This window comes from Phaseolus vulgaris, chromosome 6, assembly GCF_051622355.1.
Source record: "Phaseolus vulgaris cultivar YP4 chromosome 6, ASM5162235v1, whole genome shotgun sequence".
NCBI classification, from domain to species: domain Eukaryota; kingdom Viridiplantae; phylum Streptophyta; class Magnoliopsida; order Fabales; family Fabaceae; genus Phaseolus; species Phaseolus vulgaris.
The window spans coordinates 25,315,968-25,386,497 of NC_143503.1; the positions used below are offsets into that span (position 1 = coordinate 25,315,968).

Here is a 70,530-nt window from a genome sequence, read left to right on the forward strand (position 1 = left end):
ATTTGTGGTCCTTTTTTTTTTAATTTTGGACAATCAATTTGATTTTGTATAAGCTAAACTATATACACTATAGTTTTCTATTTAGTTGTTATATTGTAGGCTTATTTTGAGTGAGATTTAAAGGTTTATACATTTTTTTTATCCAACTCATTGACACCATTTTTAGTTAGTAGTTTTGAAAATTAAAAGATAATATGAACTAAGTTTATTATTTTAATATTTTCTGACAGTATCAATTTATATTGTGAAAAGTTGGAATCTTATTAACTTAGATGATTAGGTAAGAAAAGAGAAGAGGAAAAGGTAATAGGCATATCTAAAAAGTCTATATCCTATTCATTTATACACCACCTTCCATTAATTACATTTCTCCACCTGCTTATCTTATCTTAATTCAAAAGATTATATTATCTATTAATGGGAGCTCAATATTAAAATTAACTATTACTTTAACATAAATTAAGATCAAATTTTTTTATTGAAAGTTGTATGTATATTTAATTTTGTTATATAAATTAAAATATTATTTGCTTCTCTAAAATAGAGGAGAGGTAGAAAGAAATATAATTAAAAATGAGAGAAAGTAGATTGTGTCGAAGTAGAATTTTTAAAAGGTAATTCATTTTTATAAAAAAAAAGTTGAAATATTCTAGTTGAATGAATTTTATTTAGAAGAAATAAAAATTTGCATAATTTGATCCCCTAAAATTAAAATTATAAAATTTCAAATTTTATTTGTAGATCAAGAATTTTAAATTTTTCGTACTTTTTTTTTCCACATATATATGTTGTATGAGTTACAAATTGATATTTTAAGAATTAATTTTAGTTTATATTATTAAAATTGTTTTTCATTAATAGAGACTATTTTTTTTCAGTTGATGTTATTAAGAGTTTTTTTATGTTAATATTGGTGAGATAATTTTTCATTCAATGTCAATTAAGTGTTTTTAAGATCACTTTTGTCAAACTTTTGTAATTATTGGGTTTCAATCAATGTTATTAATGTTATTTTTTAACCAAGTCAATTAATATTTTTTAAAGTTAACTAAGAAATTTTTGTAGCAACCTTATTAAGATTATTTTTTTAGTTGTGTTATCTAAGAAAAAAATCAATTATTTATTGAAAAGTTGTCGAAAATTAATTTTAAAAAATAATTCTAACTAATCAACCAAAATAATTGTAACAAATATTAACTCAAAATAATTTTGACTAAAGACATGCGTTAACTAACATAAGTTTTGTAATAAAAGAATTAAAAAAATCTTGATGAGTTCTGATTAAAAATCAACATTAAAAAATTACTTAATAATATTTTTGAATTATTAAATATTTTTTAACATTAAAAAAACTTTTTATATTTGCTAATCATTAAAATATGTTTATTTAATAAGAAAAATAAATTTAAATTACATTATTCAAATAAAACTTTTAACAATAAATAATTTAAATCAAATTTAATTCAAATTCAAAGTATTTTAATTTCTTTAAAATTATGAAGTTTTTTTATTTTTAAAAGAAATTGCTAAAACCCACACATTTATGTTTTACACAAAACAACAACAAAAAAGTAATAAGGTATCTCATTGAGTTACAACATTGATTATGCATATGTATATGTTTAGTTTTGTGACAGATCAAGTTAAATATAAAATATGCACATCCAAATTAAACTATTTTTGAATCATTTTCTCATTTATAGTCAAAACATAAATTCAAGATTTTAAATATTAAACAAACATCTAGAATGGGTTAAAAAGAAAAAAAAAATCTTCTACAATTTTCATCTCTTTTTTTTGTCAACAAGAAAATAATTTATAAATAAAAGTATTTTAGGGATACATCAACCCTTATACATGGGATAAAAGGACGCAAACTTGAGCAAACCTGCTCATCCCTACCTTACCTCAATCACTTACACATACCCAACAGATTTGATCCACGCTTCTCTAACCAACATTACATTTAATAGATCTCATACACACCAATGATTCCATACATCAATCAGAAAAAAAGAAAAACTTGTTAAGCGTACCTTCGAGGTTATCCATGACCAAGTTTTCAATTGCGCCATCGTGAATGTTTTTGTATGATCTATGCATCCATTTTTGAAAATCTTGTTATTTCTCTATTTCCACAATTCTCCTATAACTACTATTCACACGCACATCCATATCTGATTAACTGCTTCACTTTTCTCAATCATCCTGAATTGAGAGAAAAGCATTTTCGACATCCATGCCCACCCACTCATAACATTTAGACCAAACAAGTCAGGCTACCTAACATGTACAAAATAAGTGAACTCTAGTTTCCTCCCCCTCCCCAAACATAATACAAACAATGTTTTCCACTATTATCTCCCTTTTTGTCCAATTAACTTTCGATGCTATTTTATCCTCAAACACCCTCCAAGCTTGAGTTGATGGACGATTATGCCTTAATCCTCCAAAACCCCTCATACATAGCGACACATTCGACCTGTCCTTCTCCTTTCAAAATTATGTATGCTAATTGAACTGAAAACTATGTAGAATCCCTATCTCTCCACACCCACGAATCCTCATTTTCTTCATTTAGGTTCTTCCTTCCCAACAACATTAACAGTTGTTGCTCCTGTAGCTTTCCCATTCAAACAAAGTCCTTCCCCATCCATTCAAGATTATTATTCCTTTCTCCTCCTTACCTAAGTTTCCTTTCCACAATTTTCATCTTATAATCTATTTTGTGTGGTTTAAATTTTTTTTTACCCTATTTTATTATAATAATAATAATAAATAATAATAATAATAAAATATTAAGCTAAAACACAATCAATAATAGTTTAATATCACTATGTTGGGAAGTGTGCATTTGATTTTTGGTAGTTCTTAGGAACGTCATTGCACTTGTTCAGCAGGTCTTTGCGAGTCTTGTATGTGCTCTGGTGATCTAGAACCAAAGGTTTCATGTATACGGGTTGGGACACCCCTGAAGTGTCTCTTTTTAATTTATTAATTCTTTGCTGATAAAAAAATAATAATAATAAAATAACAAGAAATAACATTTTATTTATTTGTTAAATTGAATAATCTTAATAGAATAATTTATTTTTATTTAATTAAATATTTTTTATTTATATTCTTTGTTTTTCCATATATATGTTATCTTTTCTTTTCTCTTGTGGAAACCAAATACGATTGAACTCTTTTTTTCTTTTACTTGAAATTATATGTATAAAGTAAAGGAAATAACAAATTCATGTGCAATCTGTTTACTGTAGTTATCCACTCAGATTTTTTTTCTTAAACTAAACATATATAGCTAGCTTTATAGTGTATATTTGTCTTAAACAAAATTGTATCGAGAGGGAAAATATATGTAATATCTAATTTCATTCAAATCTCATACACAAATGGAGATTCAAACCTTTTAACCAACTCATAATTATATGTCACGAGATTCAACCTTCACCAGAAAAGCTATCAGAATTTATTTTCTATGTAGCATTCTTCTTTAATGGTGTTTGCATTTGTTTGATGTAAAGATAACTTAAAAATACTAGTATTGTTAAAAGTAATTTAATTTTTTTTTTCTGATAAAAAAATTGTTAAAAGTAAATTTTTAACAATTTACTAGCTTCAAGTTTGAGAGTTAATGATTAGTATTTGAAAGAAAGATCAATTTTTTAACTATATATGTCTACTTGATCATTCGATTTATATCCAATAAGTATGACATACCCCAAGCTTAAGTAGGAGTAACCTACAAAGAGTTTAAAGTTTCTCGATGAACGTGTTTGTCATTAGATTTGAAAGGTAATTTATTTGTGACCGTTGATTGAAAAATTATCTAACGATTGAACACTTAGTTTGGAATTCCTCATATTTCGTTGTCTATGAATAGATCGATGTGTGGATTCCACGATCACCCTATCCTTCTCTCTTAGGGTGTGTTTGCTTCCAAGTGGGAGGAGAGAGGGGAAGGAGGGAGGGGGTGTTTTTTGTGTTTGTTTCCATGGTTTTGAGAGTGGGGGAGAGGATGGGGGAGAGGGTGGAGGGATTTTTTCATTCTTCACAAAATGAAGAGATTTGTGAGGATTTAATAGGATTGTTGCATTTTACCAAAATACCCTTGTACATGTATTTTATTTTAATATATAAAATTAAATATTACATAAATTTATTTATTATTTATAATTTTAAAAATATTTAATTATACTATTAATAACAACATATAATTATAAATAATAAAATAAAATTATAATATCAACAATATATATATAGTTATATAAAATAACAAATGAATATTATTTTCATAAATTTTAATGTATTTAATTTATTTCAATTTAACACCAAAATATTTTATATTATATTTTTTAATTTTTTATTAAAAATATAAATAATTATGAATATTATATATTAAAAATATTTAATTAATTCAAACCTACACAAAAAAAAAATCATAATTCATTATTTAAATATTTTTTAATAAGAAGGATAATTTTGTAAACTTACAATAAACCATCCTCACAAATCCACTCTATCATCCCTCAATCCAAACAACCTCACATATCCTCACACATCCTCTCCAATCCCCACAAATCCACTCCCTCCCATCCTCACAAATCCCCTCCTCAATCCAAACAGAGCCTTAGGGTGTGTTTGCTTCCAAGTGGGAGGAGGGAGGGGCAGGAGGGAGGGGGTGTTTTTTTGTGTTTGTTTCCATGGTTTTGAGAGTGGGGGAGAGGATGGGGGAGAGGGTGGAAGATTTTTTTCATTCTTCACAAAATGAAGAGATTTGTGAGGATTTAGTAGAATTGTTGCATTTTACCAAAATACCCTTGTGCATGCATTTTATTTTAATATATAAAATTAAATATTACATAAATTTATTTATTATTTATAATTTCAAAAATATTTAATTATACTATTAATAACAACATATAATTATAAATAATAAAATAAAATTATAATATCAACAATATATATAGTTATATAAAGTAACAAATGAATATTATTTTCATAAATGTATTTAATAAATTTATTTTAATTTAACACCAAAATATTTTATATTTTATTTTTATTTTTTTATTAAAAATATAAATAATTAAGGATATTATATATTAAAAATATTTAATTAATTCAAACCTACACAAAAAAATCATAATTCATTATTTAAATATTTTTTAATAAGAAGGATAATTTTGTAAACTTACAATAAACCATCCTCACAAATCCACTCTATCATCCCTCAATCCAAACAACCTCACATATCCTTACACATCCTCTCCAATCCTCACAAATCCACTCCCTCCCCTCCTTACAAATCTCCTCCTCAATCCAAACAGAGCCTTATGGTTCGAGTGTATATTGGTTGAAGACACACTAGGTATGTATTGAAGTTTAGAATATTATTATCTCCTTTCATAGTTACGAATATTTGACACATGTATATTTACTTCAAATGTCTATGGAATGTATTTAACATCACCTTCCACAACCAATATAGGTAGGGGTGACAAAGTGGATCTTAACTTATTAGTCAGGTTTTATATTTTTAACTCATTAGCTCACTTTGTCCCATTTTATCTAATTTGCCAAAATGGTGAACCAAAAACAAGATGAGACAAGTTTAAATAAAAAATAATTTAAAAGATTATTTTGTTATATTATAGTATTTGAAGTATTAAAATATCTAATAGTAATTTGTATTTTAAAATCCTTCCGTCCATACTTTAGCCAAAAGTTAACTAATTTATGGTAAAGGTTTATTTATAATTGAATGAAAATGTCAATTCAGTTACACTATTTGTTGGAGATCCCACCTTAACTAGAGATTAGAGCCTTTCATTGTATATAAGTGGGTGCAAACCTCAACCCTATGAGCCGGTTTTATGGGGTTGAGTTAGGCTTAAAGTCCACTTCGTAATATGGTATCAGAGCCATTTCGAGCCTATCCTAGCGAGTATTTGTTGGGCTTATCAGGCCACCCGCTATCGGACCACCCATAATATATAGTCCCACGCACGAGTTGGCAGTCTCAGCGTGAGGGGGTGTGTTGGAGATCCCACATCGACTAAAGTCCACTTCGTAATACTATTTCTGCATCATAATTAAATATTTTTTTTATAAAATATTATTATAAAAATAAATGGATTATGAAAGGAAATAATTGAAATATAAATACAGAACATGACACAAAAATCCAATTTGAGGTAATATGCTGAAAAGATCTGAAAAAAGCGAGTGGAGAAGAAATGGAAGGGAGTTGATTTGAAGAAAACAAGAGATGAAAAGTGAGAAATGTAAAGGGTATAGTGTATAGACAAAATTAGCCTACTAAACAACTAGTAAATGCTTGGATAATGGTTAATTCAAAGAGTGAAGATTACTATTTAGCATTTATTGGGGACTAATCCAACTAGATCAACATTGATCTTCTTCTCTTAGATAGGTTCTAAGAGGATTTTTAATCTAACATATCTCTTAGAAATTCAATTTTTTTTACCAATCATCCTAAAATTGTTGTATATAAATTGAAAATTCTCTTTTTATTTTTCCTATTTATACTATTTCTTTTACCCATAAAAAAAATCTCCATAAGTACATAGCACAGGTGCTTTTGCAACCTTTGAATAGTCAACATTGGCATGCTCTTTGGGGCAACTACACATAACAATGTAGACCCTACAACGTAGAAAAATCAAAAAGCATGGACACGAGACACCCCTGATTCAAATCAAGTTCATTTCATCGTCTCGTCTAAAAGAAAATAAATGAATAAATAGGTATAATCTTCATCAAATCAATCCACATTTTCACGTAAAGCTTTTAAAATGCTTAGTTGGAAGTATGAACTACCACCTTCATCATCTCTATATATTGGAGGCATCACATGCACAGTTTCTCATTCTAAACTCACTGCTATCATAACTTCATCACAGCAAAACATGCCACTTTCTCCTTTACGTTCTTCCTCTTTTTCTTCATTAGCTAACATCGTTGCATTAGCTGTGTTCTTGCTGCTTCTTACTGCACCAACTTCTTCTGCTCAACTCTCAAACAACTTCTATTCTAAGACATGTCCCAATGTTTTCAACACCGTTAAAGCTGTTGTTAAATCTGCCGTGGCCAAAGAACCTCGCATTGGAGCATCTATTCTTCGCCTCTTCTTCCATGATTGCTTTGTTGATGTAATTTTCTTCTACCCTTATATTTTCTGTTCATCAAGTAGTCTCTTTTTATCTCTATTATTGGACTACATGCAGCTCATATTTATCATTTTTCAAAACTTCATTTTGGCTTTACTATAAAAGAAAAAACTAACTTTCATGATGATTTAACCTATCATTCATGATATGTCTCACTTGTTTTGCTTTTACGTGACATTGAATCACCCAGTACAGTGTACAGTGGTTGATTTGACAGAACGAAATAAAAAGGAAGTGAGATGCTAAAATTATATATTAAAAAATGTGTTTCAAATCAAAACTTATTATTTAAACTGTTCCAAGAAAGTTATCTTTTATTGGTTGGTGGTGAAACAAACAGGGTTGTGATGGGTCATTACTACTTGATGACACTCCATCGTTGTTGGGGGAGAAAACTGCAGCTGCTAACAACAATTCTGTGAGAGGTTTTGAAGTGATTGATGGTATCAAGTCTAGGGTGGAGAAACTGTGCCCCGGTGTTGTCTCATGTGCTGATATATTGACCATTGCTTCTCGTGATTCTGTTGTTCTTGTGAGTTCATAACAATCTTCTAAACAACAAATACTGCATTATTTTACACTTTCATTATAACAATCTTCCACATCATACTAACTCAATAATATCTATTTGTTATGTGATTATGGTGCAGCTTGGAGGGCCATTTTGGAAAGTGAAGGTTGGAAGAAGGGATTCCAGAACAGCAAACTTCAGTGCTGCCAACAGTGGTGTTATTCCACCTCCTACATCTAACCTCACCAACCTCATTAAAACGTTTGAAGCTCAAGGACTCTCTGCTAAGGACATGGTTGCCTTATCTGGTATTTCTCCTTGCTATACTCTATGTTAGATTTCTCCACTCCTTCTGGAAAAGACACGTTTTTCCTATTTCAGGATGTGACATTTAAACAACTATATACATTGAAGGTCAAGTATTTTTTCCTAAAACTAACGCAATTAAAGCATTGAGAAAGGGACACAGAACCTACTGAGAATCATTATGATCTTTCATATCCTTTGTTTGGACTCGAAAGATGGATTTAAGGACGTGTAAAAAACTAGATTTGAGAGAAAAAAAAGAGTAAAAATTGTATTTATGATATCTTGTATGTGGTTTGAATTGCAGGAGCTCACACAATTGGAAAAGCAAGATGTGCTAGTTTTAGAGATCACATATACAATGGCAGCAACATTGAGAGGAGATTTGCATTGGCGAGGCAGAGAAAGTGTCCAAGAACTAGTGGCACAGGAGACAACAATCTAGCAGTTCTGGACTTGAGAACTTCAAAACATTTTGACAACAACTACTTCAAGAACCTCCTCAAGAAAAAGGGACTCCTCAATTCTGATCAGGTGCTTTTCAATGGTGGATCCACTGATTCACTGGTGAGAACTTATAGTCAGAATAACAAGGTCTTTGATTCTGACTTTGTTACAGCAATGATCAAGATGGGAGATAACAAACCCTTAACTGGGTCAAGAGGGGAGATTAGGAAGAACTGCAGGAGAGTGAATTAGAAGAGACACATAGATTTCTTTGATCAATGGACTTCATTAAGTGATGATTTCTGCTGAATTCGAAAATTGGGAATGGTTTGTTTTGTTCAATTTAAAGTGTATTGTATTGTGGAATAAATTATAAGGCTTTTTGCCTTCTTTAGTGATTTCTGGGACAAAGTATAATTCACTTAAAAAGTTTGCTTACGTCATAATACCTATTTCATTTTACATTTATCTAATACGTTTTATATAAATTTTCATTCCTTTTTCTCATAATTTGGACACTTAACCCTTCATATTTAAGTTGACATCTATAGATAAATGGACACGTATTAATAATGTTAATTAGAAAATATTTTTTTTTAATTTTATAAACTTATTACTTTAAAATTTAATGTAATATTAATATTTAAAAAAAAATTCAACATATTTTTTACCATATAAATCTTAAGCATTAATTAGTATGAACAAATCATTTTCTTATTTTGGGAATTTTTCTTTTAATTATATAACTTCATTTTCTTTTTGGGATACTTAGAAAAAAAAAAGTAAATTAGCTTAAAAAATTACTTCTTAATTTACAATTTTTTATTTATATAACTTAATTTTCTTATTTGGGATTTCTTGAAGAATATACATCATGAGACTCATTAATAGAAAAACAAAAAAGTAAACGTAATATTTAGTTATTTTGCTCTTTCTTCATTTCATTAAGCTTCGTTCTCCCTCTATAAATGTAAATGTGTTCTTAAATTATTTTTTTTAGCTTTTGGAGAAACTCTATCTGTGGGAGTGCTATTCATATTTTAATATTTAGAATATAATATATATATATATATTTTTTTTTATTATTATTATTATTTATGTATGTATCCGTGTTATTGATTTGTTTTGTTATTCATTTCTTAGTTATGCGTGTGTTATTTCTTTCTTTTTTTTAATTCTCAATGTCTTTTATTCAATTTTTAATATTTAAAAAGGTTAGTTGCTTGTGTTTGTGTATTATTATTAAGAATTTTTTTAAAAGATTAAATTAATAATATCTGAATTTAAATAATTTTTCATTAAAATCTTTAGAGACTAAAGTAAAATTTAAATCTAAAATATCTAAAACTTAATTTTAGAAACTTATTCAATGAACAGATTATTATTTGAAACCTAACCATTATAAATATCTAATATAGTATATAAATTAGTATATATAATGATTAATTTTTTTTTATCTCTAAATAAGTTTTTATTTAATAAATATAATGTAATTAGAAATACTTGTAAGGTCTCTAGCATTCATTTTGATTAGGTCATTTTTTTAAACTAGAGATGTATTATATTTCAACCGAACTACTCTTTTGAGAACATGATCTTTGTTATCATAGTCTTTTTTTAATCTTTTTTTAATTATGGACTTAAATTCAGTCTATAACTTATTTGCATTGGCATAAGTGGTATAAACTTGAGAAACTTAATGTAAACCAAATTTGGTGGAGGAAATAAAAGATTGTGGATCATCCTCTAGTTTTTATAAATTCATGTATATGTATCTGTACAGTATCTTTTGGATAAAAATACACAAGTTATGTATATATGAATTAGAGCATCCTTTACTAAAAATACACAAATTCATGCAATTCCTATTTAAATGTTCTGCTCCACAAAAAGGTTGTGCAAAATTGAGGTTCTTACTTTTATACTTAGACTGTTAGGTGTTATATAGAGTTTAGAGTACTACTATAATGGAGAGAAAAATATTAAAATATATAACTTTTTATTAATATATTTTAACTGTCAAAATACATAATTAAACTAGATAATAACTTTTTATAATATCCTTGTCTCAATAAAATTATATATATATATATATATATATACACACATATATATACACGAAGTTTATGATCGTTCGTTAAACTTATTTGAATTAGAATATTAATGAATAGGGAGAAAATATAGTATTGAAAAGGGCAGGACAATGGAACAACTCCACTTTCTAAAGCAATAAAACACTTTATTTTTTACAATTATGTAACCAAGTTAGAGTGAGACATATCAACGAAGAAAAAAAAAATGAGAATGAGACATATCAAGAACAATAGTGATTTTCCAAACCTCAAGAAAACGTGTGCGCCATATTTGTATTGGTGAACTTCTACTTTATCACAAGTCATGGAAATTTAAAAGAACAATAATACAACCAAGCTCGGACATTTATACACTTGTATGTATATGTTTGAAATATGTTATCTTTTTTTTTTCAATATCATTAAAGTTTATAATAATATCAAGAGAATGAGATATATATTACTTCATATCTTTATGTTAATATTTTTCTTTTTAATTTTTAGATTAGTTGATAAAATTTATTGAAAATGGATATATATTACTTTAGTATCTTTATGTTAATATATATTTTTTGAGTTTTTAGATTAGTCGGTAAAATCCGTCAATACTTTCATTCATCGGTAATAAATAAAAGTTATTAATGAACACAAATTTATCGATAATTTTTGGTCGATAAATCAATAATTGCTTGTAATGGTAAGTTTCTAGTTTGTCTTATTATTCTTATAAATCTCTTTATTACAATGAGGAAGAAAAAAAGATTAAGAAAATCATATCTCATTTGCAAGAATAAATAAAGCATAGTGCGTTGATTTGATACTATACGAAATAAAATATAATAAGGTCATATGATATGTTTATAATTAAGTTAAATTCATACAAAATTATCTTGTATTGACAATTAGAAATTCATACACTTAGACTGTGAAAAACTTGGTCAACAAAATATATATTAAGAAAAACAACTTTAATTTTGTATTTGATTATGCATGTATCTTCCCATGTCCCTTCTTTTAGAACTGCATTTTTCTTAGTGTTCCTACATCTAAGCTCGTGAAGTCTCTGCTAAAGATATGGTTGCCTTATCTGGTATTTCTCCTTCCTCTTCTTTATCCTATTATTTCCTTCCATTTTTATGACCAATTAATAATTTTGTCTGTGTTTCTTTAGACACATTCTAGTAATAATTTTGTAAAATAACAGTGCTTTTTTCTACAAAGTTCATACCAGAATATGACATTTAAACAACCAGGTGCATTGGATCAAGTCCTTTTTTCTAAGCTTAAAGTAATAGTGAGACATTTATAACAATCTTGAAAGGCACATTTAACCACCAGAAAATCACCCATTTATGATAAATAAGTGAATCTAAGAATTACCATCATTCACACTTCATATATAACTAGAAAAATATATATATAAAAAAAAAACAAATCACAACTATAATTACAGAAACATCACAATTTTTAGGATTTAATAACCTCAAATTCTTGAAAAACGGAGGATAAAATTAAATCTTATAAAAAGAAGAAAAAAAAACACCATTTAGTCCTATGTATTATTATAGTGGTCAAACAGTACAATCAACCACTTAAAAGTTTATATTTAGATGACTTGACGTATTTTCTAAAATTGACTATAATGTTTTAAGCTTAACTAGATCTTAGGTCAATAAACTATTTTAGTTCATTTTAAAAAACTAAATAAATTTAAATAAAGAATACAAATAAAATATGTAATTTTAAAATTTGAATCATATTAATAAAATTAATTTTATATTATGATATAATAATTTGATATATAAATAAATAATATTATAATTATGTATATGTTATAAAAAATAATATTACTTTTGTTTTATAAAATATAATAATTGTTATTATTATAAATGAGATCGGCCATAAGTTTATGGATGGATGTCATCTTAAATTACAAATTAAATGGATTAAGTCTCAATTTAATTCTCTGTTTTGAATTAATTAATTGAACTAAGTCTGTTTTGATTATAAAAGTGAGAAATTATATAAATTTAATTAGAATTATAGTAGAATTATCATATAACTCGTTATGCACAATAAAAATGTTATGCCCAATAAAAATAAAGTGTCTCACCTTTCCTAAAAGGTATCAGTCGTTTATTGTGCTTTAGAACGAATAAAAAGTTACGCTCCAGAATTTGATAATTTGATGAAGCTGAAACAAAAATTAAAGACTGATGATCTAGTTCGGTCTGTGTAAAATTCAATTTCTAAAATCAATAAATTTGTAAAACCACAACTTGCGTTGATATGGAAAAAAGAGAAGCTTTGATATGGAAAAAGAGAAGCCGTGCCTTACAAAAAAGAGGACAGGAGAAATTATTGAGAGAACTATTTTATTTATATTGTAACATGAGCAGCAACACTACAAAATCATCATAGGAAAACTGAAAAATATGAAGAAAAGTGCTATAACAACACTACATGTGAGATCAGGCATCAAACGGAGACATATAATCATGCTTTCTTCGAGATGATTGCTTCGCCTGCTTTAAAAAATCCACGCATGAACACAACAGTTTACACCTATATCCCCATCTCGATGAAAGGGGCAGTTAAAGCGTCACTAAATAAACCAAACGTTTTATTTGTCCACAGCCGTCATGTCCTACCACAGCAATAAAAACAAGACCCTTTTTGTTATACAAAAGCTAAACTTACATGTGAAAAAATTTTACATCACATAAAGGTTTTTCACAAGGAGGACAAAATCAATCCTCCATGAATTTTTTTTTCCCTTTCCAAGCAAGTGAAAATCAATACAAAACACCTTTACACACATTATTTGCACCATGTAATGTATAAATTGGACATTCTATAGGAGTTAATTCAAAACCTTTGGATACCACACAAGGTTGGAATTCAAGATCAGCCCCTCCCAGCATTCCCATGTCTTTGATTTCTAAATTGATTGAGGAGAGCCTGGGCCTAAACATAGAAGAAAATTCACTCACCACTTTTTTTGAAAGAATGAAAAGAATAAAGGGCAACTAAAAAATGAAACTATAAAGACAGAAAAAAACACCTTTTCTTTGGCTCTTGGGGTGCCTGACTGTGATAAAGCTACTAATGGAGGGACAGCTCCTTGTTGAAGCACCTTGCCTAAAAATCTATCACTATGTAAGCAAAGATGAAGAAGAGCTGCGGCTGCATTCTCCTTTCCTCTAGCAGAACCCAACTCAACAACCTCAACCAGAACAGGAATCCCTCCTTCTTCACCAATTGCATTTCTTCCTTCTAGAATTGTGGCTAGATTTGCTAAGACAGCCACTGCCTTGTCAACCATTCCAGCTGCTGGGTCCATTAACTCCACAAGGTGCCTCACAGCACCAGCTTGCACAATCCGATTCTTGTTTTCATGAAATATTGACAAATTAAACAAAGCAGTGGCAGCATCTTTCTTTCCCCTAGGGGTCCCATTCCCCAATAAATCTACCAGCGGTCTAATTGCCCCAGACCTCCCTATGGAAATCTTGTTTTCCTCAATCACTGATAAGCTGAAAAGAGTGGCAGCAGAATTCTCCTTGGCTTCTGGGCTCCCATGCTCAAGCACGTGAATCAGAGGTTCTATTGCACCAGCACTTGCAATTTCAGTTTTGTTGTTATCATTGATTGATAAGTTTAGAAGTGCGGTAACAGCATTTTCTTGGATCGCTGTATCAGCTGATCTAAGTAAATCAACTAATAAGTTAATGGCTCCACAGTTAGCAATCGCAATTCGATTGTCCATATTGTGCTTTGCAAGAAGACGGAGTTCTGCTGTTGCCTCTTTCTGAGCATCCAGATCAGAGCTCCTCAAGCCCTCAACCAAATTCCGGACCTGGGCTTCAATACCTGAAAGATCACCTTTTGTTTCAATAGCAGGAGATGCTATCCTAGGAACAAGCCTCTCTGATGGCCGCCTCCATATAGCTTGGCTTCGAGGCCTTGTCTCAAACAATCGGACTGGGGACTCAGCTTCTCTATGTGTTGACAGCATGACAGTAGTACCAGCAGTTTCTGGCCCTGTATTTAGTTCACCAGAAGCATCTCTACTGTGGCCTGGACTTGTTGACAGATGAGGAGCATTGTTGTCATCATCTTGGGTTTCTTGAGGAAAGTTTGCAGTAGAAAGCGCACTGGAGTCAGAAACAGCTCTAATATGGGTTTGAGATTGTTCAGAGCCAAAGGCACTGGATGATTCCCTTCTAGATGGTGACAATGATGGTTGGCTAGCTGAATCCACAGTGCTTTCATCTGAGCTAGCAGACCTGTCATCCAAACCAGCAGGAGATATTCTTGCAAGATCCATATATTGCCCATTAATTATACCACTTAAGGAACCTTCTGAAGTTGAACGGGGATGCAAAGGTGATGATGTTTCCTCTAGCTGAATCCCACCAGAAGTTATGTTATTACCTGGTGAACTAAAAGAGCGAGAACGTGCTGACTCAGGTGAGGATGGCTGGTTGCTCCTGGGGTGAGCAAAAACAGGTGACTCCCTGGTTGTACCAGATTCCATATACCCATGAAGGACGGATGGTGGATTTAGATTTGTGGATTTTGTGGGATCAACTAGTCGCACATTGTTAGATTCACACCAATTTGCAATTAAAGCTTTTACAGTATAATTAGGTATTAGGTTGGTATGAGCCAGAGTTTGACGAGTCTTTGGACAAACTGTAAGCCCAAGATCAATCCAGTTCTTGATGAAAGCTCGCTCATATGTTTGCCCTGATGCTACAATCACAGGATCAGTCATCAACTCCAAAGAAAGAGGACAACAAAAATCAGCAGGTATTGGAACTGGGCTGCTACTCTGAGCTTGCTTAAGCATAATGAGACGCTCATGCATATGTGTTATGACAGCAATCATTTGATCAATGTATTCAGCCTCCTCGGTCTTTTCAGATTGTTCAGCATTCTCCTTCAACCTTTCAAGGGCCACAGCCTCAATAAGAACATCCTGATTAGACATTAGGCCCAGTCTATCAGCAATTATTGTCAGGACATCTGGACTGGGTCCTGCATATTCCAGTTGTACAATAGCTTCCTTAATAACTGATGAGCTTTCTTCATGTCCCAACAGCTTAAGTTTATGTGAACATTGCTGCAATTTTTACGTTAATTATACATCCAATTTACTTTTTTCATATAAAAATAAATCCAACTGAATGAGGATCTTAAATTAACTACTTGATCAGTAGAATATTCTACCTGTAAATCTTCGGAACTCAATTCATCAGGGAGAGAATGCTGAGAAACCTTCAGCTGCTGGAAAATATTGAGCCCTGAAGTGCGAATTCTTGATATCAGGGGTTCAACTTGCATAACCTAGCCAACAAGAAAGAGGAAGCAGTGAGAACTTGACATGCAATCAACATGAAAAAATTCAAACCATAAATTTTTATGAGAAACAGGCACAACACAACAAAAGAGTTACTTTACATTCTAATTCTACAATAGGTGGCAGGTGGCAACCCAACTCATCCGAAGATACTTGCATGCTTCTCAATTCCAACATAATCAAATTTCACTAAGGTGGAGACAAAAGAAACAGAAACCCTTTTAAAAAGGACTGATGTCTGGCTACGCTTCCTTGAAAAAGGTAATATGGATAGGAACTGAGTTCCAAGTGGATTAGAAAAGGATCCATAAATGGATATATCGGAGAATGGAAGTTGAGCATAGAAAATAACAAGTGGTAGTTATGTATTTGGAGTATATCTGACAGTAGGCTGCGTGATTAGACTAATGTTTGGTTATTTACACTTTTGTGGACAGAAACTGTCTCTGAGACAGCAAATGTATTGCTGTACTATGTAATTTCAGTGCTCTATATCATATTTTACTAGTTTATTAATTGATATTCTATCATTTTGGTCCAACACGAAGGATCATTAGAAAGGGAGATCTGTTTGGCCAGTGAGTTGATAATTTGACAGTAGTTTCTGATTCTGTAGATTTATTGGAGCAGGGAGAAAATAGAATGGATCCTGGTTCATTGATTCCAACTTTTTCGTAAAATAGAGACCTCACATTTTTGTGTCAACTGAGAGGAGTGATGAGAGGGTGATAGACTCACTGGGTAATTGGGAAAAGATTTAGGGATTCCAAACAAAATAAAAGAAACAAATTATAGGATTATTCTTTCTCCAGATCAGTATGACCCTGGAGAAAATGATGTACAACTCAGGGAATTTCAAAAGTGCCCAGACACTCTCCCAGTAAACACTGCTACAACAACAACCTTCCCTGTCTGACCAACCTCCTATTTATTTTACTAGTAACAGAACAGTTATTTCTAACTACTCTTAGTTAGTTACAACTGTATATCTCAGTTAGTTACAAATTATCGGATTATTCTTTCTCCAGATCAGTATGACCCAAGAGAAAATGATGTACAACTCAGGGCATTTTGAGAGCGCCCAGACACTCTCCCAGTAAACACTGCTACAAATACAACCTTCCTTGTCTGACCAACCTCCTCTTTATTCTACTAGTCACAGAACAGTTATTTATAACTACTCTTAGTTACAACTGTATATCTCAGTTAGTTATAACTACTATAATGCTCCTAGTTTGTTACAACTGTATTTGTATCCCAATCCTCATTTTGATTCTTCTTCCTTCACACATACACTTTCCTAATGAGGGGTCTTGTATCAGAGGTATTAAAGGAATTCTGTGAAAAAGAAAATAAGGGGCTGCTACATCTAACTTATCAGGAACTTACGAAGAAAAAAATCAAAGGTTTATGTTTTTATTATGAAGTGGACTTTAAGCCTAACTCAACCCCATAAAACCGGCTCAATAAGGTGAGGTTTGCACCCACTTATATACTATGAAAGGCTCTCATCTCTAGTCGATGTGGGATCTCCAACAGTTTTAAATTTGAAGAAGGATCCAATCCTTTGCACCAATACAAGGAAAAACAGTCAAGGTTGGAGACTTGGTGATATAATGAAGCCCAAAATGATGGAGGTAATTGTTATTGAGGTAGATGATGAGAAGAAGGAAGAAGTGTTTTTCCCTCGAGGATGATTTTTAGCAGGTTGTGATGACAGGAACTGAAATACATCCTAGTTGGAAAAGGATCCATTAAAGGATTGTGGGTAGTTAATCATTAGGAGTATATGTGATAATGTGATAGATAATAACTGACCTGTATTCACCAATTCCATATTAGAAAGTGCACAATGAAAATTATGCACAGAAAATAACTGATGGCAGCTTATCTATTAATTAGGCCGGTATGCGGTTATTTGCAGTTTGTGGACAGAGAATACATTAGTACTTACATATCAAAACTCATAATCTTTGCAGTATTTCATTATTGTTGGAGATCCACATCCATTACAGTTATGGATAAATTATAATATATAAGTAGGTACAAACCTCATTTTAAAAGTCAGTTTTGTGAGGTTGAATTAAATCTAAAACTCACTTTTTAAAATAGTATCAAAAACTATTCTAAGCAAGTTCACTGGGTCTATATCGAACCGCTATCAAAACATCCACAAATATCTAGTATAACACTCGAGCTGTTTGATTCTCAACATAAGGAAGTACGTTGGAAATCCAACATTGACTAGAGATATGGTGTTTCCTTAAGAAATCATATAACTATATCAAAATAACCAACCATGTATATGGTTAATCCATGCATTTGGCAAGTCAAATCTGAATCCAACCATCTCCCAAGACTTAACTTATCGTGTCAGTCAATTTGAAAACAAACCTTCCAATGTAATGAAAACTGTAACATATAATATCTTCATTCAATAATAAGATGCACCATAGTTCACCATATTATTTAACAGGTGAATCCTAAGAAACATTAGATAATAAGAACTATCTATGGCAAGTAGATCCCTATGAAATGGATAGATTTTTCTATTGATAATTACATGGTTCCCATTTTGAATTGAATGGTTCAATATGGTAAATCTCATGGGTTTGAATCATTCTATATGTGCAAGACTAAGTTGATTGCATATGATCAATGTGAAATGAATAATTCAATTATTCATTTATTTTACCCTGTTCTTTCTTCAACCTTTTTGGTCAAAGAATTTGAAAGGTCAAAAAAGTTTATATTGTTTAGAAAGAACTGAGGGAGCATGTGAATGCACCCAATTTGATTATCCCATTGCTCTGTTTTCATTCTCCTAAAAGAGAGGCTCCGCATATTCACTGGCTCACTTTATGCATGCCTTATTTGGCTATTTCATTGCTTTGTTTCCATTCTGACTTGTGACATCACATGTTGTCTTGTGAAAGTAATGTTTAACTTGTATTATCAATTCCTATCTCAAAAGTATTACATTGAGCCTTCTAATTAAGTCTTTCATATTGATTCAAACATTCAAAACAATGTATCATTCACAATTCAAACATTAGCACGGTGATTCACAATTTGAATCATGATTTTAAAACCATTAAGTTAGGGACTTTAATCTGTCAGATTAAATTCTGAGAAGAAAGTATATCTTGCCAAATAGCATCTTAACTTCACACTGAATCAAACAAGATAGACAATTATAATCTGGAGGAAAATTATACGTGAACTAAGTTCAGCAAGTTGCACTTTGAAAAACTATATCTTTTCTGAAGATGTTAAATAAAATGACAGGAACACATGTTCAAAGAAAACAGAATAAGTTATTTTTCCAAACATGTATAGAAATAATGACGCAGAATCATAACCAAACCAAAAGAAACATGAGGAAATGATACAAGACAAATATATTAAAAAAAACAAGGTAAATGTTATCACATTCACCACCACGACTGCATGTTCTCCATTATCACATTCACCATCCTATAGTGGAAGCTTAGTTCACTTTACTTTGAAGTAAGTAACAACATAGTCAAATAAGACTTTTGTATCTACAAACTAAGAGTTAAGATATTATGAGACTTACAAAGTATACTTTGCTAGACAATAGGTGCCAGTTCTCAACATGCTCCTTTAATTCATTAACGGCAAGACCAATTTCTTCCAATATCTTACTAAGCACTTCATCAGAAGCTAACTCAGAATTAACAATCTCATCAATGATTGGCTTCAACAACTTAAGTATTTCCTCTGCCTTCTGGTAATACTTTGAGACAGGTTCAGAGCTCATGTTTCCAGAAATTGATAAATGCAAAAACGAGGATATGCCATTTACTATCATTTTTAACAATGATATCTCCATAACACCTGCACATAATATTATTACAACAACAATAATAATAAGCTGAATGTAGATACAAAAGAAAAGGAGGGAAACAGCTCTCGAACTTTAAATGTTCATTTAATTTCTATATAGCAAATTGAGTATACAGCATTAGCTAGAAAATTTTAACTATCACCAAATGACCTTCAGGTAAAATACACAACAAAAATATACACATAAGTACCAAGTAGAAGATTAGACCCTTCTCACACTCTCCACTACATGCAAGTAAAAAGAAAGATATATACAAACAAGTTCATCTTATAATTGAGCAATTAATAAAATCCAACATAGCCAACCATAAATTATGTTGTGATTTAATTTCATGCTTTAGTTTTATGTGTTGTCAAAAACTTATGTGATATGAGTTGTATAAGATTCTATGTATCTTCAATTTAGGCTTAATAAAACGTTTGTTGTTATTTAAAGGTTATTTTTCTTATCTGTTTTATCTTGGATTTAGTTGGAGAGCTTACAATCATACAATCCTACAGCCCCACCCCCCCTCCTTCTCCCCTGTTCTAACACTGAAATTTGATTTTAACAATGCTGGTCTAATCAACAAAAATGTCTTAAATGACAAAATAGGTGGACAGCTAAAAAAGCATTCCCCCATTCATAACTGTTTGTGGTGGACAGTGGGTTTAATAGGGTGCAGGACCAATAGCTTTCTCACCCAAAAGAAACCCTATCCACTTTCCATTCTCATCAGCCATCACCCCTTATCACCAAGAAAAATAAACTAGCCTCTTCTTCCCCGTCAGTAATAACCCCCTACCACCAACCATTTTTTCCCTGGCAGATATTGCAGAACAGAAGCTATCCGGCAACAGCTCAGGTTGCAGAGACAATCCGGAGACACCGCAAATGGAGGAGTGGTCCCCAAACCCACAAATTGCCGCAAATTTCAGTAATTTTGATCACAATAGTTAGGAACAACTTAACAGCCCTCCGAGGAGCAGCACGGTGTCATGACACTAGTATGATAGCTGCATTATCACATGCAATTTACTACTACACTAATAATATACCATTTACTATTTAGTTATAGCACTGAATTAGACCTACTTGCACAACTAAATGACAATTTAAGAGTTTTAATGGTTTAGAAAAAGAGATGGTAAGACCAAGAGCATTGCAATAAATGGAGAAATCAAATAAGGCTAATAAGCAAGATGGCAAACTTTAAGTCAGTATCGATATATAAATACATCATTGGAATAAGGAAATTTTGAAGAAAAAGAGAGCCTAGTATCAAATGACAGGCAACTAACAGGCCTATAATGAGTCACACTACAGTGTCAACCCCATCATGTAATGGTACATGCACACAAGTTAAACAAGCCAGACTGTGGTTTCAATTGACATGGTGAAATGACAATTTGAGAAGAGTGGAGTCCCTCGATTACAAGTAGGGATTCTGCCTCCATCTCAAACCAAACAAAAAGGTAACTCGTACTCATGCATCCTCTTTCCTACCTGATCTTGTAACGTTATTACTCAGAAACTACCGTGCAAATGCACCCATCATCATTAGAACATGACAATTCTATTTCGTAATATATATTGGCATTCGAAGTAACATCACTCTACCTAGAACTTGAAACACAACCTGAGTCAAGCTAAAGCAGTCTAGGCTAGTAGGATTAACACAAGACACCCAAAATTTAACGGTGTTTTGTCACACATCAAAGTAAGATTTACAAGCGTCCAACCGAAGCAAGTATAACTCTCTTGAATCAGTTTGACGTGAAAAATTATATATACATGCTTGGCTAGAGTGTATCCACACGTACTAATATAAGTGTTTGGATTACTGTTTCAGAGATTTAAAACATAAATTCCTACGTTCCCATGCACTAAACGTAGAAGGAAGTATTCTGTCTCATCGAGATGAAAGTAAGTTTCGTTCAACGCAAAATCGGTGTCCTCAATCACGATGAGTTTATGAAGTCAAACGCAGCTACAGTTAAGTTTGTTCCACATGACTAGCAATCAGGTTTCTAAAAACAACCGAAACTCCTTAATCTAGAAAAAACACTTGGAGCTGATCCGCTGAACTCAATTCAGCAGAAAACAAATCACAACTTCTTTTTCTCTAACGCTTAACCAGCAGCAACTATATTTCAAACGTTCCTAGTTTTTTCCTCTTCTTCTCTCCGTTAACAGCGATGGAAAAGCGACTACAGTTGCAAACGCACACAAGCAAATTGTCACGCTCGGTCAAAGCTAAAATTCTGATAAAACTTTAATCAAACACGGAATTTACCGATGGAGTGAAAGGAGATGCCACTGTTTCCAGAACTGTGCTCGATTCGATTCGCCAAGAGATTGAAGCAGCCAGCTGGAGTTCACTTGCTCTCGCTCTGGTTTCTTCGACTTGGCTCGCCGCCGGCGAGGAAGAGTGAACGGTACGAGCGCTGGCGAAGGAGCGGCGCGCTAATTTTCTGGCCGGCGACGGTGGCGATTCGACGGAGGAATCGGACGTGCGACTAGGGCGAGGTCCTCGAGGAATTGGGAAATTGTAGAGACTCCGTCCTCTTTTCGCGTTTTTGATTTTTGATTTTTTATACTTTTCTTTTGTTGAATCCGAAATTCTCTTGATGGTGTTTTTTAATTAGGAATGATTGATGAACTTAATGACATGATTAGATTAGATGACTAATAAAACAAGCAAAGTACCATTCACACTGTCATCGGTACTGGTAGTACCACACACTCTTATCATCATCATCCATCAACTATATATCATTTTTCACTTCCAACTAAATTCTTTTAACATGATTTTCATAAACATACTTAAAGCTTTTGCTTTTATTTCTCTTTTTTTTTTGTATAATTTTTTTAAAGGAAATTCTCATATTTTTCTCCAATAGTTTCTTTTAGTTAGGAAATAATTAAGCATGTGTTATTTTCAACTAATTAAAAATTTACTTAAAGTAAGTATTTTAATGTTTATTTATCTTTATATCTGTTTTGGTTTTAAAATGGACTAAATTTATCATAAAATGCTTTAACTGCAAATAATAATAAACATGTTTTGATTTTTTTAGCTTACACGTTTGTTCATAATACAAAACCAAATCCCCATTAATGGCGTGATTCCTTAAACATATGCATGTGCTTCCTAGGGCAAGTTGTATTCATTATTATTCAGAAAAACCCATAACACTAAACAATATGCATCTATTACTCCCACAACATTCTTTCACCCTTTTTTTTTATCTTAGGCCCTTGAATGTAACAACATTCATCATTCCTCCTCTATTTTCTTTATATATATATATGAATTTAAGTCTATTGAGATAATATTATTAGAGTGACTGTATTTAATATATTATCTATTTTGAAATTTAAAAATCTTATTTTAAAAACACATCTTAATAAATATATATATATATATATATATTATTAAGTCTAATTTTTTTTATTAAAATATATAATATAAATAAAGAAAAAGAAAGAAAGACACCAAATTGTAGATAAAATGAAAAAGTCAACGTTAGGTCTAATTTTTGATATGATGTGTGATGTTTCCATGCTAAAATAAAACAATTTTTTTACAAAGATTTACAAGTCAAACACAAAATTAGGTGAATTTAGTGTATTATTAGAAAAGAAAAATTGGATTTGCATTGAGGTTTCTAGTGTAATAAAATATATTTAAAAAATATAGTTTTCTAAATTAAAAGCAATGATTCCTTAATTTTTTCAATCTAAATTTTAGTTTAATTAAATTATTTAATATAGTAAATATTAAAAATTTATAAATATACAAATGCATATATATTTATTCTAAAAGAAATTATGTAAAGGTTTCTAAAAACATTTATGACTAATGTAATGTAGTCAAATTCGTAGTCACTCTAAATATATAAAAAGTTTATTTCGTGATTTTTAAGGTCAATTGAGTTCAATAACAGAGAGTCTTAATTTGTTTCGTGTAAGTTCTCCGTATTATATCACTTCTAGAATCTTTAAAATATTTTTTATTCTTATAATCCATATTTCGTTAATAAAAACTATTAAACTTTATGTTATGAAAATCTTATAAAAACAAATCTTAAAATTAGGACTATGTTGTTTTATGCATTTAATAATTGTATTTGTATTTCTTCGCAAATTTGATTTAAAATTATATGAGCATACATATGATACGACATTTTAGCAAAGTACCATATTATTATAGTAATAAATCTATAAAATATTTAATGAAAAACATACAGAAAAATAAAAATCATATCATATCATTTGGTACCCAATACGGTACTACCAATGCAATACAATACAATACCTACGATACGAGTGGTATACGTAAAAATGAAGGTAAACAAAATCCATCGTGTCTGGTGTGTGAGCTGAGGTCAATTCCATTCTCTTATCGACTCGCTCTCATGGCTCACCTTCGACTCACCAACTCGCTCTCTTCTCCCCTTCCCAACAAACTCGTTACCTTCTCTTCCCAATCCCTAATTCTCCACCGCCCTTTCTTCTTCGCCAAACCTAAACCGCTCATCCGCTTCGCCCGCCGGAACGGTCCGCCGCTCGTCCTCGCCGCCGTCGGCCAGGCCGAACCGAACCGCCTCCCTCAAACCAATGCTCCGCAGGTCCTCCCCGGGGAGGAGGTATGCAATTCCACAATTAACTTCAAATTCCGTTCAAATGCAATTTCGTTTCATTTGGTTGTAGGAAGTACGATTTTTGGTTTTGAAGTTGGTTGAGTTTTAATTTAATGGTCCAGGCTTTCTTAGTATTTATTGTTTAGAACTTTAAAGAACCGCTGAGAAATTGTGTTAGGGATGATATAAACATTTCGAGTATGCATGTGGACAAAATTTGATCAGCGAAGTGGGTGATTGTGATTTGTGAGGAATTTATAGAAGTTGTCATTTGCCTTTGTAGGAGGATTTGCCCTCAAAATCTCAAGAACAAGGTAGTCAGCTTAGAAATCGGGTTGTTTTTGGACTTGGCATTGGAATTAGTGTGGGTGGTGTGGTTTTGGCTGGCGGATGGGTCTTTGCTACTGCCCTTGCTGCTGCTGTCTTCACTGGTGCACGAGAATATTTTGAATTGGTTCGGAGTCATGGAATTACTGAAGGAATGACACCACCTCCACGCTATGTATCACGAGTCTGCTCAGTCATTTGTGCCTTGATGCCATTGTTTGTCATGTAAGATTGGTTAGTGCACCTTAATTTTCCATTAGTGCTTGCATCTTGTAATCTTGTAATCTTTAGTATTTGCATTTGGATATCCCTCATGTGCATTTAACAACGAAAAGTTATTGACATTTATTTTACGTGTTGAGTGCAATTTATTCCCTAGATTTTATGTCACTACACCTGTCATTTAACTTCTGATTATTTCAAAGCATATTTGCTTTATGTGGTCCACGTTTTCAACTATAGTGGAAATGAACTAAAAATGGTAGAGGGAAGGGTGATGAAATTTGCCTTCTGCATATTTAAAGAAAATGGCAAGCTTTTGGGATCTGAAATCTTTCTCCCTCCTGCTAAAAACTAAAAGAATGAATGAAATGGAAAACCTGAAATTTGTTAGTGGCTGTACCCGTGAAACTTGTTATCATAAAATTCCTTACCTTAAATTGTCCTGCATAGCCCATTTAAGCTTGTTATGCTTTCATGTTTCATTGGAGTAATGTGGATGAAATAGCAAGGAATCGTCCAAGGTAGTATCTAAATATTAGCTGCTAATCTAAATTAGTGATCTTTCACATTAGGGGTGTCTATTTATCATAGTAGTAGTCAATAATGATATCGGTTTATCACCCTTTCTTCTCAATATCTTCTTGGCTCTTTCTCTAACACAATTAGTGTTCTGTTCATTCCACAAACCAACGTTTCTAGGGACCATAAATCATTTGCTGCACCTGCAAGGTAGTATCTTTTTCAACTTATCTTGATTGTTCCCCCTACATTACCCCCTATCTCTAATGAAATGGTATCAAAGGGATATCAACCTACCAACAAAATATCGTGTTTTATCTTGAAAAAGGAAAACCCCCTTAAGGATTTTAGTTGAAGAAGTATTTTTGTTTACCACTGTTAAGGAAGAAGATGAAGATGGTTTGGAATGTCTCACATACCCACTTCTGTCATTTACAGCCCATGCGATGATTTCAATCCTTCCTATACATTGAGGGCCTTATGTACAACTAATGAAGTTTGAGAAATGCCCCAAACCTTAAGGGATAATACGTATTTTACCTTTATAAGTTTGCTTTGCTTTTTATAAGTATAGTATGGACACTTATGTGTAGTAGAGCATCTAAAATGTATTTATAGGTCCATAACTTCTGCTATGGGAGGTTGATGGGTCTTGCTTGCTGATTGATTTGTATTTCTGATATACGCCAGGTATCGTGGTCATATTGACGTTTCTGTGACTTCTGCTGCTTTTGTTTTGGCTACAGCACTACTCTTACAAAGAGGAAGTCCCCGTTTTGCACAGCTCAGTAGTGCAATTTTTGGGTTATTTTACTGTGGATATCTTCCCTCTTTCTGGGTGAAACTTCGATGTGGTTTAGCAGCTCCAGCTTTGAACACAAGTAATTAACTTTTTTAATTCCTCTTTCAGATTTAGTTCTGTGAATGTGGGGCTGGGGGGATGAGATCATTTTTTTCTTAATCAATAAAAAACATCTGCTGAACTAAAGTCACCAGTTCTACCCTTTATTGGCAGTTATATCTCTTTGTTGTAGTGATTATAGACATCAACCTTGGCTTTGGTATATTGTTCACAAAATGGTTATTAATCTAGATGTTGCTATACAATATTCTGATTATAATTGTTTTATCTCAATTGCTTGCTTCCTTTTTTCAGTAGTGTTTCAATTTTCATTCTGGTAAGGTTATGCCACTGTGTTCTCTAACTTTATTATTGCATGGATATTGAGCACAAACACTTGTTTTTGATGTATAGCTGGTAACATTTGTTGAAGGTCCATTTCACATGAATAATGTAATTTATCACTGTACTCTTCACTTTTTACCTTTGAAATGTGTGATTAAGTGTACTTGTAATTTATTTGTATATGATTCCATGTTTGAACCTAAATTTGTGGATCCAAATGCATTATTTGTTCATTGTAGCTGTTTAGTTCAAAATTTAATACATTGTTTGAAATGTGTGCCCATGGCTGAAAAGAAATTAAACTTCAAATAGTATAATAGTATGAACTAAATCATGGAAACAGGTCTGTTAATTTTTCCTCCTTGTATAGATTAAGTACCTGGGTTTCTCTAGTTCAGAAACCCATTTGGTTATATATCTAGTTATTCTGCTTTCATGTGCAAAGTTTCGAATTTGACTACTGCAGTAGCAGCTCTGATTTCAATATTGAATCAAATGCCTGGTTGACATTATTCAGGACGCTTATATATAGCATAGTTCTGTACTCCCTATTTTCTATATGTCTTGAATTAGTGCATGTCCTTAATAGACTATTATTTTGTAGGGATAGGAGCAACGTGGCCTATACTTCTTGGTGGCCAAGCTCATTGGACAGTTGGTCTTGTGGCAACTTTGATTACCATAAGTAGTGTAATTGCAGCTGATACATTTGCATTTCTTGGTGGCAAGGTATATAAGCGTATTGGTTTGTGTTGTTAGTAAGTAGGATATTAAATGTACTACTAGAAGTTGTTAGAAGATTCTAGAGATCTCTTTTTAATAATTATTTTAGGGTTAGAGTTCTCTATGTATAGGGTTGATGTACTGTTTCAATTAATTCAATCTAATAAAAGATCTTCTTCCATTTAGATTATTCCTTATACGTTGGTATTAGAGCTTCCAATCTTGGAGGCCCTATTTCGGTATTTCTTCTTTACCGTCTTAGCTACAGTTCTTTTTAGGGTTGCCTGAAGTGCACCCAACTGGTGGCTCTATCACCACCCACCGCTGCCGCTGTCGGAGCCACTTCCGGCACTGTCGCCTCTGTTGGATCTGTCACCGTCACCAAAGCTTTCTGTCTTACTGTTTCATTTTACTTAGGAAGGAGACTAAGGAATCCTTATTATTTGGGGAGAGAGGAGAGTGGAGAAAGGTAGGCTGGATTATTGTCAGAAATCTGTTAGACAAGTATTTTTTTCTCTGGGAGGAGTCTTTGAGTCTGGGTATTTTTCTTGCTTGTAGAGCCATTGAGCTCACTGATATTCCTTAAATTAATAATATTATAACCTCTCTTCAATTTGTCTATCAGATTTTTTCAAAACAAAGTTCCAACTGATATTAGTGGTGTTCAAAAAGGTTCTCTTAATGTTAGTATAAAATAAATTACTTTTAGTGAATAAATTATTAAGGTAAACAAGTTTTGAAGCTTTGAGTTGTGAAAGATTAGAGCATCTCCTTTCTGAGTGACAGTAGCAGGTTGGCAGTAAACAAAATCCTGACTTTGGTGGAGCCAATACTAGCATTTACAAAGTGAAAAAACAATTTATCTTTTTCCTTGTATGAAAGTGTTTTATAGAGGCTATTGCATTTTTAAGTAAAAAATTGGTGTGTAACTGATTATTATGAATTTGTCATTATATAAATTATTAGTTTTCCTTGACTAACATTCAGACGGTTTATTTGTTATTTGTTCCAAAAATAACCCTTAATCTAGCATTAGTTATGAAATTTCTTTTTGTACCTTCATGCAGGCATTTGGTAGAACACCACTCACCAGTATAAGTCCGAAGAAGACATGGGAGGGTACTATTATAGGCTTTTGTGGATGTATAATTACTTCTGTAGTACTGTCAAAAGTTTTCAGCTGGCCAATATCTTTATTAAGGTACCCCCTACCTGTCCTTGAAGTTAATCAGTGTGTTGAAAGAAAAATGTTAGTATCATAGTTGTTTTGTTCTTTACAAGGTTACTTGTCTTCTGTTACTCTATAGACTTTATTATTCTTAGAGGAACAATCGTACATTTACCATACATCTTTGTATCCTGTGAACTGTTATTTGCACATGGTAATTTGTGGTTTTTACATGGATTTTTCAGTGCAATAGCACTTGGCGTTTTGATTTTCTTTGGATCAGTTTTCGGTGATCTCACTGAATCAATGATTAAACGTGACGCGGGGGTGAAAGACTCTGGCACACTAATACCTGGTCATGGTAATCCTCTCAGTAATATCTCCTTGATACATGCCTTATTTATTTTATCGTTTGATACGAGAACTTTTACTGCAGACAGAAGAAATAGTAATATATAAACAATTCTGTTATTTTGGTTAAAGATTTGATACACATACAATAATTTGTTCATTATTTTATATCTGTCTCTCCATATTATTTATTAATCTTAATTTTCTCTCTCTCTTTTAGCTGTAAAACAAATTCTTTATGATAAAGTTGTAAATTTATTTTAGTTATGTCATCTTGCCACCAAAGACAAACATTTCCTGTTAGAATCCCACCTTATTTTTTCTCCGTTAGAAAGTACTTGAAAGGTGGAAGATATTTTATTAACTCCAATCAATGCAGGTGGAGTACTAGACAGAGCAGACAGTTATCTGTTCACGGGTGCTCTAGCATATAACTTAATCAAAACTATGTTACCACTGTATGGAGTATGACATGAAACAGTGTAAGTGTTGCTTCAAGTATGTTTAAATTTTATGTACTTTTACTTCGAAACGATATGTTATCAGTAAATATTTAGTAACATAATCTTTATCAAAATTTTTAAGATATTTTTGTCGGCTATAATTTTTTTTAAATTAGGTGGTACCTACATGGCATGTTCACTGACAACGTGGGCGCGTTACCAACAATAAATTGAATTTAAATGCTCCTGCGTAAATTGGGACGAGCTTCTTTGTTGGAAGGATAGATTTTTCTGATGATCATCACAAAAGGAGCAACAGGAATTTTCTTATCATCCCAGGCCAAGTTGACCATAGTGGTTGCTGCTTTGTAGACGTTGCATGAGGTCATGGATACGAGGACTAAGCAGAGGTAGCATTGGTTGTATTGTAACTTGTAGATAGCCACAATTGGATTTGAAAAAAAAGGGTGCTGTTGCTCCAATCATTTTGATGTCTTGCTAACCAATAATTTGAGGATACTGTAAAACAATCATTATTAATTATGTGGTGTTAGTAAAAGTAAATTTTTGTTCTTGTTTATCATCTACTTATCATTTATATGTTTCAAGGCGCTAAAAACATCATATATCTGAATCACGTTTTAGGGTTTGTCAGGTAAAGTAGCACACACAAGAATTGTCTGACTAGTTGAAGCATACATTAAAATTAAATTAATAAAGGCTTGCTAGGAGGGAAAAAAAAAGAGAAGTTATATAAATTTGATATATCCATTTTATTATATTAACATTTGTAGCACAGATTCACATAAAACATGTCAACTGGCAAAAGAAAAGAAAATAATATAGAGGATGCTGATGTGTGCACTCAACTTCCACTGCTGTCATTAACTTCAATAAGATTGTTATAGAGCACAGAATAATTTCCACCAAAAACAGAGCACAGAATAAAAAACAAACTTAAATACTTTCTATATGAGCATTTATGTGGTACTAAAGTTCAACTTTACTCGTGATTGCCATCCACATTCTCTATTCACATTACAATCACTGAAAAAAAAAATAAAAAAAATATAAACTACAAAAAGTAAAAATTAAACTTTATCCCTCCAAAGATTTAATATTACTGCATGAATCAATAAAAACTAAATGATCGCAACAATAATAATAAAAGTAACTATAGTGAAATCATAATGCATTTATTCGTAATATGGGTTCTAAACATTGAGCAGTGATAAAAAACGAATAAAGTAATTGAAAAGAGAAGAGTGATAGATATGTTTATTCTCTCAGTTTCTTCCATTGTTAGAGCAGACCAAATCCAAATCTTTCATGATAAGAACCCAATTCCATCCGTGGTCATTTTGATCACAAACATAAACTCGTAATGAAATAAAATAATGTTTATAATAGTTATAAAACAAAAAATGTTTTGGCTTTACTTCTATTTTTATATTTTTCTAAAATCTAAAATTATTATTTTTGATCCTTATAAAATGGATGAATTTTGACTTTATTTTTAATAAATTACTTTTCTTTAGCTTTCATTCTTCTGAAATCTAAATTCACTATTTCAGTTTCTTTAGAGTGATGTACCATAGTTTTAATTATTATTTAGATTATTATAAAAAATAAAAAAGGTAGAATATTATTACATGGAGGGGACTGATAGAGAGGCATTGAATGAGTGAAACTATAAACGGCGGCTAAGGCCGAAGGATGCGCACAGCCTCTCAATGCCACACAATTATTCTCTATTTTCTTATCACTTTTATTTAAATCTATTAAATATCTCTAACATTTCACAAAATAAAAAATATACATAAAATTTGTACATGTTATGAGTTCTTATTAAAAAAAACACATATATTTTCATCCTTTACCCTACTTATTTTTTTATTTGACCCATCTAAAAATATTCACTCAAAATATTTAATAAAATTTTCAAAATATTAATTCCTTAAAAATAATATAGCCAGTATTTTATATTTAATGTGAATATTATTTATTCTATTTTTAATTCATATTTCCTAAAACATTAGTTAATATATATTATTCTCTGAACTTGGTCCTAATCTCAAACATCAACATAATAATAATAATATTATTATTATTAATCCAAAAATGTAAAAAAAGAATGATAAAAATATTAAAAATAACTATATCGGTGCGGATGCTTTATAATTGCTTCAACATTCAAATAATTAAGGGGAGTTATCTTTTTTCAAAATTATGTTGAAATTTTGAATTACTAACTATTATTAGAGTTCAAGGTTTGAAGTCAAATATTGATTTTTACACCCGTGCTTAATTCCAAATCTAAAAGCATTAGATCAGTGATCAACTTCTTCACTCTTTTTTTTTATATATAATAAAATTAATTTATAAGGAGAGATTTACACTTCTTCGTAATGTTTTTATTTTCATTTGATGTGAGATTTCAAATACATCATCTCACATATCGTACGTGAAACTATATAATAAATTATTTAATAGCGATTCGATAGTGATGACGTAACCAACCCAACAAATTTTTGCTGAAATAAACTTTAAATGACTATGATATCAGAATAATAAATTTTAAGTCTAATTCAATCTTATCAATTTTGACTCATACAATAAAGTTTACACTTATTATATATATATATATATTATAAAATGTGGTTAACTCTAATCCAAATGAGATATTCAATAATGATAAAAGATATTAGAAAGTAAAACTAAAAAAAATATAATTTAAAAAATAAAAAGCATGCCTCATAACTAATAAAAACAATCTTGATAAAACATATGAGTTCAAGATAAATTTAAAACTATTAACTTACTATAGACGGATTAGAGGGAGTGTGAGAAAATGTAAGAGTGATGATTCCAAAATATCTTTACTTTGGTAAAAGCAGATACAGATAGCAAACAATTAGGAAGAGCTATAAAAGAGAGTGAAAACAAAGGGTGTGTTTGAAAAAAATGAAAGGGGAAAAAGGTGAATAATTGTGGCCACTGATTATTCCTACAATAAGTTAAAGAACACACGATCCTATTATTTTAAATCTTCCATCAAACAAAACCATACATTTCATAAGCTACTTTTTTTCCCTTTGCGTACATCTTTTAAACTATTTTTTTATTATAAATCTTTCAAATATGTTTTCAATAAATAGATTGATAAATAGATTGAGTAGTTGAGTAAGTGTTTGATGTAGGACATGGAGAGTTGTTTAAAGGAACATTCAACAACTCTTCATCATGCACTTTTTCATTTTGGTTGAAAACAAAAAGCAATCAATGTATAAAATATATAAAACAAAATAATATGTTACTTTTAAACTATAAGTCAAATCTAAATGAAGAAATTTTAATTTATACATGTTATTAGTATATCAAATCCTATTCTTTACGAATTTGAGTTGAATTAGATTATTAAAAATTAAAATTTTTACTACATTAAAAATCCAACTCATCTAGATTGAATCCATAATAAATTGGGTTAGCTAATCCATATGATAATTATTTGATTATTATTTAAAATTATCATTTACTATTTGTATTTCTATGCATATTAATACATTATATATATATATATATATATATATATATATATATATATTATAATGACCATGGCACATCTTAATATATATTTAAAATAATATCTGTAACATGTGATAATTATTTAGGGTTTATTTAATTTTTGTGTTTGAGATGTTTATTATTATAATATTTAGAGTTTATATAATAAATAAATTTGAGTTTTTAGAAAATTAAAGTATTTTTTTTTAAATTATGTTAGAACCATACTAAAATTATTAAAAATTTAAGAAATATTTTTTTATTTGAACACTTCACCACATATCCTATAAATATTGTACAGTATCAGTGTCCGATAGTGTGTCCAATACAGATACATCATTTAAAAGACGTGTCCAAACTTTATAAGTCAGACATCTTATAAGCCGGTCCACTCCCACTATTCTACATATTTTTGTAAGAGATATATTAGCCTTTGACTATAATAAATATACTCCTTCAAAATTTTAATAACAACTAATTAACTCATTGATTAGAGTCAAATTAAGAAACTAATTAATTTAGTTCATAACATTTAATCTTTCATTATTAATGTGTTTGTTTTTATCAACTGTACATATCAATATTTAAAGTATATTTTTTAAGAAGTTTTTTTTATATAAGACAAAATTAGACCTTCAAAGAGTTTAAAGCATCAATATATTTTAAGTATTATTAATCCAGTTCATAAAAATAACTCACAGTTAAAGTTTTTTAAAAAAAAGTCATTGTGAAACTGCTTCCTAAATTTGAACTAATTTGATTTTTTTTTTTTTATAACTAAGTTACATATATATATATATATATATATATACAGAAACATCTGTTACTGGTTTTGTGTTGCATCTGTACCAACATGTGCTAATCCTGATCCTCAAGGTAGTCCATTATTTTTCTGTTTTATTTATTTTTTAAAATCTGGAAGAATTTCTGAATGATCCAGATGATACCATCGCCCATAGCTGTATGTACGAATTTAGTTGGTTCTTCCAAACTAATCATAAAAGCTTTTCCTCACAGGAAACCAAATTCCAGTCATGCTATTTCCTGCAAACAATCATCATAGACTAACACTGTGACTAAGATTTCTGAGGTTTTTATTTCTCTGCCACACTTTCATCTCTTCCCTCTACACCCTTTTGGATTCTTGTTCAATCAGTGATAAATTTTCCAAATTTAATCGGTAGTCTAGATTGTTGCTTTGATTCAGTTCCCATTTAAGCAATCATTTAGAGATCATATCTGTAAAAGATCACTGGGTTTACTTTCTTACATTTTCCATTTATTTTCAAATTTAATTACCGTGTGGTGGCCATTCTTATTAATTCATCTTCTGTGTTTTAAGATCAGCTTTTGATCTGTGTTCATCTTCTTAGTACATGATCTCTCCTTTTGTTTTTATTCAGATCTTGACAGTTATTGAACTGAGAGTTGTCCCTGTTCTTTTTGTTTATCAGGTTCCCTCTAATAAATTATCATCTGCCGAAAATTCAAGTTTGATGCTGAAGTTCATTGATTCACAGTTTCCGCCACATATTGTCGGTTGTGGTTGACAGAGACACTGGGAATGCCAAAAAGATGTGTCTTCTTGATTGCAGCTATGTGGCTGAGATTCATAAGGTGATGCCCCTGCTCTTGATGCCCCACTTAATGCTTGGTAAGAGTGGACCACAAGTTTGTAGCTCATTCATTAGCTATTCCTTGAAGCACAATAGGCACACAAGTTTTTTTATAGTGCCTGTTCTGCTAATACTTGATCCGTGTGAAGTCGGTTGAAACAAGTTTCTGCTATATGTATATATAGTTTTAGTTATACATACACTTCATAATAGCAAATGATATAGAATTTAAGTGGGTTGAGGAAGTTGTGTAAAAGTTCATATGGAGAGTAAACCAAATATCTTAATGCAAAGATATGAGTTAGGAAGATTACTTGGTCAGGGAACCTTTGGAAAGGTTTACTATGCTAGAAGTGCAATAACTAACCAGAGTGTGGCTATTAAAATGATTGACAAAGATAAGATTATGAAAACGGGGCAAGTTGAACAAATCAGGCGTGAAATATCTGTTATGAGATTGGCTAGACACCCCAATATTATACAGCTTTTTGAGGTTATGGCTAACAAGAAAAAGATTTACTTTGTTATGGAATATGCTAAAGGTGGTGAGCTCTTCAACAAGGTGGCCAAAGGAAAACTCAAGGAAGATGTCGCACACAAGTATTTTAAGCAGCTAATTAATGCTGTGGATTTTTGTCACAGTAGAGGTGTGTTCCACAGAGACATAAAGCCTGAGAACATTCTATTGGATGAAAATGGGAATCTAAAGATCTCTGATTTTGGCTTAAGTGCACTTGTTGAATCCAAGAGGCAGGATGGTTTACTCCATACTCCTTGTGGCACACCTGCTTATGTTGCTCCTGAAGTCATCAAAAGGAAGGGATATGATGGTACAAAAGCTGATATTTGGTCTTGTGGAATAGTTCTGTTTGTCTTGTTGGCAGGTTATCTCCCTTTTCATGACCCAAATTTGATAGAGATGTATAGGAAGATAAGCAAAGCAGAATTAAAATGTCCTAATTGGTTCCCACCTGAAGTATGCAAGCTATTGGGCATGATGTTGGATCCAAATCCTGAGACTAGGATTCCCATATCTAATATTAGGGAATATTGTTGGTTTAAGAAAGAACCTAATGTTAAAAACAAAAGATCTGTAGTGGAAAACAACACTGTCTCTTCTTCAGGCACTGTTCTTCCTGATCAAAATGATTGTGATGGTTTAGCAGCAGAAGCAAACGGAGAGTCAGTTGCCCCCTTAAGTATAAATGCCTTTGACATTATCTCCCGTTCTGTGGGTTTTGATCTTTCTAGATTCTTTGATGACAGTTTTCAGAAAAAGGAATCAAGATTTAGTTCAAGGTTACCTGCAAATGTCATCATCTCCAAGCTGGAAGATATTGCTAAGCAACTGAGGATGAAAATAAAGAAAAAAGCTGCGGGTTTGTTGAAATTAGAGGGCTTGAAGGAAGGTAGGAAGGGGGTTTTAACCATTGATGCAGAGATCTTTCAAGTTACGCCTTGTTTCCATTTTGTGGAGGTAAAAAAATCAAATGGAGATACATTGGAGTATCAGAAAATATTGAAAGAGGAAATTAGGCCTGCTCTTCAGGATATTGTTTGGGTCTGGCAAAGTGACCAACAACTGCAATCACAAACGTCAGAGGAACAGCTACATACCGATGACCAGCAGCAGCAACAACCACAGTCATAACTTGTTTTGAGATGTCATGCTTACTGCAATTCATGGCAATCCCAGTTCTTTCTTTTTTAAACTTTTTTCCATATCTTGCATTTCACGATGCTATGACCTCTCTGTAACACTTATTCCTCACTTTTAGTTGTTTCATCTTGTTGTAGCGTATCCTGTCTCATTTTTATTTTTTTTGCAAAGTTGTACACCGTTGGTCAAATTTTCTGTATAATACGAGCCTTAGGAATTTTTATCCAGTTTTTGTTCAAACCAAACTAGATTCGAAATATATGTCTTAGGAGATTAAGTACTTTACTTTTACTCTAGAGGAACTAAACCCCAATACCAACTTTTTGTGGAGCCAATCCACTCAAGCTAGTACTGTTACTCCAAATTATCTATGAATGCTCAAATCCATGTGTTAGAAGATACTAGGTGAAATTGGATCCCCACAGTTGATCATTGAGTTGCATGAGGTGCAGTTCTAAATATGATGGTGATTATTTGCAGAAGGAACTTTCTTATTTCAATTTAGTACAAAACCAAGTCATTTGAAAGGTTAAGAGTTGTGCAGTTAAAAAGTGTAACTGCAGAAGATCCCAATCCATGTTTGGTTGTGTTAGACAACAATAGTTTCTATCTCCTGAAAATTCAGAGAAATGAAATACTTAATAGTGAGGGTCGTGCAGGCCTCAAATTACTGGTTGCTTATAAACTGTCCGGAGGAAACTTCCTCTCTTCATGATACTTCCAAAGACCTTTGTCCCTTTTTATTGTTTGCACATAAGAGATTAGAACTTTGTTTATTAGCATTTGATAACAAGCGCTTTTAAAGTTTTTTGTTAAATAAGTTCCTCAATGATTAGTAAGTTATTACATCAGTTTTTGTTAGGATCCAATTGGAAGGTAAAAATTGAGTCTCATGTTAGAAATATATGATTCTAGTATGCAGTTTACATGGCCCTGGACTCTACAACTACAACCCTTAGCTTTCGTGGCGTGTTCTTCCAAGGTTCTAATCGATTGGTAGTTGAACCTTCCTCCATGTACTAGTTGCAAATGTTTGCTTATCATTGCAGTGACAGGCTATTATTCAATGTCATATGACCCTCATTTTTGAAAGACCAAGATAATCATTTACTCATGAAAGGGTCTCTTGTTTATTTTCAAAGGAATGAATAAAAACCAGCCAATTTTGAGACACCTTGCCTCAAATTGTCATCTGCTTAGTCCTTTTCAAAAACACTTTATATCAAAGTCAATGTCCCATGTGCCAAAAGCCAAGAAAGGAAAGAAGAGGTAAGCTTGGTGTTCTTAGCCGGAAGGAGCATTGCTCTTCTGAGGTGGAAAGAGTAGTATTCCTGAAAATTACACAAACCTCCTTTCATATTTGAATAAATTATAGGAGAGCTCTCTCCATCTTTTCACATAACTGAAAACTCCCTTCTATTAATGTGATGTCAAGATAAAAAAGAATTAAAATACAAATATCATCTAACTTTTTTAATATTTTATTTCTATTCTCCCATTTTCCAGATCTCTTATTTAAATCGAAACTCATTTGGTTAAGTATAGGATTCTTAAGAACAGACAAAATCAAAGTTTGAAGTCATTACTCAAAGGTTAAAGACAACCTTCAAAGAAAGTTTTTTGCTTTTGCAACATTAAAGGAAAATAAAAGGGCTAGGGTTCATAGATTACTTTAACCCTAAAATGTATGTTTAATGACGAGTTTGTTTCCATTTTTTTGTTTTTGTAATATAGTCATTATAATGAATTATTCACATAATGGTCTTGATATGCTTAGAGAAACAAGCAATAAGAAAATATGGATCCTGATTGTTTTGGAATATTTGATGCACATGATGTGGTCAATGGTAATGTAGAAGGGGAATGACTTACACTTTGTTTTCCTTTTTCCATGGCTCTTAAGAAGTGATAGTCGTCAAATTCTACAACAAAATAAGGACGTTGATATTTAAAAAATGTTTGGCGACAATAAAGATGATTTTGGCATTCATGTGTATATGTCAAAGCGATGTTTGGATGCAACATTAACCTGTTAGTAATGCTAATGTGAGTGAAGCTAATGATATGGTGGTAGGTGAATGTGATGATAAGAATACTGAAGAAGATACAGTGAAGGTTTTGGTAAGATTGTTAATGAGGGTGCAAGAGAAGATTTTGATGAGATTGTAAGTGATGTTGTTGATGAAGATGTAGATAAGAATGGGGTTGTCCTGATGAAGTAATGATTGAATGTAGGTTGGGATGATAATGGAAATGAAGGTAGTAGCTGGTCCTTTGAATGTAGGTATGGCTATATTTGGTGAGTGGTTGAGGTCGTTAATGTGGGTGCCACTAATAAAGTATTGGTCAACCATGAAGAGATTATTTCTTTTATGGGGTTGATGGTAACTTTCCAAAAAGAGATGTGAGAAAGAAAATATTTGTGATAATGATGTGCAATCTAGAAAATCATGCAAGAAGTTAGGTTTGTAGTATTAACATGTGTTGAAGTTGTTGAGTTCCAAGTGAATGAGAGGTCCTCAAATGTTGTTAAATTAGGAGAAAAACTGTGGATGTAATCAATGTAGTATATTTAGGTTTTCATGCAAACATGCATTGCATGTGCTTGCATAGACTATAACAATTGAGAATTAATGTGATTAAACTCTTATGTGTGACATTGATCTCCAAAATAGTGGAGTTATCCTAATATTGACCTTTTAGTACTGAAAAGGCTACCATGTACATAAGAAGAAAGGATGCTATGGAGGGATCTTTTAGGAGCCAAACTGTAAGAAGATTAAATGTGACTTGATCAACTTGGCAAGCAATTTGTTCATAACCATATATTTGCTAAAGAGCTCCAAGTAGAAAACAAACTGCAAAAAAACAAGTAATTTTCAGAAACAAGAAAATAATGAACCACCCATTCAAAGTCACAACAATGTATCTTAGACTAAAGTGATGTTAGTGGATCAAACTAAACACCTAACACACAAATATATGCTTTCAATCAAGTATTTAACATAGAGATGGATGTTTCCATTCAAGCGCCAAACATAGAGACAGAAGTAGGAGTAAAAAAGAATAAGAGAAGAAAGACCAAACAGAGAACTAAATCAATGAAACAAGACTAACTAGGAAGATTACTATGTCAATGTTACATTTTTGAAAAAACTTTAGAAACATATTCAATGACTATTTTTTTTAACAAACCCTACTATTAAAAATTGTGTTTAGTGATTGTTTTATTACGTAGGGCTGCTTTTTTGAAACCAAGATTGTTATGAATTCACTCTTCTGAATTCTGTCCATTTGGAATCTAAATTCGCCTTGCCTAATAAAATTCATTTGGTAATAAAAAACTGGTAGTATTGAAGGTGTAGAACAAGTGAAAGGTTTCAAAACATTTTTCATGCGAATAACTACTAACTCTTTTAGAAATGTTTTATTACTGGAAACAAACTCCTTGGATAAGAACACAAATATGGTAGAAAGAATTTTGGCAGTAATCAAAACTTGAGCAAATAAACAAGATTATATTTATTCGTTCAGATTTCTCCATTCTTACACTGTTGTGGTATGTGGTCAATAACTTCTTTGTGTGACCCATATCAGAGAAAGATAAGGGGGTGTGACACAGCAAATTATTTAACAACTAATGTTTTCTCACCACAGGTTGTGACAGGCCAGAAGCCTTACAACTGAACAAAGTTGGGGGAGTTTGTTAAGTCAATAAAATCAGTAACAAATGAAGGAACTCTTCTCTTCTTCCTATTCACAATTCCGCAACTAGGAGAAGGGGTAGACAAATCAATAATCTCAGCTTCATGAGGCACAACAGCTGTGCTGCCAGCAGTTCGATTTGTATTGGCTTCCAATGTACCACCCGATTGTGCTGGTTGACTCAAGCCAGAACCACTTCTATTAATCACATTCATAAAATCAGCTTCTTCAATGATCTCTATTCTTTGTAATGGAGTTGTTATTGTTGATGATGATTTCATCGTCAGTGGTGTTGTAGAACTAACTGGTAGGCGCTGCTCTTGTGAAGAGAATGAATTACCTGATTCTCTTGCTTCAGATTCTTTAATCCACTCATCAAATGCTTCACTAATCTTCTCCCCATGGATTTGATTTTTTGGTGAATCAGGAGAGTCTAAGTCATCACTTACATCTGGAACAGAACCACTAGCACTAGTATTATTATTATCATCAAATTCTACATCATCAATATTGTCATCTTCATTCTCTGACAAACCATTGATACTATAGCATGGAAGTTCATCTAGTGGGCCAATTTTGGTCTTCATGTGCGCTGGTAAGCTCGGGCAACCAGCACAGTGTTTCATGTACTTGGTGGAGAAGAAGTTCACAGTGATATTCATGCTGTGATCATTTATATCACGTCAGAATCAAAAACCAAATCATAGGTCCATTCCAAAGAAAAAAAATGTCAAATCCTACTTCTATAGAGATAGAGACCATACCTTTGCCAGGATGGAAGGGTGAGCATTGTGTATGCAAGTTTAATCTTGTTGGCAATTCCTGAGAGGGATTTAAATTCCACTGCTGCCTTCCTTACAGCCAATGATTCAACAGGGTGCTGCCAAGCCCATTCAAACTGCAAATCCCGAATCAAATTAACATAGAAAAGCATTTTCTTAAAAGTTGTCATTTAGATAGCATAATATACTTGCTTTCTAGTTGATCCAATCATGCCAAACTTCTCAATCAACCAGACCAAACTCATCTATGCCATGTAAAGCCCAACAAATTAAGTTTGCAAAGGAATAAAACAGGGAAATGGAAGAAGCCAAAACAAAAAGTGTTGGATCTGAGCTCATCATCCATATTTTCCACATTCTCATACAAGTGATTGCATATGTTAACCACAAAATGCAAGAATTTAAAAAGATGGATGTCGGTTGCCAAGTACATCTAGTAGCAAATTAGTCCTGTTGGGATGACATAGAAAGTGTTTAATAACTAACAACTCACTTAATTTTGAACATTCTTTAGCCAACAAAGACATGACATAGAAAACAATATCAGACTCAAACCTGAAGAGCAGAGACGTTTGTTGGGAAGCCATAGATACATAAAACCATCTCCCAAGGCCTCCTCTTCTTCGTTCTCCAAGCTCCACACCCAATTTCCCCATTGTGTTGCCTGATCCGGCGCCTTGGATTCACTGTAAATCTGAAATTGAATACACGGAAACATAAACACACGGACTACAAGCTTAAGATCCATCACAAAAATAAAAGTTGAATCATAAACATTTTCTAAAAGTTGTTAAATACCCATCACTTATCCCAGAGAAAAATTCAAAAAATTTCAACCAAAAAAACAAGTCGAAGCAGAAACATTTTTTTAAAAATGGTTAAACACCCAACCTTTCTACCAAACTAGAATTGATTTTTTTTTTTTCAAAAGAAACTAGTAGCAGAAGAGGACCATCAGATCATAAAGACACCAACTTATTAAACAGAAACCAAAGAAATTGGCACAAACCCAAAATTTGTATAAAGTACAAATCAAAAGGGGCGTAGGTGATTTTTGGATTGAGTAATTGAGTGTAATCAGAATTTGATCTTTTAGAGGTGAAAATAAGAGATGAACCCGATGTATGTGTGGCCTTTGTAGCGAGGGCTGAGAGAGGTCAAGAGGTAGCAAGCAAAGAACCCATTTCCTTCACTATTCTCTTTTTCGTTTTGGTTATTGCCATGGTTTTGCAAAGTTTCTTCTTCTTCTTCGACAGAGGCAACCCTTCTCTTCCGCATCTTTCTCTCTCTCTAATGAATGAAATATGACCGTTGATAAATGTTGGATATGTCTATGATATCGCATAAGGTCCCAATCATATTAAGTAGTATAATTTAATAGTTAAATTATGAAAATTAAATTATAAATTATGCTTGGAAAAGACATTATAACATGTTTTCTAAAGATACCCTTTTTTTTTAACAAGTTTGATTTGAAAAAAAAAATGTTATGTGCGGCATAATGATCAATTTCAAATGTGTAATTATAGAAATTTTGATTTGATTTGATTTTAAAATACTATCTTTTTTAATTATTGTTTTTGTAAAATGTTTTCTATCTTTTCAAAAGTTTTCAAATTCAATAGGAGATACTCCAGCAATGCTAAAGCACCCCATTTAAGTGATTTACATAAAATTGAAAGTTATATAAACATATTAACCATTTCAAGTACATTTTTTTTCCTCAAGATAAAAAATAACAACGAAAGCGTTTGAAAAAATTTATAACTATATAAAAAGTTTTAAATTATAATGAATAGTTCATTATAATTCGAAAACTTTATTAGAAAAGTTGTAATTGAAAAATGAAGAGACGAGAAGTACTTGAAAATAATTATAACTGTAAAGTAAATTTTCTATTCTTAGTTACATTTATTTGACTATAATTAGATAGTAATAATTTGAGAAAAACAAAATTGTAAATAAATAAGATATTCACATTCATATAGGTTTGCTTCAGAGTAAATCATCAATTTAACTTTTCAAAACTGAAAACTAACGAAAGTTCTTAAATATTTTAAAAACAATCCTTCCATTAGTTTTTTCTATGAAGTAAACAATTTTAGGGTTCGTTAGACTTCCACCATTGTTGTTATTTATCCAAGGTTTGCCAAGTCCCTAATCTTTAGTCGCATTCTTGGAAAATGGCTTTTTAAGGAGGAATTGTTGTTTATTTTTCTTAGTGTTCCATTTAGTTATTCATCATTATAGCTAGGAAAATCAGACACATTTTGGTCACAATTGTTTCATAAATACATCCAAGTTCCTTGTATTCATAAGTTTGAGTGAAAAACAATATGATAACAAGTGTAAAAAATGTAATATGGATCAATCAACCTTTCCTCTCTCTTTCATTTTCAATTTTGATCACTTTTTAACCATCCAACACTTTTCTTGCACAACACAACTAAGCGTAGCCTTAAGGGGGAGAACCAAAGTCAGAGTACATAAACATTTTGAAAAAGAAAATAAAATGAAAAGAAACCAAATTGCAATGAAGTATACATCTCTTCTCATGTATAGAACCAACAACACATAATAAAAGGTGTTACGATATAAAAGTAAAAGTAAGAATTAGCAATGACACTATTTGGAAGGAAGATATCCTGTTCAAAATTATTACATAAATTTGTAATTCTAGACCCTATCATAATCAACACAAATTTTCATCCTTGATTGTGATTTGTTACAATCAGTGCAAGATGATCTAACATTGCCATGACACTGCTCTCCAGAAATAGATAAGTCATCATAGAAATTTTCCCAGTAAGAAATCATACCAATGTTTCATACATATAAGACATTAGTTGCCGCCATTACCATGCAATATTAGTTGATCAAGGAAACAGAAGCCCGAGAACAGATAAATATTGACACTTCTGAAAAACAATTGGATTCCTAGCATGCTATTGGTGTAAAATGGCTTAATCAGTTCATTTCCATTTCCAATTTCTTCTTTGTTTCCAGTTTGAGAAGTATTTTAAAGGGATCCTAGTCCAAGATGTGGATTTGGAGACATGAAGTGAACACGAATAGTTACAATAATGTTCTTTTTTCGCAATTTCATTCTCCGGTTTTACACAGGGAAGTTTCCTTCACCAAACAACATCTATGGAAATTCTTCTCTTAGAAACCAATTTGTTCTTGCTTAACTACCTTGGAACCCATCAGCATCCAAAAATGATTTTCAGATAAGCTGTTTAGAGAACTCAACAGCCACCAACTCGGTTGCCTTATCATTATCCTTCTATTACTAGTGAGTAGTGAACCAGACAATATTATGAAGTTTAACCATATATAGATTCAATAACCCTCCCTTTGATTCATCCAACTTTCCATGTTATTCTATACTGCAGAAATTTTATTCATTGCCATGCCTGTCCCACTCTCTTATAACTTTCGACTACATGAAAATGGAACAACTTACCCTATTCCTGCATATACACCACCAGATACCTTGTGTTGCTAAACAATGACAACGCCTGCAACTAAATCTCATTGAATCAAACAAGAGGAGAGCATCATCAGTACACTTGAAAAACCCATATCACGTCACTTTCTCTCCTAAATTAAACAAAATCACGCTCAAGTATTTGAAATCAAACTAAATAGTCCATCAGGTATACAAAGATCCTTCAAATTAGTCCTTGAACGTTAGTAAAATATATCAGCACAGGGGCTAATTTAAAAACTAAATCGATGGTTTATTCTAACAATTTTACATGAGTACAAGAAAGAACCCAGCAATCCAAAAACCGAAATGTAAAAACTAAAAGGGTAACACACTTCATATACGATGATATACCAAAAACATAGGCTTCATCTTCACTATTATCATTATAATTGCAGTTATGACATTTTAACCATTCAAAAACCAACAACAAAAACACCAACACTATGAACAACAGCTTATGATACACAGCATCCAAATTGACCCCCAAAAGTTACAACATCAGAGGCAACGTTGAATCACCCATTTTGGGCCCAAAGAGATCATGGAACCGAACAAGTGCAACAACACACATCACGATCTCTTGGCAGAGTTAGAGACCAAATGCCTCCACAGATACCGCCCACTAGCCATATCCACGAAGGTCCAAAACCCGCACTTTACCAAAGCCCGAACCTGGATCCACACAAATTTAGGGTTACATAAAAAAAGTCAACGTTTTTGTGAAATTGAGGCAAAAGGGTGAAGTGGGTGAACCTTGGAAGTGGCGTTGGAGGAAGCATCGGAGGAGTCTGAGATTTTGGGGCTGGAAGGAGCAACTACCGCGTCGCCGTCGTCATCGGTGGTCGGAGTCTGAGACCTTAGGTTCCGGAGGACGAAGAAACCGGCGAGGGTAGCGGACAAGAATACGAGAATGAATCTGAGAGGACACATTTTGCTCTCTGAACAAGAAAGAAGAATGTGATTGAGGAACACGCGCGTGTGTGCTGCACACTCTTGGACACAAGAAACCAAAGAGATTAATATTTATTATGTGGTGTTGATTTATTAACATCCTCATAAACACATACATTTCATACTTTAATAACTTAATATTTTATTTTTTTAATTTTTAATTTTTAATTTAAAAATATTATTATAAATAATATCAAATGTATATTCTTTATTGTTCATATCAACAAAACTTTTTCTATTCATAATTTCCCTTTTAAGATAAAAGCTTATTGGTGTTAGTTTTATTATTTTAATTATTTATTGTGAGTGTTAGTGAATACCCAGTAAGAACAGTCCCATGTGGTTGGTGGTTAGATCAGATTAAGAAGTCAAATTCTTTGAAAAATGATTATGATAATGACACTTGCCAAACTTTAATTTGAGTACTTCAATGCATGTTTCTTGAAGTTATGAAGATGCTTTGGTTTTTTATTGCTGCAGTGATGACACCATAAATTTTTATTACTAATTTATATAACTTATACAAGGGTTGTTCTAGGAGAATGTGAATGGGTGTAATGATACTTTAGTGTGGTGCATTTGCTTGAACAAATTTCCCTTTTGAAGTATTATTTTATTTAGTATGTATCAAACTAAATGTTTTATCTGTTATTTTTAAATTTTTAAAATAAAACATTTTTCAATTATAACCTTATAAAAAACATTAAATGTTCTTCGTAATAAGGTCAAATACCTTATTATATAATAGGAAAAATATATATTTATTGTTATTGATTAAAATATTTGTCATTATCACCAGGAGTAAAACCATTATTATCATTTTAATTTTACCACCATTACTACTAATAATATCATTATCGTTACAAACGCAATCAATATCATACAAAAACATATATTTAAACGAAGTTTGACGTGACAAATATTAAACTTTATTTTCGAAAAACAAATAGAAGATAAAAAATAGTTTTTCAAACTCAAAATCACCCTATTCTAAAGATTAAACTTTTGGACCACAGACTAATTTTTAATATTAAAAACTGATTATAACTCTCCAAAATTTTAAAACTTTCGACTAAATTTCCATGAGAAAGATGCTTCCAAAACTACTAATATTTTCATCATTTCAAGGAGGAACTAATAGATGTTTGAATCCACAATCTAGCAAGATATGAAATCCTGATTATTAAAATTTATCCTTCTCATCATCATCATCATAATAAAATCCATCTCATAATTTATTTTATCAAGGTGAGTTAGAAAACCCTACCAACCCTATCATATCACACTGAACCACCAACAAAGTTTAGATCTTTTAAAAAATAATTTATCTTTATCTGCGTGATTTTAAAAAAAAAATCTAAAAAATTAACACAAAACAATGAAAATTGAACCAACTAAATCTGTCTTTGAAATGACAAAATTGGATTAGTCTTGGTATCGAAATGTCTGAATATTGGACAGTTTTTGTAGGTAAAATGGAACTTTCAAAATAGCCAGCATCAGCATTAAATTTCAATGTATTATTCAAACAGCTACACAAGATAATGGCATTCTCACTCCTCATGGAAAAAAATAATAAATGAATAACTTTTCAATCAAGTGTGGGGCGGCTGAGGGAATAAGGTTAGGTATTCCCAGAAAACTAAAGTGGTTAGCTGACATGCATGCACTCATTCTTTTTTACCAGATAAAATAATGACTTCAAAAAAAGGGAACCTCCAAAAATGGAACTTCTTGCAATGCCACTGAGAATTAGATAATGAGAGGCAAAAATAAATTAGGTTTGGCCTGCATGTGGAAAATGAAGTTTGAATGCACTTCAAACAAACCAGTTCAGTCCACTATGCATATGTGCTGTCTTGAATATGTAACACATCTGCACCAGAAAGAAAGCATGGTTAACAAGGTTTGAGTAAATGAAAACAAATGATGTTGTTTGAAGCAAGTAGACATTACTACTTTTGATTATTTATGCTTTACTTATGAAAGGTTACAACTTGTTGTATGCTAATAAATAATAAGAAATGTATTGAATAGCTGCTGTAAGCGAAACTTAGTTCAAATGGTCCAGAAAGTAGTTGTTTTAACAGTGGAAAAGATAGTGCCCTTTATATTTTGTTTACTAGTAATTTGTTTATGCACACATGGTGCGGATATGAGCAAAATAACTTGAAGTAAAGAAACAAAGAAACAAGATATGACCACCTTATTACTATCTTTTGGCAAATCGAGTAATGTTGGCTAGAACAGTTCTCAAGCTTCGGATTCCTGCTCCAGATTTTGAGCTTACCATCATCTGCAATAGACACAACACAACACATAAAGCAAAAAATCTAAAGCTTAATCCCAATAATAATCAGAAAAAGTGAAAAATAGAATAGTATGAACAAAACTGTTAAAAGAATCAGCATACCAGAGGCTTGACTACAGACTTGTTATGCAAGAGGCTCTGTGATAATGCATGCAGAAACTTGTTAATCTCTAAACTAGAATGTTAAATTTCAGACAGAGTTCATTAGGATGACTCATGCTTACCTCTTCAATTTGTGTGGCTCGGCGTGCCACATCAATTGGAAAGACCACATCTGTCTTAGTTAATACAATCTGATATTTAGTTTTTGATCTGCAAATTGATATCACTCGTCAAGAAAATTTAGGTAAGACTCTCTAACTTGACTTTATATGATCAGAATTTAAGCCACACTTGTATTTGAATAAAGGTGCATAACACCAATTGCAAAGATATGGCACAGCAATGCATAATACCAATTGCTCATGTATGATTTACCTTTCCATTAATTCAACTAGTTCATGATCTCTCGGTTTCATACCCCACTTTGTATCAATCAAAAGGCATACTCGTTTGAGGCCAGTCCTTCTAGAAACATACTCCTTCACCTACAATTTGAGGTTTCCAGAAACACAGTTGACCGGTGCTTAATATAATAACAACAATAATCCACTTCATGAACATTTCTACAATAAAATGAGGGAAAATGGAAAATGTCAACGCATATACTCCATATGCCATCCAAGAGTGAAGACAGGAAAAGGAAAAGTAAACAAAACAAGGAAAAGTTTATATAGCTCAACTAAAAATCAAGTCATGTCTAGTTTCCACTAAATTAATCAGCTGACAATAGCCATTATTATAATGTTTTTGGACAAAAGCAACAACTAAAATTTTAATATATTCATGATTGGCCAAGCATTGATGGATATTCTCTTTCCAACTGACTTTGCATGATAGGGAAAATAAGCAAAGACAGAAGGGAAATAAGAAAATATGGGCTCTTGTTATTCACATGAACAGAAAAGAAACTAAAGAGGCAGAATCCTCTTACAAGGGACGTCTTTTGCACTGAGAATTATCAGTTTGTATAATTTTCTCCAATATAAGCTCCTTTACAACCACCACCCCCACCCCAAATTCATTAACCGCCAAATAAAGTTAAAAGTAACTTGTTAAAATAAATGTAGTAACTTACTCATGAGTCATGACACATTAACTACATATTATTACAGTTTACTCCTACAAGAATAAACCCTCCACCAAACTGTATTCTCCAATTAGTTATTGGTGTGGCCTAATGTATAACAGACCCCTAATGAATGAAAGAAAACTTAGCTTAGTAAATAGCATGTTTTCTACATAAAATTTTGCAGATGGGCTCCTTAAGTCTAACATCAACATTAAACCAAGCTTTGAAGACTTGGACAGTGCTAAAGTTTATATCACCATGTTATTATCTTTCATCAGAGATGAAATATTTTCCTCAAAACTTCTTGTAATACGTACTCTCTCTATCTAAATTAAATTTATAACTTTTTTGCAGAAAACAGAAAATTTCAAACATGATTTCGGACATACTCATGGTGCCTTTAAGTGTAAAACTGGAAGCAACAAACCACTGAAACAAAAAAATTGAATTCCAGGAGACAACTCAACTAGTTTAGTGAACACAAAATCAATTAACACAATTATTTTCATCTTGACAGGTTAACAAAACAGTCCAGAACTGAATTAATGTCCATGCAGCCCCAGGGCCTCTTTCTTGCCCCACTGGTACAATCTTTCTGAATTGGTAGAACACAAGTAGTCAAAAGCCAAACATTGCATGGGAAGACTACCACCTCTGGTATAATATGATGATACTTTAGATGCTAAACCAAACATTCAATTCAAGAACAACCTGATGATTGGAAATTTAATATAATTTGCATACTTACAAGCTCCTCCCACGATTCTTTCACTTCTTCTTTTGCATAAGCAAATCCGTATCCAGGCAAATCAACTAAGCAAAGTTTTGTTCCCAGATTGAAGAAGTTAATTGTCTGCAGAGTATTTGTCATATGTTTATGTTACCAAATAACATTTCATCTATCAACACTTTATCTTTCAAATATCTACATCTACAAACTTTTAAGAACTAAAGATACCTGTGTAAGGCCAGGCTTCTCTGATGTCCGCACAACCCCCCATTGTCTAGTGAGTGCATTAAGAAGCGATGACTTCCCGACATTTGACCTACCTGAAAGACAGAAGACAATCAGAAATATCATCATAGAACATAAACCCTTCTCCTAAAAGTTTGTATGAATTCCCATCAGTTCTTAAGTTTACTATCTACAGCTTATGTCCTAGAATGTATCATCATTCCTCACATATTGTGGTATCAAGGGCTCAACATTAACAGTCAAAGTTCTTCTTGGAAGTTTAATGCTAATTTTTAGATAACAGCAATGGAAATAGCTAAAGATAATGAAATCAGGAACAAGGTAAAAATAATCAAATAAAACCTCCCACCAAATAAATGAGACAATGACATAATATGATTAACATAAACCAAGTAAACAAATTGACAAAGGAATAGACATTAAACGGCGGTGGCTTAAAACCTTACCAGCAAATGCAATCTCTGGAAGACTGGGAGGTGGAAATGATGATGAGACCTTTGCCGCAGCAAAATATTCCAATTTATTCCTAAAAACCTGTCAGTTACCAGAATGGCAACATTAACAGAGGCTTAGTAACAATACTTAAACAGAAAACCATTGCTTATTCAATGAGAATGTGTTATCGTTTCTTTATTGCCTTAAACAAGCACGTACATTTTCTTCGATTTTCTCTCTTTCTGAACTGCTAGAGAAGGGAATATTATCTAAGGGTGCAGAAAGATCTATATTGTAACCTTCCCTTCTTAGGTCAATCGTGCGTCTCCTACCCAAAAGCTGTGAATAATAACCATAGTACAGTGGCAGTCAAGATACCTTTGCATTCACAATAACAATGGAACAACATAATCAACACAACAATCAAAAGTCACAATTTACATTTTTTTCCACAAAGGAAAGTATTGAAGGGCCAGGCTGTATTGCACGAAACTGGGCATTCATGGACATTTTAGGCTCTTTCTCAGACTCCTTCTCCTTCTCCTTTTCCTCTTTACTTCCTGAAATAAACTTTGGGAATCAAAGGGAAGAAGTTCACAAGGTACTGGTGTAAACAGTAAAAAACATCACATCACATCAAATCACATTCAAAATAAACCACAAACAGTTGGTATGTCACGGACAAACAGTACAGAAATAGAGTCAGCATTTGAACTTTAAAGAGAAAACTTAAATGTTCAGGGGAGGACAGTTATCCAGTGATTCTATCCCATAAATGAACAGCTCCTCCTGTGCATCTTTTTCATTAACTTCTAAATGGAAATTACACAAAATAGGAAAACAGATTCTAAACATGTGACCTCAGCCTGCAGCTTCATCCAATTTTGTATATAATCAGTTTATTGAGACCAGCAAATTCCTAAAATAGTATCGTAGAAATGCAAATGTAATTCAGTTAAATATATACTTGATGATATACTGATATTTTCTCAACAGAAAAACAAGAGATTAGATGCACAAAGGTATATAATATCAAGACTGAGCAGACTGCAGGAAAAGTTAAAGTGTTCCATTGGAATTCTAATCTTATTGTTTGTGCTCATGAGAGAGGCAAAAGGGTAGTAGAAACAACGTGAATCTTCATAGCTTACTGACAAGAAAGAAGTTTAGATCCTGTAATATGTTCATAAAGACTCGTCAGTTAACCCATTTTTCATATTGTGCCAAGCAGTGTTGGAATTATACGACAAAATCAAAAGTTCATAGTTGTTTTTGTCTTCATTACATAAACGCAATTCATTATCTCAGTGCAGCTCTAAAACTCACCTCACAGCCACCATCAATTGCACATCTTAAACACATAGACATGGGTGAATGATTGCTAATACTATTTTATTATTCAGAATTAAAACATATATAGTTACCACTTCAAAGTATGATTTCCTATCACAAGTATGATTTCACAAAACATTTGAAAGATCCCAAAGCAGATATTAGCATAAAAACAAAGAGAAGATTTTTCAAACAGCGCCGATGAAAAATGCAAAGATAGGAAGATAAACTACCTACCATTAACACCAATGCCATCATCTAGCCTCTTGTTTGAGATATCATGAGGGTCAATTTTTATCACCCTTTTCTTCTTCTTTGGGCGATCACGTGGTGTCTCAGCATCATCATCATCATCATGGTCCAATCCCATTTTATCTCTGGCTTTTTTCTTAACAAAACTTGAAGGATATACAACTTCGTGACTTTTCCTTTTGCCCAATTCAGATTTATTCTCTCTACTTCTCTTCACCAAACCACTTCCTTGATCGTCTTCCCCAACAAACTTCATTTTACCCTCGTCCTTTCCCCTGCCTTTATGTTTAGTAGTAGCCAAAATAACATTTTCCTCCCTTTCCTTAACCGTGTGAGTCAAACGCTTCACCTTGGAACCAACATTCCTTAACTTGCCAGGAACCCACATTGTACGGTGGCCAGAGCTCCCTTTTACAGGATCAGCTTTCACTTTCTTCTCACCTTTCTTAAACAAAGTTCTCTTCTTGGATGTTGCCACACCATTTTCTAATTTCCCATTTTTATCCCTCCCCTCCTTCGCATATACCCTCTTCTTCTTCCCTGAAAAATCCAAAGTCCTCAACTTCCCTCTCTCCTCAATCTCTTCACTGAATTGCTTTCCTTTAAAGTTCACCCTTTTCTTCAACTTTCCCTCAGACTCATTTCCTCTACGATGAACCCCATTTTTCTCAAAAGAAATTCCATCCTCCTTAGTTCTCAAAGAGTTTCCAGAAAAGCTTTGTTTAGTCCTCTTTTTTAGCTTCTGCCTTAAACTATCTTCAGAAGGCATGTTGAACAATGCTATACTCACTTGTACTCTTCTCAACAAACACAAAAATCAACGCCCCACGTGAATTTTATGTTCTTCAAAGCAAATAACAGGGTTAGAAAATAAGGTTTAGAACCGTAACCTTGTCATTTAATGTTTGAAAGTTGAGAAGTTCTGGTGAATATTTGAGAGAGGAGCTTCCAATGTGCGGTGGAATGTGAGGCAGAGCAGAGTAAACTTCGGACGTCAGAGGAGGCGCGTAAGGTTAAGTTGGGTTGAGAATTGCAAATGTCATGGGCCTTGTTACCACTACCAATATGGGCTCTTAGCGATCTTAGAGTTGGGCTTTCTCCTAGATTTTGGGGTAGCTTCTTTCTGCACCTCCATACATTCTCGTGGCACGTCCATAAATTTTTATATTTCAAAAATCTCTTCTATAAAAAAAGTTAAAATATATGAAGTTTATGGTGTGGTGTAGTTTATATTCTGAATTACATAATCAAGAAGTCTTTAGCTTCCGAATTATGTAATCCGAAAGCATTTTCCAAATTCAGGATTAGCTTCCGAGTTACATAATCTGAAATCTGAAAGTCTTTTCATGATATGAGATTGGTTTTTCGATTATGTAATCTGGATTATATTCAAATTACATAATTCATCAACTAATCTCAAATCCATAAAAAGACTACGGATTATGTAATCCAGAATACCATTTTAAAAAAAAAGATTTAGATTATATAATTCATAAATTATTTATAATATGAGATTAGTTTTCGAATTATGTAATTGAACTATATATTTCTTTTTAAAATTGTTTTTGAATTTTATAAATTTGGAGAACACTTCTAAATTTAAAATTATCTTATAAAATATGTAATCTAAAATGTTTTTAAAATATGAAAAAAGGTGAAGGACACTCAAATCAATAACAAACTCATGCAAAAAAAAGAGTGGAAGTCGTGCCTAGTGAGATGACATGAAGAAAGAAGAATGTGAAAAATGTGTGGGATTTTAAAGGTTAATTTATTTATTTACTGAAGGAAAAAAAAAGGTATTTTCCCATTCAGTATAGTGATGTCACAAAAATGTATGGAGGTGTAGGAAGAAGCAAACAAATTTTGGTTCGCTTAGATTTTCGGGGGTGTTTCTTTCTGAACACCATCATTCTTCTTCCTACACCCATCCTCTTTTGAAATCCCGAATGCAGTTTCCATGGCAGTGTGTAGGTAGAAGGTGGGATTGTGGATGTTTCTGCAACAAAGGTTAAACTCAACAGAGGTACAATAGAGTTGTCAATGTTTTAGAAGGCTTCATTGGTATTTTGATGTAAAAAAATGAAGTATGTTGTACTGTTTTGGGTTAGATATGATCGTGTGAGTGTTTCCAAAAATTTGGATTCTAAGAATAAGTTTTAGAATTGATATTCCGAAATGGAAAATAAATTCCAAAATTGGAAATTCACAATTGAAAAAAAAAAACATTCTTGAATGGAATGCTGGAATGGAAAGATGTTTTCCAGAGTGATGTTTTCATAAGTGAAAAAATCAATTCCGAAATGTGTGCTCCATAATGCAAAGTTTTTCCTAGTAATAGAAATTCAGGAAGAGAAGAAAACCTTCCGGAGTCATTTTCGTCATTTCACGTTTTTACGGGAAGCAAGGAAGAAGAATAATGGAGTGTAGGAAGAAACACTCCTATTTTAGCATTTTGTATTGTCCCATATATATATCAGTTATGTAATGTTCTGGGGATACTAAAAAAATTATATTTAGCATTAATCAATATTTTATTTTTAATCATAATCTGATGTTTAGATGATGCACGTTTTAATGTTAAAGGAAATAAGAAAACATTGGAATCTAAGTTTGGAGTCGCGATGTTTATCTTTGTTAGTTTAGTTAGGTCCGCAGAGCCTCTAGTTACACACAATCACATAATAAGAAGGATAAAGACTTAGATTGTTTATAAATTTATTTGTACATATGGATTTAATTGAGTTATTTATTTTTGTAGGCCCAATCAAGATAACAACTCTAGGATGAAAGAATGTACAAACATATCCAAGAAAATTTCTAAGTGATCAAAACATAAACTAAAGCTTTGATTAGAAGAATATAAGAAGATCAAGTTTTGAAAGACTAGTAAACATTATTTATGGGTCAAGTTTTAGCTTAAATAAATTGTATAAAATTATTCATGGGCCATATATTGGACTTAGTAGTATAAAATAATTGAACCAAATATTTGGGTCAAGTATCATAGTTTTTTGGGCTTGTATTTTTGTCAATAGTAAAAAGCTGATTCTTCCTGCACCCAACACATTTGAACTGGTACCCAATCACATATAAGAAAAAGACAAAATTACCCTTAATGAATTTCAGAATACCATCTAACTCTATTCTTCTTATTCTTCCTTTGTGCATGAAGCAGCTATCACAGCCACTGTGAGCCACCGTGAGCCACCTTCTTCTCCATTCGTTTGCAGCCATCGTGACCTTCATTATCGTAGGCAAAGCAACAGTCACGACGGAGAGCTTCTGAAGTCGGAGAAGGAACCATCAAGGTACGACATGCATACTGGATATTTTTATCCGTAATTCACTATTGCGTTTCGCATAAATTTTTCTGTAATTCATTATTACATTCTGGATATTTTTATCCGTAGGTGATTAGTGGCTTACGGATATTTTTATCCATAATGGACTTTTGACTTGCGGATATTTTTATCCGTAATACACTTTGGACTTTTGACTTCCGGATATTAATATCTGTATTGAAAATTTTGACTTCCGGATATTAACAGCCATAGTGAAAAAAACAGACTTCCAGATTCTGATATCTAGGACGAGCTGAGCTCGAACAAAAACCAGAAATGACTCAAAATTGATTACTTACTTCATTAACTTAGCAAACGAAGCTTACACTGAATGTTCGTGCACAACAATAAATGTAACCTCCTCTTTTGCAGTTCAAAGCAAAGCTTCACACAACAATGAACTTCCTCTACCTCAACATACAATATTTTTCAAAGTGAAGAAAACAAGGGCATGATGGGATTTTAAAAAGTTCGTCGGATGCAGGAAGCAATTGTCATAGTAAAATAGGTCTAGTTATGGTTAAAAGTGACTAGTTAGGGTAACAATTGAGTTTCTTTGAGCCCAATGTAACCCTAAAACATTTAGGATATATTAGAGGACGAAAATTATCTTGGTATGGAACACATGGACATCCACATGGTATCCTAGGACTAAATAAGATTTAACATGGAAGGTGTAAGCTCAACATGAAAAATATGACTGCACATGACATTTTCTCATTAGAAAATTTTATTTTGAATTTTCAAATTTTGACTCTAAAATGTTCAGTCATCTCTCCTATAAATTAATGTGTTTGACTCATGAATTACTAAAATCAAATATATGAATGAATTAGTATCAAGTTTGCATGTTTTATCACTCCCTTGTTTAGACTCTCTAAAATAGATACCTAATCTTCTTTTTCCTCTTTTTCAAGTGATGTACACAACCAATCACTCTCCATACTTCTCATACACCTTCAATAAGATCATAACTCCATTAAAACCATATGTTTTCTCCATAAGTTTTGCACAACTTCACCAAAATTTAAAAAAACCAATTCAGAATAAAGGCAACGCCATCATATGGCTTGGAAAACTGAATATGGCTTGGGAAACTGAGACCAATGTGTCTCTGTTTCAATATATATAATCATATAGTAAATATACAACTGAATTACTAATACGTATAATTTGTATGTTTTAATAGTTTTAAAATTACAGATTTTGGGTGCTACACTTAACATGTAAAATAGTTACTTATATTAATACTGAAAGATAAAAAAAAATAAAGTTTTTCTTTAAAATTAACAAAGGTCAAATTTGACATAAATTATTTTGGATAAACTCTTTCAGAAATTTTCAAAAGAAAAACGTTATAAATTAAAATCAAGCATAAAAAATATTAATTTTCAAAAGATGATTTTAAACTTATAATATAAAGTGGTTTAATTTGTAAAAAGAACTTGTTTTATTTTTGAAATAATTTGGTGAATTAAATAGGTGAATCCGGATATGATGGAAAAGTTTACTTTGACACCCACAAACTAAACCACACAATCTGACAACTAATTATAATAATATAATAATATTTTAAAATTAATAAATATAATAAATATAATTAAATAATAATGTATTAGTGTATATATTTTAGTGTGTGAAATATTAAAATATAAATAATAATTTATTGACAATCTCTAATTTTATCCAATTACATTATAACTTTTTAATATTATTGTTTTAATTTTTTTATACTATTTAATTACAAATTTACCTTTTTATTATATATATATATATTTTTTTTTTAAACTCATCATATAAAAAATTATATCCAACTATCATAATTATCAATCTATCATTTTCCTTAAAATATTACCCTCCAACTAAAGTTGGCACAAAAGCAGCAACCAAACAGCAGAAAGAAAAAGCATAAAGAAAACACAGTGGTTACCATGTAAAACAAAGAAAGTTAAAGCAAAGTCCCACACTGTGAAGAATGCAATTCAATTCAATATACACATAAAATAAGGAGTTTATTCAGTTAACATTATTCCAGTTTCTTCCACTTCAACTACCCCAAAAAAAAAATAAAAATCAATAAAGTCCTTATTATTAATTAATAACAATAATGATAATATACAAAACAGGAAAAAAAAAGCTTAATCACTACTTCCAAGTTGGCTACTTCCATCTTCCAACTGCATCTTCTCTGTTTCGCAACATAACACAAGCACCACCTCCCAACAAATTATTACTTTTTTACATTTTCATTTATACATTTTCATTTTCTTTTGAATTTATTTAATCAAAAAAATTCCTTTTTAATTTTCTTCAGTCACCGGCCACCTCCTGCGACTCAGGTTGTTGTTGTTGATTTTGCTCTTCGCTGTTATACGACGTCGTCGCACCTCCGAGCAACGAAGACTTCAACTTCTCCTCCCACACGTTATTAATCGGCACGGCATCGCCGCAATTCTTCCGGACTTCCACAACCGTGAGCTCCGCCGTGAGCCGGTAAACCTCCACCTCAAACCCGAACTGCCCATTGAGCCCTTCTAACTTCACCCCGGACTCCTTCTTACGCTGCACCTCCATATCCGCAGCCGCCCCCGCCTCCTCCGCCATCTCCAGCACCTTCTCCGGCGACTTCCGCGTCACCAACCGCTCCCCCTCGCCGGCGTCCCCGAACAGCCCCGACAAATTCAAACCCGAAGAGAAAGATATTAGGTCAAAAGCGTTCAAATTAATGATCCGCTCGTCTTTGGGCCCTATACACGACCTGGTCATGTAATCCTCCTCGTTAAATTTTATCTCTTTGTACCCTTTTTTGAACCACGGATCTTGAAGCATGCCGTCCAACGTGATCCTCGTTTCTGGGTTGGTGTCTAGAAGCTTCGACAAAAAGCGTCGGAGATCCGGCGACATCCACCGCGGGCACCGGAACTCTCCCTTGTAAATCTTCTTATACATTACCATCAAATTCGGATCGTTAAACGGTAAGTAACCCGCGGCGAGGACGAACAAAACGACCCCGCAAGACCAAACATCAACCTTGGCCCCATCGTAACCTGAAAAAAACAAATGTCATTTTCAACATAGAATTTTAGAATTAAGAAAAAAATCAGAGAAAATATACATAATATAATAAATGAGGTGAAAAATTAAAAATAGAAAATAATACTTGTAAATCAATGTTGCAAAGTACTTATGATATAATTTTGTTGATTTTTTACAGTAGAGAGAAGTGTGATCAACACAATTTTGTTGACCTTTTAATATTGTATATTTATTTTATTAATTATGATTAAAAAAAACTTCTAAGATGAAATTGGGGTGGTAGGAGCAAAATTGGAACATTGTTAAAGATTTCAACAAAACTACAACCATGTACTCGAAAATGGTGGCCTTGTAACATTAGCCACTGGAACAAACTACAACTATGACTATAGTTCAAAATGTTGGTAGAAAACATTTAAAAAATACCGTGACCAAACATTGTGATAGTGGTTTTGGTGAGTAAAAAAAAAACCTTATTGATGTGCTTACAACCTTAATAAAAAAGGAAAAAAAATTCTAGGCTGAAATTCTTGGAAAAGAATTTTTTTAACTAAAAAGTCGTTGATACAAATCTCAAATAAAATGTTGTATTTGAATCAAATTTAAGTGACAAGTAGTATTAAATATTTCTTATCAATAGTATAATATAGTATATAATTATTAAAACAAACTTTTGAAAAATATTTCTAATTCAAAACCAAAATTAATTATTTAATAGGACCAGTTTACGCGGGGAAGAATCAAGAAATCATCACAAAATCTTGATATAAATTTGTTTATTTTGAATTGTTTATATAAATTTTTATGCATGTAACCTTTTTTGCTTAAAATCTCGGGTGCCACGTAGGCAGGGGTTCCGCAAAGCGTGTGGAGCAACCCGTCGGATCGGATCTGGTCCGTGACGGCACTCAAGCCGAAATCGGTGACCCTTAAATCGCCGTTCTCGTCAAGGAGGAGATTCTCCGGTTTGAGGTCGCGGTGGAATATACCGTGCGAGTGGCAGTAGCTGACGGCGGAGATGAGCTGGTGGAAGTACCTCCGACTGAGATCCTCCACGAAACGACCCTTCGAGATCTTCCCGAAGAGCTCACCGCCGCGGACGAAGTCCATGACGAAGAAGATTTTGGTTTTGGTGGCGAGAACCTCGTGGAGACGCACGATGTTGGGGTGGTGGAGCTTGCTCATGATGGTGATTTCACGCTTCACGTTTCCGGCGAGGCCCGTTCCGTTGAGCTTCTTCTTGTTGATGATTTTCACGGCCACGCTCTGCCCCGTCTGCACGTTGCGCGCGTAGTGCACCTTCGCGAAGGCACCGCACCCGATAACACGCCCCAGCTCGTACTTTCCGAACAAGCCAGTGTCCTCCACCGCCACCTTGTCGATCTCCGGCATGGTTGCGCCGGCGGTGCTGCACCAGAGGTCGAACCCAAGGTCTGAATCACGGAGGAACCCCTCGAAGCGAAATTGAAGGAGGCGTTACCCGATTTGAGGGACGAATTGAAATGGGTCAAAGGCAGAATTCGATTTTGGTGTGTGTTTGCAAATGGGACGTTTATTTGGGGAAAATATGATAGGGATTTTCAGTTTTTGATTGTGGGTTACGATGAATTCCGAAAAGACAGAGGATTGTGAGGCGTTGTGGCTCACACGTGCTTCAGCACAGTGTAACGGGATTGACACGTGTCCCAACCCGTGCCCTGCGTTGCGTTGTTGAATGTTGTTTGAGGTTGCTTTTGAGTTTTGAAATTTTGAAAAATTGACCATTGTGTTTCATTCTATTCTTGCATGTTGCAGTGATATAATAAGATTAACTTACATTATAGAATTGGCCATCTTAGTATTTTCACTCTTTGCATGATTTTATTATACACATTTTATTTCAAAATTATTCAGTTCTACGTTTTGAATGTTGAACTAATTATCTCTCTTATTGCTGTTTTACCCCTTGGTCTCATCTTATACACATTTTATTAAAATGTTGACAATCTAATCAATTATGTTACTTACTTACGTAAGTTGATCAATAATGCAATATTAACATTCCAACCAAATGTAGAGCAACAATGGGTCTTCAAATATATTGTCCACAAAGTGGGAAACACATTGCTTTACACCTAATAACGTGCTACCACAAACCCTAAAGGCAATGAAATGAAACACTGATATGTTTTTCTCCACTTCATATAAACATAAACACTAAATCTTAAACACTTCATAATTTGAATTATAAGAATCTTCACTTTTCTCATAATTTGTTTTGCTTTCTGTAATCTTACAAAACATGAAATTTTCTGTAAGAGATTTTACTTTTATGTCCATGTTTTTCATTTTCAGATATTTTTCTTTTACTTTTTTACAGCTGTACATATTTTAATATTAATTAATGGATAAAATTAATTTAAATATATATTTTTTTCATTTGTTTAATAATTTAAAATCATTTTTATCAAAATAAATTTTTTATTGCAATAATTTTTTTTTTATGTTTATTAATGTGATTATAGAAAGAGAATAATATGGTAATGATTTTTTTTTTTATTTTTAAAATAGTTATCATATATAATATGAAACTTTGCAACTCCTACCTATATTTTCATTAATATTTAAATTATCTAATTTAATCATTAATGATTCATACTTATTAGCTAATCAAATGTTGTCTACCACAAACAATCAGATCTTAGTTCGAAGCTGTGCATCTCGATATATCCGTAACAATGTTTCTTTAATTTATGTAAAAAATGAATAATAGTTATTTATCGTAAAGTCAATAACTTAACTACTTACCAGTTTATTTTAGAATATTTTAATTCAAAAAATATAAGTTATTTCAACTTATAGTTTATTTAATTTTTTCTAATTAATTTTTTTTTCTCTTATTATTATTTATTTCAATTCCACTAACACAATTAATTATTATACTATTTTCAATATTTGTTGGGTTGCTTTTAATTTTTTCATATAATTCAAATTAAAATTGATTTAACATTGCAAATTAAAGTAATAAATATTTCATTGCATATTGTATGTGAAAATTTCTACAATAAAAATTGGAAAATAAACAAATTCAACGTGACAATAATATAAACTTAAAAATAAATATAAATTTAATTTAATTAATACTTATACTGATTTAAATAAAATGACTTAGCCAATAAAAAAATCCATACAACTTTAAAAAATAAATAAAAGTATACTGAAAAGTTTAATAAAAATTAATTATTTTAAAAAATTTCAAATTATAATTACATAATAATATATTTTTCTTTAAAAATAATAAAATTTATATAGTCATATAATTTTATGTCATTTTATCTTTATTAACTAATTTATCAGTTAGTTTATCATATGAGACTTTAAGGTAAACTTAATTTCCAAATTTTTATTCCATGTAAATAATAAAATAGTAATTTTATTTTATTAATTTAGCCCGTTTTAATTTAAGTACAAATATATATGAATTTACTATGAAAAAAATCATTCTAAAAAATATCACCATACAAATATGACATTTATATTTATATATATATATATATATTCTAGAGAATAAAAGTGAAAAACACAATAATTTCTGCTCATCATATTACTGGTTTTTAGGGTTATAAAATGTGGTTTGGTGTTTGAGATTAATTAATCGTAGGACACAATACATTTATAATTTGATTTCACTTTGTTTCATGTGCCACTTGCATATATAGCTAGTGAGTTTTATTTTTTTTTTGTTTGGCACAATAATTATTGTTTATGTTACCCTAAAAAGGAATGAAAGGTAGATGCATGAATAGATGGTGCTTGCTAATTAGCAGACACGCATGAAGCAGCACAGTGCATGCAAATGGCAATACAGCTACTCATTAATAATGTCAAATAAGTTGTAGAACATGCATGCATTCATTCACAAAATTTAGAATTTTCAATTTTATTAATAAGTGGATCTCTTCTACAATTGTATTTCAGGTATTCTTATATACAAAAATATCTGATAATAAGAAATTAAAATAATAACATATAAAGGGAGTGAATATGAATGATGAAATTTTATTCCTTTTGATAGTTGATAGAAAAGTTTATATAGACTTTTGAGTTTCTACCAATAAAGATAAATATAAAGATAAAATATAAGGATAACTATCATCATCTTTGTTCAACAATGTCTAAATTTTAAAATATAAACAAAAAAATTGTTTAATAAAAAAAATACAATTCTTCTAAAATCCTTTAATGTGGAACAACCTTTCATCCACTATGTTTCAAGATTATTCCATCAATCTGTTTTATATACAGTATTTGAATCAAAGAAGAAAGAGAAAAAAGAGAGAATCTTCTTTGAAGGATACATAGAACTATGGGAAAAGACAATAAAACCAACAAAAACAAAATAAAGAAAAATATATAAAAAAGACAATTCAAAATGACAAAAAAACCAATATAAGGGACACATAATGAGATAATAGGAATTAACAATTTAAAATTTTTCCAAGTAGTTTCTTTCTTATAATTATATTTGATGACACAATAGAAAGATTCTTAATTAAGAGTAGCAAAAACAAGGTGGAGTTACATTTCAATCAAAGAAATTATCATCTTTATGCAACATTTTGAGCTAAACAATTCAAATAACTTCCATAATCTTACCACATTTTGTTATTTAACTCAAGGAAATGAACAACTCACTTGATGTCAGCAATTAATCACTTTATTCTTTTAAATTCTAAATTAGTTATTATAAAAATTAATTTAACATTTAAAATAGTAAATAGTTAAAATTTTGATAAATAATGTAAAATATAAATTTATAATTTTTTATTAATAATATACACTATTTTAAATATTAATAAATTTTTATTTTATGTATTTAATTTAATTAATATAATAACTATTTTTTTTTTAAAAAAATTTGTTGTTATTTAATGATTTTTGTAATGTACTATTTTGACTTTAGGAATTAAAAAGAAGGTTTGGTTTTTCGAATGATAGAAAACATCATTCAAGATCTTAGATTGATTTTTTTTGCTTTATGTTTTATTTGATATGAAAGAAAGAAAGAGATGAATTCACGGTACAAAAAATCTCAATTTTTAATTTTTGTCAGTGTAGGTCTCATTCATTTTTTTCTCAAAACTTTAGAATTTTCCCTAAACCCTAAATCATAAAAAAAAATATCTTTATTTATATAATCATGAAAGCAATATCTTTATTATTTGTATCTTATTTTTCTGCTACTTAAGAATTTTATATGTAATTTTATCCCAAAACGAATAATAGAAAAAAGTAGAGGCCATTTGTTTAGAAACGTTTTCAATTTTTATTTTTATTTTCGTTTTATAAAAATAATTTCATTTTTATTGATTCTCCATAAACTAACATAACATACATAAGATAAAAGAACGGTGAAACTACGTAAATATAAAAGTTAGAGTATTCCCTAAATACTTATGTTTATTTTATCCATTCTTTTATGGAAACAAGCCTCAAATTCTTGAAGTAATTATCAAGCATATAATTAATTTAATTTTAATTGATGTCAACATCATTTTTACTTTCACTTTTCCACTTTCTTATCATTGCAAATATTCTATTTCTTTCCCAGTAACACGTTCAATGGCTTACGGATAAAGTTTTTGTAGCAATAATTTAAGTCTTTCCTAACAATCAACTCTTAGAAAAAGTGAAAAACCGACACACACAAACACACTATTTGTTTTATATAGTTGCATTTGTCTTAATCCAAAACACTATGTCTCTCTCAAGCATCCATCAATGAAGAAGACCGAACTCAGAAGCTTCTCGCAAGATCATGGCCATGTTACTGTTGAAAGAGGGAAAAAAATTGTATTTGTGTGTGGATTTTTAAAATCTGTTATGGTAAAGTTGTTAGTTTTTATAGTATTATGTAAAACTTGATACTTAACCTATTTTGTTATAAAGGTCAGATTCAATGTCTTGTTTACACCATTTATTGAAACAAATAACGTAACATTATCGTTTTTTTTTAAGTATGCTCCTTCCTCAACGATAAATTAGTGAGAAAATATTATGAAAAAATAATTAGCAGGATAATTACATGGTTCACCGAATCTTTTACTTGATAAGTTAACTGTTTCTTGTGGGATCGATATCTGTCATTATGAACAAATTATTACTTTTGATAATACGGTGTACTTGTTGTAGAAAGTCATCAGCTGACGCTAGACACTTTTTCGCTCACCCTAGACGCTCCTTCACTCATACTAAAAGTTCCTTCACTTACACTGAACGCTCATTTGCTTACGCTAGATGCTCATTTTCTCACTCTAGACGCTTGTTCGCTCATGTTAGACGATCATTCTAGACGCTCGTTCTTTCATGTTAGAAAGTCTTGCTGACAGTCTCGCTAGACGACCCATACGGAAGATGCTAGACGGTCGTGTCCACATATGCTAGACGGTTTGCTCATACACTAGACGAGCTTGTTGGACAATCTGACTAGACAATCTAGATGGAAGATGCTAGACAGTCTTGTTAGATGGTTTGCTCATACGCCAGACGATCTTGTTGGACAATCTCACTAGATGGTCTAAATGGAAGATACTGACAATTTAAATGTTCACATACATATACTAGACGATCTTCTCATACTCTAAATGATATTGCTGGACAATCTCACTAGATGGTATAAAACATCAAATTTGTCTAGTCAGTCTGTTAAACAAACCTTACATCTAACCCTCAAGTTAGTCTAAATGGTCAACTAGACAAACCTAAAACCACTGACGAACCCAAAACTATTGGTTCAACACAATCCACACCACAACTGTCCTCACTAATTAAACACACACCCTTGCAAATCCAGAACGAAGTCCACACCTGAAAACCCTAATATCAACCTTTATTTAAACAAAAAATGTTACCTTTATTTCAACCAACATTAAGTCTTTCATGATTTCTGTGCCCCAATATCTCAACCAACAATCCTTCCAACAACTACTCGGGCCGTCGTCACCAACAATCCCACATCTGACAAAAAAACCCAACTGCAAGAAGCACAATACACACAAACGGAAACCCATCCAAGAGACACCTATAAAGGAAAAGATATGGAACGAGAAGAGACACTTGAGACAGAGAAAAGGAGAAGAGAGAAAAATAGAAAAACTCAAAAGAGAGAAAGGATAGTGAAAATAAAAACAAATTAAAACACAAATCACTTTTTTCCAAAAAAAAAGTACCGAATCGGACACAATCATACAAATTTATTAAAATTGTTACGTTTTTTTGGCCAGATCAATAGTTATCAAATGGGAGTGGCTTCCCTGTATCAACCTATCGTTGCTTATGTATATATTATGCCTATAATATATATGGCCACGCCACCGTCATGAATCTCTTCGGACTTCTAGTGCAGGAAGACCTTTCGTTTCTATTCAGACCAGAATCTCTTACATGACACTTTACCATAATTATCATAAAACTCACTGAGTTTAACGATGTGATTTCTGAATAATGGATGATAAAGAAGGAAAGTAGTAATGTTTTTTCTTTCATTTTTAGAACTAAAAAAATTAACTAATTAACAACTACTATTTGTTGATACAAAATGAATTTCTTGATTGTTGTGTGGGGTAATAAATAAAGAAGTAAAAATCTTAAAGAATCTACAAAGAGGCAACACTTTGAATTTTTAGCTAGAGAACTACTCTATCAACCACAGATTAACTGACATTGGCTTTGGATCTATTAAATGAAATTGTGGCCACCCCTTTATCCATCAACCAGTTCAATATAACAGAGAAAGAGACATGGAGGAAAAATCCAAACGACTTAGCCAAATCGAACAACATAATTCTACTGCTACCAACTTGGTGTTGTCTCATATATATATATATATATTATATCATACTCTTTGTTTTGGATATCCTATGCATTAAATTAAAGTCAATAGAACCTACACAGAATTACATAAACATCATGTATCATGTACTATATACAAGTCACTAAAGTAAACAGTTATTGAAAGAGTGAAAAAAAAGTAAATTCAAATTTTGATGACAATGCTAATAGTCAATACTTTGCATGATAATTCAGGAACATGAACTATTATTTTCTTTATCAACGTACAGTTACTCACTCTAGCTAAAATCAAGAAAAATTCAAGGCATGTTCAACTTGTTACCACACTTGCACCTCCATGCTTCTGGGTAGTACTCTGCAGTCACCGGAGTACCCGGCGGCACCGTCACATGCACCGGTCTGCAGGGTGTACAGTTGCCACACTTGGAGGTGCATAGCGGTGGTGATGACCCAGGTCCAACTAGAAACCTCCTTGCCCAATCCGAGGAAACTTTTGTTTTGCCTTCAAACACCATGCCATGTCCAATTCTCCCCTCATATTTCTGGTCAAAACCATAGTTACTCAATAATTACTTGGTGTTCAATTAACAAAATTGCAACAAATAAGGACACAAACACCATGGACCATACAAACAGAAATTTGAGTGTAACGTATGTTTTCTCTAATCTCTAATGGATGTGGCAAGTGGGACCAAAAGGATGCATGATCCTTATTAGCATGCATGAATACTGAATAGTCAGTGATCAATTCAGTGTACTGTGGACCCAATAAGGAAGCACATGGTCCACTGACCCCTTGTGTTACTCAATCAAAGTTGACTCATGCATCAGACGGCTCACATTTTGCAAAGGTTCCTGCACCCTGCAACTATTTTTTGGTGCATTAATTGCATGTTGTGTTTGGGAAGGTAAAATGTTGGAGACTTTAAAAAATGCTGTTATGTTTCAATTCCAGAATTAGACTTATACTATTCTGGCTTAATCACCATTAAACAAACTCTAATGTTGTAATTTCTATAGTTAGATGGCACATTAAGTAATTGGAGAGTTAAGATTATAAGTTCATAGAAAAAAAGGTAATAATTAAGGAATAATATAACTTATTTGCTCACAGTGGAAAAATATATGATCGTTTCTAAATTCTACCTGATGATCTGCATGAGTTTTGGCCAACATGGGGCACTTGCTTGCATCTGCATTGGAGAAGGGGTGGAATTAGTTTCATCATTTGATAGTTTTTTAGCAAAAGTAGAGAGTAAGAAAGTGATGGAAAAGAAGAAAGGTTGTGGTGTTGCATACCTAAACATGCAATGGTGGTGGCATTAGTGGTGGTGGTGAAGATGAGTGATAGCATGAAGAAAAAGAAGTTTGTTTTGTTTATGAAGTTGTTGGGATTTGATATCTTCCTCTCCATTAGAAGAAGAGAGACCCCTGAGAAAGGGTGTAGATGAAGAAGAGTTCCTTGGTGGTTGCAAAATATGCCTGACACTCTCTCTCTGAGCTTTAAAGAATCTCTCTCCACCCTCAAGCTACAAGCCAGTTGTAGGGTTTACAACACCAGGGACTTGTACGTACCATGCAAATGTGAAGCTAAACAAACACCTAAGTACCTAACACTTTAACCCATTTGTCTGATTTGTCTACGACTTAAAAAGCATATCATGTTCTAAAATTCAATAGCATATGCCCCATGATGTAATTTAACACATAACACCAATGTAAAGACAAAACTATTAAAGTTATTCTCTATTAAACATAATCAGTATGATTAAATACCAACATTGTAATATTATGCTTAAATTAATTAAAGTTTTGAAGATATTTTTTTTAGCAATGAATAAATTAAATATAAGGAATATTTTGGGTTTTTGACCATTATGGAGTTTTTTTTTTTACTAAAATGGGGTCCGTTTAAAAAAAATTACAAATTTAGTTAAGTCGTGATAATTTGACAAGACTTCATATGCACAAATCGTCTCAATTAGACATGACTTTGCCATGTCATACTGAAGTCATGCCAAGTTGGCACGGCTTCTGCCTTATCATACGGAAGTCGTGCCAAGTCGTGTCAACTTGGCACGACTTCTGCCACGTCATATTTTTTAATTTTATTGTTTATATATTGGGTAGTAAGTTATTTAATGTTAAAAAATAATTTGATACATAATTTTCTAAGAGTGTTAGTTTTAAGGAACAAAAAATTGGATAATCGTGTATGGATCATGTTTGAATTGAATGAATAAATACATAAATAAAGAAAATGAATGTTCTAAGAATGTTATGAATGAATAAATACATATATAAAGAAAATGAGGAAATTAATAATCAAACTTGAATTGAATTTTATTATTAAGCTTGTATGTGCGGATAATTGCTTCTATTGTGGCATTTCGTTCTACAATATGAACATTTTTTTTTGATTTATTTGGAATTGAATCATCCATTTCGTTACGAATGCGTTGAGTGTTAGGTCTTCCTGATTGATGTCGACGCATGATGGGTCAAGTAAGAAATTTGGTCCCGTGTAAGTAGATCAATAATCCTAATGAATAAAATTAACAATGTCCTAATGAATAAAATTAAAAATGTGCAAAGAGATAAGAGTGAGAAATACCAATATTAAAAATGTGCAAAGAGATAAGAGTGAGAAATACCAATATGAGTTCATAATTAAGAAAACACATGTAGAGATTAAGTTGTGAATTTATTATTGGAAGTGAAATATAAGATTGAAGGAAGAATATTGAATTGAAATATACATGTAAATTGGAGGGTAGTGAATTGGTGAATTAGGGTGATATAGGTACAATGTTGAAGTGTAGACATCAGACGTACATTTTGTTTCTGAGTCTCTAATTTCACAGATATCTTGCTACTGTGAGTGTGATAAAGACACATGGTATTAAAGAGAGAGAAGGAGTGGATTGATCGAATGTGACAAGGGTTATGCAATGGTGGTGTGGGTTGTGGCAGAGGTGTTTGCGTTACACAAGACATGACAGATTAAAAGCAAACTAGTAAGAAAACATCCCAATCTATGCCAATCATAGCTTCATAGGCTACATACCATGTTTGGCAAACCAGACACTCAAACATTCTACCAAAGATTAACTTTCACACACCCTATCATCACTCATCTTACTAAATTAACACACTATATAATCACTATAACTTTTTTTTATCAAAATCTAATTAATTTTAGAAACCAAAATAATTAATTATTATTAGACTAAATTACAGATCGTTTTAGAGACTAAAAGATTATTGGTATTTAAATTAGTTTCTATTATTAATAAAAATTTATAAAATAGTTTTAAAATTAGTATCTAACCATTAATTAGCTACCACAGTTCTATCTACTGATATTTTAGATTCTAAATTAGTATCTAAAAGACTAATTGAGACTAATTTAGAATCTAAAATATTAGTATAAAAAATCCTGGTAGCTAATTTAGATACCAATTTAAAAACTATTTTATAATTTTGTATTAACAATAGAAACCACTTTAGATCTAAATAATTTTTTAGTTTCTAAATTAGTTAATATAGTGAGTAATTATTCTTGATCTCTAATTTTGGTTGCTATTTAAAGAATTTTTTTGTAGTGAATTACTCAGGTTCACTACAAAAAAATCATGAAATAGAAACTAATTTTAGAGACAAAAAATAATTAGTTGCTATAGTGACTACATTAGAGACAATTTTAGAAACTAAAAAAAAATAGTTTCTAAATTAGTTTCTATTATTGTTAAATAGTTTCGAAATTGGTATCTAATTAGCTACAAAGGTTTTAACTACCAATTATTTAGATTCTAAATTTGGTAGCAAAAACCTTAGTTGCTAATTAGATATCAATTTAGAAATCATTTAACAATAATAAAAACTAATTTATAAATCAATTTTTTTTAGTCTCTAAAATGGTCTCTAATTTAGTCATTATAGCAATTAATTATTTTTGGTTTCTAAAATTGGTTTTTAGTTTCATGATTTTCTTGTAGTGATTACTTAGTGATAAATATTTTGTATTAATATAATAAAAAAACATTACTGTTAGAACTTTTATATTTTATGAACTAGAAAATTTGTTAAAGGATTTTACAAGATTTAAAAAATTGTAGGAATGTATTTACATGTTATAGGAAATGTTGTAGGTGATTGAATATGTAAGATGATGGAATTAACTTCAAATTCTTAAACACTTGTATCAATCTTATTATTAGAGTAAAATGAAAAAAAAGTAAGGAAGTCTTCACTTGGGTTTTTGTTTTTTAGTTACCAATATGTCATTTGTATAGGAAAAATATGTAGTGGTTGAATGTGTTTGTTTTGGAATATTTGTCCAGGAAGCATCAATTTTTTTTTATGTAAAAATATTTAAAAACAAGAAATAAATTAAGAATAGTAAAAATGATATTTTTATAATTAAAATATTAAACATATTTATTTGTAAATTATTAAATAGAAATCATTTTTAGAGACAAAAATAATTAGTTGTTATATTGATTAAATTAGATATTATTTTAAAGACTAAAAGAATTATTAGTATCTAAATTAATTTTTATTATTGATAAATAATTTTTAAATTGATATTTAATTAGCTAACCAAAATTTTAATATCAATTATTTAGACTTTAAAGTTAGTAGTTTTTTTTTAACAATAATAAACTAATTTAGATATCAATAATTTTTTGTCTCTAAAATAATATTTAATTTAGTTAATATCGTAACTAATTATTTTGTTTT

General features: G+C 31.7%; 9 protein-coding genes across 11 annotated transcripts; 3 read left to right on the forward strand and 6 right to left on the reverse strand.

Moving 5' to 3' along the window:
* The first annotated feature begins 6,825 nt into the window (after positions 1-6,825).
* LOC137831544 (peroxidase 4) lies at positions 6,826-8,855 on the forward strand. The gene is made up of 4 exons (XM_068639264.2): positions 6,826-7,175; positions 7,534-7,725; positions 7,844-8,012; positions 8,318-8,855. The coding sequence occupies exons 1-4, from the start codon at positions 6,933-6,935 to the stop codon at positions 8,707-8,709; spliced, it is 996 nt and encodes a 331-aa protein (XP_068495365.2). The 5' UTR covers positions 6,826-6,932; the 3' UTR covers positions 8,710-8,855.
* Positions 8,856-12,887: 4,032 nt separating this feature from the next.
* On the reverse strand, positions 12,888-22,488 carry PUB4 (RING/U-box superfamily protein with ARM repeat domain-containing protein). The gene is made up of 6 exons (XM_068639265.1): positions 22,041-22,488; positions 19,475-19,755; positions 15,765-15,881; positions 13,594-15,657; positions 13,405-13,496; positions 12,888-13,176 (listed from the first exon to the last, which is right to left on the reverse strand). Exons 2-5 carry the CDS (start codon positions 19,748-19,750, stop codon positions 13,437-13,439), a joined length of 2,517 nt encoding a protein of 838 aa, XP_068495366.1. The 5' UTR covers positions 19,751-19,755; positions 22,041-22,488; the 3' UTR covers positions 12,888-13,176; positions 13,405-13,436.
* A 1,566-nt stretch (positions 22,489-24,054) lies between these two features.
* LOC137831547 (phosphatidate cytidylyltransferase 4, chloroplastic) lies at positions 24,055-29,909 on the forward strand. The gene is made up of 8 exons (XM_068639268.2): positions 24,055-24,396; positions 24,674-24,942; positions 26,149-26,339; positions 27,249-27,373; positions 28,435-28,568; positions 28,781-28,896; positions 29,266-29,368; positions 29,506-29,909. The coding sequence occupies exons 1-7, from the start codon at positions 24,166-24,168 to the stop codon at positions 29,355-29,357; spliced, it is 1,158 nt and encodes a 385-aa protein (XP_068495369.1). The 5' UTR covers positions 24,055-24,165; the 3' UTR covers positions 29,358-29,368; positions 29,506-29,909.
* A 3,790-nt stretch (positions 29,910-33,699) lies between these two features.
* On the forward strand, positions 33,700-36,396 carry LOC137831546 (SOS3-interacting protein 1). 2 transcript variants are annotated; one of them, XM_068639266.2, is made up of 3 exons: positions 33,700-33,769; positions 33,911-33,983; positions 34,348-36,396. In XM_068639266.2, exon 3 carries the CDS (start codon positions 34,772-34,774, stop codon positions 36,158-36,160), a length of 1,389 nt encoding a protein of 462 aa, XP_068495367.1. In that variant the 5' UTR covers positions 33,700-33,769; positions 33,911-33,983; positions 34,348-34,771; the 3' UTR covers positions 36,161-36,396. The 2 variants fall into 2 exon arrangements, with proteins under 2 accessions (XP_068495367.1, XP_068495368.1); XM_068639267.2 differs by lacking the exon at positions 33,911-33,983 and having other exon boundaries at positions 33,716-33,769.
* Positions 36,397-39,667: 3,271 nt separating this feature from the next.
* On the reverse strand, positions 39,668-41,994 carry LOC137831548 (Excinuclease ABC, C subunit, N-terminal). Its single transcript, XM_068639269.2, has 4 exons — positions 41,774-41,994; positions 41,212-41,350; positions 40,639-40,772; positions 39,668-40,537 (listed from the first exon to the last, which is right to left on the reverse strand). Exons 1-4 carry the CDS (start codon positions 41,932-41,934, stop codon positions 39,847-39,849), a joined length of 1,125 nt encoding a protein of 374 aa, XP_068495370.1. The 5' UTR covers positions 41,935-41,994; the 3' UTR covers positions 39,668-39,846.
* Positions 41,995-44,378: 2,384 nt separating this feature from the next.
* On the reverse strand, positions 44,379-45,174 carry LOC137831550 (uncharacterized). The gene is made up of 2 exons (XM_068639270.2): positions 44,903-45,174; positions 44,379-44,821 (listed from the first exon to the last, which is right to left on the reverse strand). The coding sequence occupies exons 1-2, from the start codon at positions 45,077-45,079 to the stop codon at positions 44,720-44,722; spliced, it is 279 nt and encodes a 92-aa protein (XP_068495371.1). The 5' UTR covers positions 45,080-45,174; the 3' UTR covers positions 44,379-44,719.
* Positions 45,175-46,561: 1,387 nt separating this feature from the next.
* LOC137831551 (P-loop containing nucleoside triphosphate hydrolases superfamily protein) lies at positions 46,562-52,611 on the reverse strand. Of its 2 annotated transcripts, none has more exons than XM_068639271.2 (11): positions 51,563-52,611; positions 50,435-50,553; positions 50,213-50,332; positions 50,005-50,092; positions 49,541-49,632; positions 49,331-49,435; positions 47,889-47,998; positions 47,636-47,723; positions 47,514-47,549; positions 47,306-47,396; positions 46,562-46,976 (listed from the first exon to the last, which is right to left on the reverse strand). In XM_068639271.2, the coding sequence occupies exons 1-10, from the start codon at positions 52,344-52,346 to the stop codon at positions 47,313-47,315; spliced, it is 1,626 nt and encodes a 541-aa protein (XP_068495372.1). In that variant the 5' UTR covers positions 52,347-52,611; the 3' UTR covers positions 46,562-46,976; positions 47,306-47,312. The 2 variants fall into 2 exon arrangements, with proteins under 2 accessions (XP_068495372.1, XP_068495373.1); XM_068639272.2 differs by having other exon boundaries at positions 47,303-47,396; positions 51,563-52,566.
* A 4,378-nt stretch (positions 52,612-56,989) lies between these two features.
* LOC137831552 (CBL-interacting serine/threonine-protein kinase 11) lies at positions 56,990-59,776 on the reverse strand. The gene is made up of 2 exons (XM_068639274.2): positions 58,773-59,776; positions 56,990-57,968 (listed from the first exon to the last, which is right to left on the reverse strand). Exons 1-2 carry the CDS (start codon positions 59,347-59,349, stop codon positions 57,232-57,234), a joined length of 1,314 nt encoding a protein of 437 aa, XP_068495375.2. The 5' UTR covers positions 59,350-59,776; the 3' UTR covers positions 56,990-57,231.
* A 6,179-nt stretch (positions 59,777-65,955) lies between these two features.
* LOC137833095 (EPIDERMAL PATTERNING FACTOR-like protein 6) lies at positions 65,956-67,342 on the reverse strand. Its single transcript, XM_068641468.2, has 3 exons — positions 67,087-67,342; positions 66,934-66,980; positions 65,956-66,329 (listed from the first exon to the last, which is right to left on the reverse strand). Exons 1-3 carry the CDS (start codon positions 67,199-67,201, stop codon positions 66,087-66,089), a joined length of 405 nt encoding a protein of 134 aa, XP_068497569.1. The 5' UTR covers positions 67,202-67,342; the 3' UTR covers positions 65,956-66,086.
* Between the last annotated feature and the right edge of the window lie 3,188 nt (positions 67,343-70,530).

Excerpts from the sequence above, each read along its gene's own strand:
- LOC137831548 (XM_068639269.2), bottom strand. The coding sequence starts at position 41,934 with ATGCGGAAGAGAAGGGTTGCCTCTGTCGAAGAAGAAGAAGAAACTTTG. Across the intron at positions 40,773-41,211 it reads CAAACGTCTCTGCTCTTCAG|TTTGAATGGGCTTGGCAGCA; the intron begins GTTTGAGTCTGA and ends CGGGATTTGCAG. Across the intron at positions 40,538-40,638 it reads ACCCTTCCATCCTGGCAAAG|CATGAATATCACTGTGAACT; the intron begins GTATGGTCTCTA and ends AAATGATCACAG.
- LOC137831546 (XM_068639266.2), top strand. The coding sequence starts at position 34,772 with ATGGAGAGTAAACCAAATATCTTAATGCAAAGATATGAGTTAGGAAGA.
- LOC137833095 (XM_068641468.2), bottom strand. The coding sequence starts at position 67,201 with ATGGAGAGGAAGATATCAAATCCCAACAACTTCATAAACAAAACAAAC. Across the intron at positions 66,981-67,086 it reads CACCACCATTGCATGTTTAG|ATGCAAGCAAGTGCCCCATG; the intron begins GTATGCAACACC and ends TCTCCAATGCAG. Across the intron at positions 66,330-66,933 it reads AAACTCATGCAGATCATCAG|AAATATGAGGGGAGAATTGG; the intron begins GTAGAATTTAGA and ends GGTTTTGACCAG.
- LOC137831550 (XM_068639270.2), bottom strand. The coding sequence starts at position 45,079 with ATGTGTCCTCTCAGATTCATTCTCGTATTCTTGTCCGCTACCCTCGCC. Across the intron at positions 44,822-44,902 it reads CCTCCAACGCCACTTCCAAG|GTTCGGGCTTTGGTAAAGTG; the intron begins GTTCACCCACTT and ends GTGTGGATCCAG.
- LOC137831552 (XM_068639274.2), bottom strand. The coding sequence starts at position 59,349 with ATGCCGGAGATCGACAAGGTGGCGGTGGAGGACACTGGCTTGTTCGGA. Across the intron at positions 57,969-58,772 it reads CGAGATTTTAAGCAAAAAAG|GTTACGATGGGGCCAAGGTT; the intron begins GTTACATGCATA and ends TGTTTTTTTCAG.
- PUB4 (XM_068639265.1), bottom strand. The coding sequence starts at position 19,750 with ATGGAGATATCATTGTTAAAAATGATAGTAAATGGCATATCCTCGTTT. Across the intron at positions 15,882-19,474 it reads TGTCTAGCAAAGTATACTTT|GTTATGCAAGTTGAACCCCT; the intron begins GTAAGTCTCATA and ends CTTGTTGGCTAG. Across the intron at positions 15,658-15,764 it reads TGAGTTCCGAAGATTTACAG|CAATGTTCACATAAACTTAA; the intron begins GTAGAATATTCT and ends TAAAAATTGCAG.
- LOC137831544 (XM_068639264.2), top strand. The coding sequence starts at position 6,933 with ATGCCACTTTCTCCTTTACGTTCTTCCTCTTTTTCTTCATTAGCTAAC. Across the intron at positions 7,726-7,843 it reads CTCGTGATTCTGTTGTTCTT|CTTGGAGGGCCATTTTGGAA; the intron begins GTGAGTTCATAA and ends ATTATGGTGCAG. Across the intron at positions 8,013-8,317 it reads GGACATGGTTGCCTTATCTG|GAGCTCACACAATTGGAAAA; the intron begins GTATTTCTCCTT and ends TTTGAATTGCAG.
- LOC137831551 (XM_068639271.2), bottom strand. The coding sequence starts at position 52,346 with ATGCCTTCTGAAGATAGTTTAAGGCAGAAGCTAAAAAAGAGGACTAAA. Across the intron at positions 50,093-50,212 it reads GAGAGAAAATCGAAGAAAAT|GTTTTTAGGAATAAATTGGA; the intron begins GTACGTGCTTGT and ends GGTAACTGACAG. Across the intron at positions 47,999-49,330 it reads AAGAATCGTGGGAGGAGCTT|GTGAAGGAGTATGTTTCTAG; the intron begins GTAAGTATGCAA and ends CTCAAATTGTAG.
- LOC137831547 (XM_068639268.2), top strand. The coding sequence starts at position 24,166 with ATGGCTCACCTTCGACTCACCAACTCGCTCTCTTCTCCCCTTCCCAAC. Across the intron at positions 24,943-26,148 it reads TTGATGCCATTGTTTGTCAT|GTATCGTGGTCATATTGACG; the intron begins GTAAGATTGGTT and ends GATATACGCCAG. Across the intron at positions 28,897-29,265 it reads CACACTAATACCTGGTCATG|GTGGAGTACTAGACAGAGCA; the intron begins GTAATCCTCTCA and ends CAATCAATGCAG.